General features: G+C 37.6%; 10 protein-coding genes across 13 annotated transcripts; all 10 read right to left on the reverse strand.

Moving 5' to 3' along the window:
- Nucleotides 1–18,635: 18,635 nt before the first annotated feature.
- On the reverse strand, nt 18,636–20,993 carry LOC128182827 (uncharacterized). 2 transcript variants are annotated; one of them, XM_052851579.1, is made up of 4 exons: nt 20,842–20,993; nt 19,564–19,667; nt 19,178–19,344; nt 18,636–19,050 (listed from the first exon to the last, which is right to left on the reverse strand). In XM_052851579.1, exons 1-4 carry the CDS (start codon nt 20,908–20,910, stop codon nt 18,941–18,943), a joined length of 450 nt encoding a protein of 149 aa, XP_052707539.1. In that variant the 5' UTR covers nt 20,911–20,993; the 3' UTR covers nt 18,636–18,940. The 2 variants fall into 2 exon arrangements, 1 of the variants encoding a protein (XP_052707539.1); XR_008243472.1 differs by lacking the exons at nt 18,636–19,050; nt 19,178–19,344; nt 20,842–20,993 and adding an exon at nt 19,915–20,002 and having other exon boundaries at nt 19,590–19,667.
- Nucleotides 20,994–21,196: 203 nt separating this feature from the next.
- Nucleotides 21,197–22,865, reverse strand: LOC128182833 (uncharacterized). 2 transcript variants are annotated; one of them, XM_052851587.1, is made up of 4 exons: nt 22,721–22,865; nt 21,820–21,923; nt 21,434–21,600; nt 21,197–21,306 (listed from the first exon to the last, which is right to left on the reverse strand). In XM_052851587.1, exons 1-4 carry the CDS (start codon nt 22,787–22,789, stop codon nt 21,197–21,199), a joined length of 450 nt encoding a protein of 149 aa, XP_052707547.1. In that variant the 5' UTR covers nt 22,790–22,865. The 2 variants fall into 2 exon arrangements, 1 of the variants encoding a protein (XP_052707547.1); XR_008243473.1 differs by lacking the exons at nt 21,197–21,306; nt 21,434–21,600; nt 21,820–21,923 and adding an exon at nt 22,098–22,256 and having other exon boundaries at nt 22,721–22,822.
- An 87-nt stretch (nt 22,866–22,952) lies between these two features.
- On the reverse strand, nt 22,953–24,670 carry LOC128183194 (uncharacterized). The gene is made up of 4 exons (XM_052852107.1): nt 24,602–24,670; nt 23,699–23,802; nt 23,313–23,479; nt 22,953–23,185 (listed from the first exon to the last, which is right to left on the reverse strand). Exons 1-4 carry the CDS (start codon nt 24,668–24,670, stop codon nt 23,076–23,078), a joined length of 450 nt encoding a protein of 149 aa, XP_052708067.1. The 3' UTR covers nt 22,953–23,075.
- Nucleotides 24,671–24,763: 93 nt separating this feature from the next.
- LOC128182786 (uncharacterized) lies at nt 24,764–26,993 on the reverse strand. Of its 2 annotated transcripts, XM_052851536.1 has the most exons (4): nt 26,490–26,993; nt 25,580–25,683; nt 25,194–25,360; nt 24,764–25,066 (listed from the first exon to the last, which is right to left on the reverse strand). In XM_052851536.1, the coding sequence occupies exons 1-4, from the start codon at nt 26,556–26,558 to the stop codon at nt 24,957–24,959; spliced, it is 450 nt and encodes a 149-aa protein (XP_052707496.1). In that variant the 5' UTR covers nt 26,559–26,993; the 3' UTR covers nt 24,764–24,956. The 2 variants fall into 2 exon arrangements, 1 of the variants encoding a protein (XP_052707496.1); XR_008243468.1 differs by lacking the exons at nt 24,764–25,066; nt 25,194–25,360; nt 25,580–25,683 and adding an exon at nt 25,936–26,016 and having other exon boundaries at nt 26,490–26,591.
- Nucleotides 26,994–28,586: 1,593 nt separating this feature from the next.
- LOC128186073 (uncharacterized) lies at nt 28,587–31,583 on the reverse strand. Its single transcript, XM_052855799.1, has 4 exons — nt 31,352–31,583; nt 29,349–29,452; nt 28,963–29,129; nt 28,587–28,835 (listed from the first exon to the last, which is right to left on the reverse strand). Exons 1-4 carry the CDS (start codon nt 31,418–31,420, stop codon nt 28,726–28,728), a joined length of 450 nt encoding a protein of 149 aa, XP_052711759.1. The 5' UTR covers nt 31,421–31,583; the 3' UTR covers nt 28,587–28,725.
- Nucleotides 31,584–31,706: 123 nt separating this feature from the next.
- LOC128182863 (uncharacterized) lies at nt 31,707–33,738 on the reverse strand. Its single transcript, XM_052851622.1, has 4 exons — nt 33,235–33,738; nt 32,330–32,433; nt 31,944–32,110; nt 31,707–31,816 (listed from the first exon to the last, which is right to left on the reverse strand). The coding sequence occupies exons 1-4, from the start codon at nt 33,301–33,303 to the stop codon at nt 31,707–31,709; spliced, it is 450 nt and encodes a 149-aa protein (XP_052707582.1). The 5' UTR covers nt 33,304–33,738.
- Nucleotides 33,739–35,332: 1,594 nt separating this feature from the next.
- LOC128186078 (uncharacterized) lies at nt 35,333–38,327 on the reverse strand. Its single transcript, XM_052855803.1, has 4 exons — nt 38,096–38,327; nt 36,095–36,198; nt 35,709–35,875; nt 35,333–35,581 (listed from the first exon to the last, which is right to left on the reverse strand). Exons 1-4 carry the CDS (start codon nt 38,162–38,164, stop codon nt 35,472–35,474), a joined length of 450 nt encoding a protein of 149 aa, XP_052711763.1. The 5' UTR covers nt 38,165–38,327; the 3' UTR covers nt 35,333–35,471.
- A 123-nt stretch (nt 38,328–38,450) lies between these two features.
- Nucleotides 38,451–40,242, reverse strand: LOC128182870 (uncharacterized). Its single transcript, XM_052851636.1, has 4 exons — nt 39,981–40,242; nt 39,074–39,177; nt 38,688–38,854; nt 38,451–38,560 (listed from the first exon to the last, which is right to left on the reverse strand). The coding sequence occupies exons 1-4, from the start codon at nt 40,047–40,049 to the stop codon at nt 38,451–38,453; spliced, it is 450 nt and encodes a 149-aa protein (XP_052707596.1). The 5' UTR covers nt 40,050–40,242.
- Nucleotides 40,243–40,335: 93 nt separating this feature from the next.
- On the reverse strand, nt 40,336–42,119 carry LOC128185558 (uncharacterized). The gene is made up of 4 exons (XM_052855127.1): nt 41,858–42,119; nt 40,959–41,062; nt 40,573–40,739; nt 40,336–40,445 (listed from the first exon to the last, which is right to left on the reverse strand). The coding sequence occupies exons 1-4, from the start codon at nt 41,924–41,926 to the stop codon at nt 40,336–40,338; spliced, it is 450 nt and encodes a 149-aa protein (XP_052711087.1). The 5' UTR covers nt 41,927–42,119.
- Nucleotides 42,120–42,212: 93 nt separating this feature from the next.
- Nucleotides 42,213–42,921, reverse strand: LOC128185559 (uncharacterized). The gene is made up of 3 exons (XM_052855128.1): nt 42,836–42,921; nt 42,450–42,616; nt 42,213–42,322 (listed from the first exon to the last, which is right to left on the reverse strand). The coding sequence occupies exons 1-3, from the start codon at nt 42,919–42,921 to the stop codon at nt 42,213–42,215; spliced, it is 363 nt and encodes a 120-aa protein (XP_052711088.1).
- Nucleotides 42,922–60,948: the final 18,027 nt, after the last annotated feature.

Here is a 60,948-nt window from a genome sequence, read left to right on the forward strand (position 1 = left end):
ACAACTGCTTTATTTTTAAAAATTGTTAATGCTAATAATATGAGTACCATACTTGCCAACTGACCCGATTTCGTCGGGTCACACCCGATTTTTCAACCCTTCACCCGATTATTTTTTATGACCCGGCGGGTCATGCTTTTCACCCGATTTTTGTCGAACAACCCGAAAATCACCCGATTTCCGGATTTGGTTTGTAAATTACTTTGCGCCTTTGATTTCCAGTTATGAACTCAAGCTGAGCTTGGATTTACGTAACGCGTAAACAATGCCGATGGCTATAACACACATAAGTGTAATTATCATCGTGAGTTGTTTTGACTAAGCGAAGGTTTAAATCATTAAGTGTGATGGCTTCCAATAAGAAAAGGTCTTCATCGGGGCCAGGCCCGGCCAGCGGAATCAAAACCAACAAAAAGAAAACGATATTTTTGTACCTATCAACATATCTGGGAAAATGAATTCCCATAGGTAAAACAAAGTAATCGAGTACAAAACGAGGCTTCTTGTGTTCTATGTAACGCACATTTGAATATTGGATTTTGTGCTCAAAATGATCTGACTAAACATTCAAAAACGCTAAGTCATGTATAGAATGCTTTTTAATACACAAAAGTCTTCCAAGTCACTTACAACTTTCATGCCATCATTATTCAGAGTTCAAAAGCAAGGTTAATATAGCAGAAACTCTTTTTGCTTTTTTTTTTCAGCTGAACGCAACCTACCATTTTCTGTGTCAGATCACTTTACAAAATTAAAAATCAGCAACTGTTAGTTAAAATGCTTCTTTGCAATAAAGTATTACACACAAGTTTTAACACATATTTCTATTGTATATACCTATGAAATGCATGGTAAATATGTCGTGAATGTCGTTATGCGCTATGACCAGATTTTTTACTTTCCAAATCTGGTCATGACCAGATTTTCACATGTTGGAGGTTGGCAAGTATGATGAGTACACAAATTAATTTTTTTTCTTTAAATTCACTTTTATGTCAACTTAATTGTTAATGCATGAAGACATCTGCATCCTCTTGAAAATAAATATGACTGGAATCAAACGTTAATCCACATGTCAAGCAGCCATTAAATCTTTTGAAATTTTGGAATACCGAGCCATATTTTTTCTCCAAAAAAAAAAGCATTTTCAGAGAAGTGGGCAGGAGTGAAAAACTAAAATTTAATTTTATGAGGCAAAACATATGCAAGCTTTGTGTCAAATTTTAGCTTCTTATCATTTCCATTATTACAAAACAAAACACAGACAGCTGGAATTATGCATTTTTAAAAACATGATCTTTAACTTGCCTAAATGCCTTGGGTCAATGCCATTACACAATAAGCAATATTTGTGTGAAGTAATAACTTCTAATGTTTCTCCATAAAAAGAAACACAAATGTTGTACTTTTCCTATCTCTGACCTTGCCCTAATGACCTTGCGTCAAGGTCACCCTAAGGTTATAAGTAATTTTTGTGTCAAGTAAGAACTTCAAATTTTTCTCTATAAGAAAGATACATACAGGACACAAATTTTGGACTTTTCCTGCCAGTGACTTTGACCTTGCCAAAATGACCCTGAGTGAAGGTCATGACACACTCTTTGGTCTTCAGCAATCTTTGTGTGAAGTAAGAACTTCCAATTTTTCTCTCCCCCCCCCCCCCCCAAAAAAAAAATATGGACCAGACACAAATTTTTCACAGACAGATGGACAAGGTGATTCCTATATAACCCATCAAACTTCATTTCCAGGGTGTATAAAAAAAAACTAAAACAGCATGGGAAATGATGATTGTTCAAGATAAATGTGTTTGCTGCAATTTGACATTTGTATAAAAAGCTTTAAGAGTCAAGATTTTTTGCACAAATTACACAACAAAACACTAGACTCCGAAAGTTACACAATGTCAATTTCTAAAACACAAATCACCCTTTTAAGATTGGAACATGCAAACAAGAAGTTCCATTAGTTCCCTAGGCTAATTATACATTTTACTACAAGGATCACAACAGTTGAACTTTGGTATCCTATGCTATTGGTACAATCCACTAAGAAAATCACAGCAGTTGCATCACATAATACCCTAATCAAATGATAGTCCTCTGATGAGAGGGTCAAAACAGGTAGCCATAGTATCATATGCTAATTATACAGTCAACAGAGAATATCACATAAATACCCTCAGCTATTTATACACTATCAGTCCATCTATAGCATCATAATAGTTACATAGTTTTTGGTACTACACTACACATGTAAACCGCAAACATCAACTTTCACCAGTCTTCCTTGGCCTAAGATGATCAAAGGTTTAAATTCACACACTACTGATACAGTCGCCTGAGAATATCATAACAGTTACAACATATAAGTACCTAGAGCTGGTGATACAGTTCCTTTAGATGATAACAACAAGTTAACATTAGTTCCCTAGGCTAATGATACAGTCTACTGAGAGGAACAGAAGATTTTCTTCAGATAAAACCCGTTTAAGGTGGCTCTATACACCACTTACGCAAAAAAGTAAATCTGGAAGCATGCAGTTCCGGCACTAGCTGATTTAAACTGAGGCAAATTGTATGGGGACCGCTCTTTAAAAAAAAAAATGTTAAATGAATAGTCTTCGATTTAATTTGTTAATTGGAAAAATCATTACTTACAAGTAATGAGACACCTTCACGTTTTGTCGCATTATTTATCGTAAAAAACAATAAAATCAAGTATAATTTTTTAAATAGTTTCTTTCTGATTTTCGGTATATTACAGCATAGCTCAGTGGGTTAGTGGGTTCACTACAAATCAGAAATCATCTACAAATCAAATCTGGTCATGAGCTCGAATCCCGTTCAGGACAAGAACATTTTTAAACGTATTTTTTGGTTGAATACTCTAAAAGAAAGTTCTAAACTGGTGAAAGTATTTTAATTATACTAATATACTTTAATTCACATTAATATTAACAGATGTTCCTAACCATCATAAGGGGATGAGAGGGTGGCTTTGAATTTCTCTCTGGTTGGGATACATGAATCCTATTAGTTAATTTTCCCCTTTATTTATTTGACTTTTGGAAATTTTCTTTAACTCAGAAATGAAATGGGCCTTGGGACTTAGGAACGATTACTCTTACCTGAGGAACTTTCATACCAAATAAAATTTAAAATATTTTTTGGGTTTATTTGCAATGATTTTTATTCAAATTTTTTATGTCACAGTTATTAAAATACATTCTCTTATCAAGCAGCTTTTTCAGATGATTTGTCAACAGAGTAAGAAAATATGAAAATTTATGTTTTAGGGAAATACTAAAAAAATTGCAATAATAAAATTTTTGAATGTTAAGAAGTTTTATATTAATTTTTAGGTGTCCGAAGGAAATATCCATCATATGACAAAAACATTTCTCTCAATTTGTTAATAGCTAACTTTTTAAAAATTATTTTACAAAAACACGAAAAAACATTTGAAAATTCTTTTAAAATACCTATAGCATCCCTATCATCATTTTAATATTTGATAAGTATATGTTTTGTGATCTTCTATTGAAAATTGGAATAAACTGTGGGTGTATAGAGTCACCTTAAAAGATAATAATCTATATAATACTTACCTGCAATTGTTGGTAGTGGTACCACTGGGTAGTGAAAAGTGTCTAGAGACATGGATCGACCTATAGACCTACTGTCGCTGCTGGCTAGTCTTCTTGACTTGAAGGGGAAGGGGGCAGGGTTTCAGATTGCCGTTGGCTGTCTGCCATTTGCTGATAAAAATTGAAAATGGCAGAAAAAATATAATAAAGCAGCCAAAAAGGCCTATATTTTAGATACTGATTAGAAATAATGGCTGATCAAATTCATCTTCTAATAGCCAGCTATGCTAGGACTATGTACAATGTAATATTTTTGTTACATTCCGCATCTACAGATTCGCCAGTCGATGAAAGTTGCGCATTTATTATTAATCTTTTGAGCGCTTATTTAAATCAAATACTAGTATGATATACCAAATGATAACTTAGAATAATGTCCTCAAAGAAAAAGATAGTGATCAAAGCTGGCAGTAGCCAGCAAATGCTTTTTTTAAATTTTTTTCAATTCAAAATTAAAAAGCGTGTCTATTACCAAGTGTGACAGTGAGGAGGATGCTGGAATAAGAGGCCCATGGGTCACATTGCTCACCTGAGCAACATTAGACATTATTAAATCGGCTTCATTGAGTTATATACAAAATAAATATGGACAATGTAGGCTAACAGATCCTGTATTAAAAAAAATCAATTTTTTCCCCTGGATATTCTGTTTATCATTGATCCCTTTTTGTCAAAGTATTGTCATTCCACATATTGAGCTTTACGGTTCTCAAGAAGATCTAAATCAAATGGGATATAAACGTACATCAAACTTGTGAAGCCCAAGAATTGTCCAGGGGCCAAATTCTTAACAATTTTAAAGAATCAACAATATGTTGAAGTGATTGCACATCATTAAAACCATAAATTATAACATTTGAGTTTTGGTGAATTTAAAATGTTTACTTTTGTAAAATTGGACCCCCCATGTGACTCCACCCTACTACTGAAAAATATAATTTGACAAATTTGAATCTACACTATCTAAGGTTGCTTTCACTAATGTTGCACCTTTTCTAAGAAAATGATTTTTTTTAGAAAAAGATTTTTCTCAATATATTCCTTTGTAAAGATTTAACCCCTCCCCGTTGTGCCCATACCCTTCCCCCGGGGATAATAATTTGATCAAACTTGAATCTACCCTACCTGATGATACATGTACCTCACACAATATACAGCTTTTCTGGCGAGTTGTGTTCTAAGTAGAAGATATAAAATAAAGTTTCTCTTTATATTCCTATGTAAACATTTGACCCCCATTGTGGCCCCACCTTATCCCCATGGACCATGATTTGAACAAACTTAGATCTGCAATTTTTTAGGATGCTTCCACACAAGTTTCAGCTTTTCTGACCTAATGGTTTTTGAGTAGAAGATTTTGAAAGATTGTGGCCCCACCTTACCCCTGGGGACCATGATTTGAAAAAACTTGAATCTGCACTATCCAAGGATGCTTCCACATGTTTCATCTTTTCTTGTCAAATGGTGTATGAGATGATTTATAAAGATTACCTCTATATACTCAGATATAAAACTTCGACCCTCTCCCCCCACCCCCAATTGCGGCCCCACCTTACCCATGGTGATCATGATTTTATCAAACTTAAATCTACACTATCTGAGGATGCTTCCACACAAGTTTCAGCTTTTCAGAAGAAGATTTTTTAAGATAAACTCTATATACACCAATCTGAAAATTCGAACCCCCCCCCCCCCATTATTAAGGCCTGACCTCACCCCCGAGGACCATGATTTTGACAAATTTTAATCTACACTATCTAAGGATGTTTCCACACAAGTTTCAACTTTTCTGGCCAATTGGTTTTTGAGAAGAAGATTTTTTAAAAAATCACAAAATTTTCGATAAATCCTCATTATTTCCCCTTAAAATATGGCTTGGCCCTTTAATTTAACAAACTCCCTATAACCCAATGATGCTTTGTGCCAATAACCCAATGATGCTTTGTGCCAAGTTTGGTTGAAATTGGCCAAGTGGTTCAGGAGAAGAAGTCGAAAATGTAAAAAAAATTATGGATAGACAGACCAGAGATCAGAGGTGAGCTAAAAATACATCAAGAGTCTGAGACAATCACACGTATGACACACACAAATTTCAAATGGCATGGCTCAGTCTATATCGTTGGCTATGCTATAATGAGAACACCAATACTATGACATGTACCAAGACAAGTTCCTTAAAAGATCACATTTAATCATAAGACCATCAAACAGCTATGATTGTTCCTAGTCTACCAGAAAACTTGAAAAAATCACAAGACAAACAACTGTCTGGAAAACACAGTGCAGTTACAATTGCATTAAAAACAATGTATTGGATGGTGAAAGAAGGTTCAGCTTTGACAAAATTCAGATCTCCTTTAAACTTTTTTAAAGTAATGGAGTTAAAGACCTAGAAATGCTGAAAGTGTCAATTTCACCAGCTGTAAATTATGTAGGATAGCTCTTTGTACCAGCAGCAGAGAACATCCCCGCAATGACGGAATATCAGGAATTGCTCACAAGTCTCTTCTACTACTTCAACTATTCACCATACCCAGTAGATTCACAGGATGTACTAGATTCACCTCAGTTGAAAGTAAAGGAAATACACTTGGTTCGATAGCTTCATTTTTAACTGCTTTGGAGACAGTGCACAAGTAATAAAAAGAAGGTAGCAGATAGATGACATCCTAGTACTGCTGGTTTATAAACATCAAAAGTAATTCATTTATTAGGATCAATTTACTGTACGTAAAGGCATTTATGGAATTTAAATTGATAATTTATTTTCATTTCATTTTGAATTGTTTTAAAGGGTGTTGTGATTTGTTTATTTATAGATGTTTAATTACCTTGTTGAACTTTGCACAGACAACCCTATTTAACCCAAAAGTTAAGATTGAAAAAAAAAAGGTACTGTGGTTTCATCAATATTTGTTGAATACCAATTTTCAGGGGATTTCGTTATTATGTTCTTCCATGAATGAGTGTTACTTGAAGTGCAATTTCTAATAACATTTTGAATTAATAGGGTCATTGGCCACAAATTTGCATATCCTTGAAACTGTGATTTTTACTTTATCCACAAAAATTGATACCCTTGAATATTAACTCTTAAACTGCGTACAATTTATCTTTGTTAAGTAAGTCGTGATTGGTCAGAAATGAATTTGTCACCTAATCAGAAAAACTAATGAGAGGGACAGAGAGAAATGTTAACTCAACCTATTTATAGCATTATTTCCCATATATAGCATTGGAAATCCCCTAAATCCAAGCTTAGAAGTGTGATAGATATTTTGAGAAAACAACACATAGTGAAGATGGCGGACAAAGACAGCAAGAATAATTCAGAGTTTTCTTGGGGATTTTTTGAGAATACTAGCGATACTTTTGATGTTCCCCAAATTGGAAGTGATACATCTGTTTCTCCTGTATCTACACAAGATCTTTCACTCGTAAATTTGAGCTCAAAATCAGACAGTGCAGACGAAGATCTAGCATGGCAGCCTTACTTGAGACAAGTGAAAAGCTGTCAGCAAACCAGTTTTTCTTTTATGTGAACTGTATCCATAATCCATGTCAACCCTTAATTGATAAACATTACCTAGCATATCCAGAGAAATGGAGAACCCCAAATCAATATTTTGCCCAAAAATGACAAAGTTCAAAAGCTGGTATTTTTTTCATAAATTATCAAAATCCTAGCAATATGCACACCTTTAATGATTGTACAATTGATCTGCATAAGAACAACTTCTTATCTTGAAAACTGTAGGAGGAGTTATCCATACAATGAGGATACCCTTTAACCAGCTGCCCACCCACCCGCCTGCCATTTTCACAATGCATTTCAATAACAGTTACTGGAGTTTTCTGTTGGAAAACCTGGTTTAAAACCAAACAAATCGTTATTTATGGAGCCAGTAGGTGCAACTTTTGAGATCGGACCGTGGAAAATCAAACTTGATTTCTTTGTTAAATTCTTTACTGAAATCAAAGGCCGGAACGGCCACAAAGGCGTCGAGCTGACATTTTCTTTTATATAGAATATATATGATATCAATAATTTGAATTTCTCCAATTCTCTACTAATAGTCGTATATCAAATAGTACTAGAATAAAAAAGTAAATGAATTATGTTTTGTGCTGCTTTAAAAACAAAAATCAGTATATTTCCTTATAAAATAGGTAGTGATGCGTTTATAATACAATAACTCATCATGGATACAAATATCAAAGAAAGGACTAAGTGCGGTTTTATGCAATTTTTGCCCCCCAAAATCAAAGTTTTAGAAAGAGCTTTTAAATAAGGTGAAAGGTAGTTAAAATCATATTGGAAATAGAGGTGTAAAAGGTTATCGCCACAGTGACGTCATAATGTAGAAATGACGTCATGAATATTGCATTATTTTGATAAATTGATGTTTTGTAGCAAAATATGGGTGTTTTCCGATGGTTATTCGACTGGGAAACATCGAGCGCAGGCTTGCTCAAGTACCATTTTTTAGTATAATATGTATAACTATCTGAAGAAAAACATATGTTAAAATCGCACTTGAGGAGACCTGCGCTCTATACTTCCAAATGCAAAATATAGAGCAAAAATGAGAATATCTTCATTTGTTTGCAAATTTGCGGGAATAAGGTCATTTAGGGGACATCATAGATAAACAGGGAGTGAGCAATGATGACTAAAATCATTATTAAAGTTATAGGCATCCTCTTTACAATGATTTGTGAAGATTTTATTTTTATACGATACTATTTAAAAATTGGTTGAAATCGGGGGCAGATATTTGACCATACCGCACATAGTCCTTTCAAAAGTTCAAAAAAATATTTTCTTTCTGCTTTAAACAGTCTTTAAACAATTTTCACAGGTTCATAATTTGAATAATTAACAGTGTGTCCCTAATTATAATGATAAAACATACTTTTATTTATATCAATTCCCGTTTGAAACAAGATTACCTATGGTATGATTGTTTACAAACAAATCCACAACATGTGCTATCTAAAATGCTCGACCAAACCAACTGCATTATCGTGTTTTCCTATTGCAACAAAATCACTGGATAAGTTTATCGCTTACATTTATTTTGGAGTCCGTTCCAGATAAAAAGTAAATTTACATATCAAATTTTATTTCTATCGGGCACGGTCTCCAATTAAAATGTAAGCGATAAACTTAATGACTTTTTAGTAAATGTTACCTTATTGTATTCACCCGCCATTTTTTAGTTTCAGCAAATACTTATGCAATGAGTTGTTAATAACCAGGGAGGCAAAGATGGGTCTTTGTACACAATTTAGTTGAATAAATGGAATAAAAATCTTGTAATACGTTTAATACTTAAAGGAACTTATTTCTTGTGCGCATTTTAAAGGCGGTGCAGAGCATTAATTTTTGGATGATTGCCAATCCAGACGATCGCTAGAAGGCTGCAGAGCAATAGCTCGATGCCTTAAAAATTGTTTGAAATTTTGGTGAGAGAAACCAATGCATATGCCGCAAGAGTCATAGAAACCAATCCCAACCATCAGTGGAAAGATGTAAAACTTGAGGAAATGAAGGCATTCTTGGGAATTTATATGTACATTTCCGTGATCAAAATTCCAAATTATTCCATAGCATGGATATATGTGGCCATTTTGAAATCCATCCATCTCTGAAATTATGACTAGATCCAGATTTGAACACATCAGTAAGCACTTTCGCTGCAATGATGTGTCTCAAAATCCCCTACGAAGAGCTCCAGGCCATGATATTCAGGCAATACCTACCTGCCAAACCCACAACATTCCGTATCAAAACAGCTATTGCCATGAGTTCCAAATATATACTGGAAAAGTAGAGGGTGGAATACCAGAGAAAGGCCTATAGGAGCAAGAGTGGTGAAAGACTTTACCCGAAGGAAAACAACAAGTCAAAGAGAGAGGTCATCAATACCAACTGTCTAAACAAGCCTGATATATGTTTAAAGAAAATTCTGTATTGAACTGAGAAACAAATTTAGAGTACTAAAAAACCTCGAGCAAGAAGAAGATAGCTCATTAGAAAATCAATGGAAGAATATCAAACAGGCCTACCAACAAACTGCTGAAAAAACTTGTAAATACAGAAAGAGAGCCAGGAAATGGTTAACCAAAAACACCAAGAACACTATCGAAGAACAAAGCTGAGATAGAGAGTAATTTGAGCTTTTCTGGCCTAATAGTTTTTGAGAAGAAGATTTTTAAAGATTTTCTCTATATATTCCTATGTAAAACTTGATCCCCCATTGTGGCCCCACCCTACCCCTGGAGACCATGATTTGAACAAACCTACACTACCTGAGGATGCTTCCATTTCAATTTGCGCTTTTCAGGCCTGATAGTTTTTGAGAAGAAGATTTTTAAAGATTTTCTCTATATATTCCTATGTAAAACTTGATCTCCCTCTTGTGGCCCCACCCTACCTCCGGGGACCATGATTTGAACAAACTTGAATCTACACTACTCGAGGATGCCTCCACACAAGTTTAAGCTTTTCAGGCCGAATAGTTTTTGAGAAGAAGATTTTTGAAAAATACCAACAAATTTTCAATAATTCTCAATTATCTCCCCTTTAAAGAGGGCGTGGCCCTTCATTTGAACATGCAAACTTAAATCCCCTTCACCTAGTGGTGCTTTGTGACAAATTTGGTTGAAATCTGCCCATTTTTTTTTTTGGCCTAATTCCCTCCAAAAAATGAATACATAATTAATGGTTTAAGACTAATTTTAAAAATTTCATTTGCAATGGAACTGCAGCACTTTAAAATATTTATAATGTGAATGATTGTTGGGCCTATTTAAAGACTTACGATGTCTGCAGTCTCCACACCCAGAAATATAAAAAAAAAATTTGCCTCTGCTTTCTTCTTGTAAATCTTTATATTAATTTTTAACACATCACTGCCCTATGAAACTATTTATTGCATTGATAATTTAGCTTAAATAACCAAGGATAACTTTCATCCATACTGTCAATCTGCACTTAGAAATCTTTGATAAGTGGTGTTTTCTATTGAATTTCTATTGAATTGTTACAAGCTTTTTTTGAACTCTGATTTGTAAATACTCTATTGTTTAAACCAATTACAGTTGGTAATTTGGATTTGGAATTAAAAGTGTTAGGGTCGGCGCATAAAAAATAGGGTCGGTCGGGAAACCAGAAACACACATATTTTTTTTCTTTGGCCTAATTCAGTGGTACAATTCCATTAAGTAATAATTTTCCTAGCAAATGAGTCCAAATTAAATATTGTAGGCCTAACATAAGGTGCCAAAAAAGGAAGAAAGAAAAGAAATTGCCTCTATTTATAATTATATGAAACTACAATTGACTAAGTTCAGTTTGCTAAGTTCAGTTTGATTGGCTATTTCCTTGTGCAAGACTTTTAGATCTAAGCCTGAGTGAGCCACTTTATTTGACTGACCTCAATACTGATCCTCCAACAAAAGAAAAAAATAACAGTAACCATCAAATCCTTGACATCAGGAAAAGCAGCAGGCATATATAGGATTAAGGTAAGGTTTGCGGTTTGCATTTTTTAGAGGTTGTACCAAAGTTACATACCATTTGGTTCACTATACTAAAGTCTTTTTACTTGAATATTTGAATTTCTATGTGCCGTGTCAAATAAAATGACTTTGCGTGTGTATTTATTATATTTCCATGTAAAATGTGGTAGAAAATATCATGAAATGACATTTATTTTTTTATCAATTATTTACGCAAGAATATGACAGAAATGAAAACTTGAATTGACTGGAAAATTTGAACTTATCCATTTTTATTTTATTATGAGGTCCCTTGAAATCATATATTAAATTAATGCATTAAGTTTTCATTCAATACTATGCAACAACAAAAAACCCAAAATGGTTAACCGTTTGAAATTCATAATCTCCAAGAGAAAAATGATGAGTTGAACTTTGTATTAGAGTAATGTACAAATCATGCAGTTAGTTCTCCATTACTTCATACTATGGCAATGATCATACAATTTCCGTTAGAAATGCTTACAGTAACGAAATCGATTCTTTATGATAATAGTAAAATGTTAAACTTCAATCTCATATGGAGAGAACTAATATAGGCTAGTGTTGCCTGCTGTTCAATCCAGATTTATATACTTATATGTATATTTTTGAATAAAATATTTCTTAAACTAACTTCAAAACAAGCTGCTGAAAGTATATTAAAATTTACCATAAAAATTAGTACAACTAACTCTTATTTTCTTCTTTGTGGTGTGTTTTTATGTAAACAATCAATGATTCATACAACAATTATATTTTTTGCGGCCCATTTGACGCTTGCGTCAATATGATTTCTTGTTTCTCATGATATTCAAATGAATTTTGCCCGTCCTGTTTTATAACTACAAAAGGTCAAAGTTCATGATTTCCAATTTTCATTTTGATGAAATGTAAACAATTTCGTGAAAATATGTACATTTTATATGTGACTATTATGTGGGTTATTTATGCTTAAAATGTTCATAAATAATATCACTATTAATATCATGATTCACTTTTATTAATTTCTGATGAACTATCTAAAAATAGAATAAAATGCAACAAAAGTCTTAATTTTGGTCTACTATTATGTAAACGAAAACATCTTATTTGAAACCTTTCCAAGTCCACCGATTTCAGGAAAAACGTATCTTAGAATATGTGTAATCTGATGTTTCTAAAACACTATTCAAAACCATATGATGCGGATTTCGTTTTCGTGGAAATTGATAAAATGCTTGTGTCCTCTTATTTTTTCATTGAAACTAAAAAAAACCGCGAAATAAAAAAAACTGAAATCAATTATGACGTCACATAATTTTTGACGTCATAACTGAAATAAAGGGTAGTTGGTGTTACGTCACAATGAAAATGTGTGAGTTGTCTCCCTGTAACCGCAAACCTTACCTTAAGGCAAAACTCTTAAAGGTTGACTTGACATAAGCAACCAATAGTCTTGTAATATAATTCTTTTTTTATGCATTTTTACAGAAACAAAAGAATTTATGATATAATTTATATTTACTTAAAACAAGGGTTGTATTTTAATTGAGTCTGCTTTTTTCCGTGTGATTTGATCTGCAGGCTGAAATTTACTTGGCAATCGACTAAGGTGTGAGGTAATGAAAACAATGTTAACAAATTGTACGCGAATTTGTATCTGCGTATTTATTTATTTAACTTGTATGTAATATAATTTGTGTTTTAATGCATCATTTTTTTATAGAGAGAAATTAATTAAGGTCTTCCGTTTTCAACGGAAGACCTTGTACTGATTCTGTTGGTAATTCTTTTTATTCTTTTTTTTCTTCTAGACGTTTTTTAAAACTCAAATATCTTGCTTGTTTGTTGTCCTATAAAGTTCAAATTTTCAGAGCTTATTTGTAGTTACTATTTCTCAATATCTAATGAAAATCGTTGAAATCGACACTTCCGGTACCGAGTTATTCCCCTTTTTCCCAAAAATATAGGCATTCTTGTGCACGCAAAGGCTCTGAAACCGCTCACAGCATGTGTTACAAAGTCACAAATCTTAAAAATAGAGAGTTTGAACGTTGTCCTCCGAGTTTTGTTTTTACAATTTTCCTCCTTTAAAGTTTCAAAAAATTAATTTGAATTTGTGTTTCAAAAAATGCTGATTTTTGGGTGTGTTTTTGTTATGTAGCTCTTTAGTTTAAAATTTTCTCTAAACACATATAGAACAAAATATCTGCAAAATATCAAGGGCTTTCACCTGACACCATTGAAAAAGGGTTGGCCCCTTAAATTAGGGGTCTAGAGCCCTTAAAAGTCTTCGCTTTATAACTCAAAAATGGTTAATATTTCGCTATAGCTGTCGATAGAAAAGTTGTTCATTATTGTGTTATCAATGTCGTTACAAAATTATTTTGTACCGGTAATGCGAAATATGAGTGTAAAAAGCTTGTCTTGTTAACATGTACCTGTATTCATTTGGCAAGTAAGCGAATCGTCTTCGTGCGCATAACGTACATAAATTAACAGCTGAAAGTGTACCAGCATATACGGGATGCTTTGATTCATTTGAAAAAGTTTCTAAAAAGTATACGTGTACATGTTTTTCTTACAGCCTTTTTTTTTTTGAGTCACCTCTGTTTAGGTCCTATAGTGGACAACCGTTAAGAAAAACAAAAACGAGAAAATATAAACGTTCTTTTTCTTATCTAGTGAGATACATAAACTAGATTTAAAAAAAAATAACTTCCATGAAATAGATTTGAGTCATTTTACTGCAAGCATTTCAAATCGACCTAAATTTTTTGTTGTGTGCGTCATTACATAACCCATCTCGCCCGCGGCCGAGAAAATCGATCGCCAAGGTCGCGGATGGACTACCTAGCGGTCAGCGGTTATCTAATACACAAGGATCGCGTCTGTCATATGTGATTTTATTTAGCCGCAAACACAAGAATCGTACACAATGCCATTAAAGCTTACTATTCTTAATTTGAATTAAACAAACGATAGAGTGTCAATAAGAAATCGTTCTGTTTAATCATAAAAGCAATGCTATTCTCGAACTGAAGCAGTGTCAGACAGAAAGATCAACTGTGGGATTAAAGGGGGAAAAAACTTATATTAATTAGAGTTTAGTAATCATACTGCAAACATTGTAAATCTTCCTGGGTTCTGAGCTCTCTATGTGTGTTTTACCTTTACGTAAGTCGGCCGAGGAAATCGGTCGCGGCTGCACTACCTAGAGGGAAGCGGTTATCTAATAACAAGATATATATACAAGAAATGTTTCAATTTTATGTTCTTAAAGTTTGTTCACCTTCAATTTATTTAATTAAACATTAGAATGTGAATTGAGAAGCCCCTCTAAAAATTGATATAGGCGATATTATTCCAAATCAGAAACATCATCAGACATAAATCAATAGTGAATTTGTAATTCTAAAATGTTCTAAAAACTATACATGTACTAATAATGTTATAGATAAACAACGAAAAACCACAAAGATTAAACCTTAAAATGATGATCACCCCTAGAACATAGCCAAGGAGATCCCGCGCGAGTGGACAAGTGATCCGCGGTAGCTTCGTGTTCTTCTACATGTACTTTATCACACGTGCATGTTTATTGATATTTTGTACGATTCCAACTATTTGTTTATTCGAGATTTTGACCGGTACATGTAAGATTGACTTGTGTTTCAATTTAAGATTTTTTTTATTTACCCACGAATATTTCCACTAAATACTGCTGAGAGGTTTTATAGCTATCGTAAAAAGTAGTTGACATCTTTATAAGGTTGCACATAAAATGAGAGAGAGAGAGAGAGAGAGAGAGAGAGAGAGAGAGAAAGCTCAAAATTGGAAGCATTATTTAGCCGAATATAGAAAATGAAACAGTCCCCAAGCGTTCAAGGCTGGATAAAAAAAAATCAAATATCAAATTAACACATGCGGTAGAGGCAATTGCAACTTCTCTGGCCTTTCCGGCAAGTTTGGAAATACACCTCGAATGTATTAACATCACCGGATGTTAGAATTTTATACAAAATGGAGTCGCTTCCCATTAAAATAAGTATCGGCAAGAAGTCTTGTAGGCCTATGTCGTTTCTGTGTTATATTTTAATGTATATTGATACCTTTAATGAAGTATAGCTCACATCTCAACAGATCATAAAATGTGTTGTAATTATATCAAGTTTTATAAAAAGGGGGGTTGTCATGGACGCCTAGGTAAAACATTCGAAGTGTTTTTCCGAGCTTGCCGGAAAGGACCGAGAAGTTGCGATTGGCTGTAGAGGCTGACACGATAAAGGAATTGTCCAGAATTGAGGGATTTAGTGATTATTTTTAGAATGTTCACATGAGTTCTTAAACAAGATTTGTTTAGATTTTATCGGTTTCATGATCACAGTGCATGGGCTTTATTTTTTTTCAAAATGTGGCGAAGACCTATTTTTGGCTACTACTTAACATGTGTACATTTTTCTCCTCAATGTATGTAACTTTCCCACCCGTGTGTTTATTTGGTCAGTCTATGCTAAGTCAATCCGCTCCACGTGCGACCGAAAATCTCGTGTCGCGTCAGCGATCAGAATATTGCCCCCGGGCTGCAGATCAGCAATTGATAAATAATTGAGTAACATTTGGAAGGATGCTTTCACTGCAGCGGTCAATTGTTAAACAATAAGTGTCTAAATATTCGATGTCAATCAACCTCACATTAAAGGTGCGATATCGCAATCTGAGAATGTGGATAAAAAATTAACCTGTTGAACACGCTAAACTTCTATAGTTATGAACAGAATAAAATATATATTATCAGAGACATTAATAACTTAATAAGTTATTTATGTCTCTGGTTTTATAAGTTAACAGTTTTAAGTCAAAGATTAAATAAAATTTGTTCTCAGGATTAGAAGTAATGATATAGAGTACTGCAAGTGCCAACAGTTTCTTATTTCTTTGGAATAATTGTAGTAGTTCAATTGACTTGCAGACTATAATATAGCGACTTTTCTGCCTCCCAAAAATGTATGCATTTAATTGCGATAGATATTTGTTCTTGGGGATTTTACTTATTGTTATATGCACATTGAAAAAAAAATCATTGAAGTTGTGTAGTATGAGGTTGTAATGCAGATTAAGTGACCTAAAACTCAGCTGAATATTTTATTTTTAATCTAGCTTGTCAAAATGGGAGATTGTTAATTTGTAGTTTGTTAACTCTGAAAAAGTCTAGAACAGAAGAAATAAAGTCTTTATAGCTTTTGCTACATCTTCTTATTTATGTGTACGCGTACATAAAGCTATTTTAGATTTTTTTTACTGTATGAAAAAGTGTTTTTTTTTCCTAACCTTAAATTTAAATATATAGAAATTCAATATCTACATGTAACATCTCAAAAGCTTTGATAGCTTACCGCTTGGAAATCATTTAGTGATGCAAATTGACAAATGCCCATGAAAAGACATTATTGGACCCCAAGGGTTTCTTATCCTTTCCAACGATGATGAGAAGAACTCAAATGTGCATACAAATCATACATTTACATGTATATTTATATGTGATATAATAGAAATAATTGAAAATATAGGTCTTTTTTTGTGCCGCACAAAACGGGCGAAAAGGATTTTTATACTCCACGAAAATAAATTCAGGGGGGGGGGGGGGGGGGGGGGGGGTAAATAAAAATCACCTTGTCCGTCCGTACGTCATGTCCGGTCTATATCTTTCTGATGGAGAAACATTGGAAGTGTTCTTACTTCATACAAATATTACTCATTACCTGACAAAGCGTCATGACCTAAACCCAAGGTCATTTGGACAAAGTAAAGGTCACTGGCAGGAAAAGTGCAAAATTTGTTTCCTGTCCACTTTGGAATTTATTACTTCACACAAAGATTGCTTATGACCGGAGGGTGTGTAATGGTTTGTCCCTAAGTCATTTAAGGAAAAACATTGGGAGTTTCTATTTCATGTAAAGATTCCTGATGACCGATGATGTGTCACGAACTTGACCCAGGGTCAGTTGCGTAAGTTCAAAGTGATATTAAACATGTGTCATATATTGTATTAATGGAAATGAGTAAAAGCTAGAGTTTGACATAAAGATTACTTGTGACCTGTAAATATACCCTGCCTTGTCTGACTCACTAAAGAAAAAGAACCATCCATTATTCTCTGATAGAGAAATACGTGAGTAATGACTTCTTTCTTAGCGGGGATATCATTTGTGAGCTTGCTAACAGCACCTTTTATATGGTTCAGTGGGAGCAATGCCCCCCTTTCTCTCAGCCAAAATTTCCCTTAAGTTAACGCTTAGAAAATTGATTTTTGGGTCATTTCCCCCACCACCACATCCACACTTTTATTATAATTAAATTGATTATATACATGTACATAAATGATGTACTTTTTAAAGTTATCCTAAACTTGAAGTAAGTTAAACGAAGAACTTGCCTGGTATGAAAATAATACTTTGAAATTGAGTCTCGTTTTCGATTTCTTGAACTTACTATTATCATATTGATAATCCAGTATCATTAAAAACCATTTCCCTTCTCCTTACACTCGCCAGGTTCTGATAGACCTGTATCAATAACAGACTATCTCCACTTGACCTCCACATTTGCATACAATCTAAATAAACACCTTCTTAGCAATGATATGCCTTTATCTGTTTAATGAGTGGTGCAATACTCAATCTAGAGGTTACATAGAAAACAGGCATGAATTAATTTTATTTTGTCTCCATTTGAAGAGTTCCAATAAATTTTCTAAAGCTCTAATTGTTAGGAAGAAATGGTCGTGTAAAGATGACCTTTTATCAAAACAGGGTCTGTCAGGCTCTGACAAGTGTCAGGAGAAGGAGGTGTTTTAATCAGACTGATGGACAATCCTTTCGCGACACGAAGTTGCGACGGAAGACCTACTCGTTGCTTTGCAACGAGCTCGGCTCTAGTTTACTTTAGCTTTTATATTTACTTAAAACAGAGTTATATTTCAATTGAACCAACTATTTTCCATGTGATTTGATCTCTGGTTGAAATGTTCACAGCGATCGGCTAGGGTGTTCAGTAATGAAAACAATATTAACAAAACAGAGGATCTATAGATCATTTAAGTACATAATTTTTGTTAAAAAAATTTAGCTGGTCATTTTTATACATTCTATAAATGATGCAGCGATGATTTTACAACCCAACATCTGTCAAGTATATCTTGATTTGTACGTGTTCTTCCTCAAATTCTGCCATTATCAGGTTAAACGTGAAGATCATTAATGTCTCACACAAGGAATTAATTTCACTATATGTTACTATATAGCTTTAATTCAGTAAATTAATTAACTATACTCTCAGCACTTAATTCATGAACGAGAAATTTTAGTTAAATGCTTCAAGAAAAATTTTAGATCAGAAAAATAACGCCTTATGCGGTTTCTAAGAGAGATAATTGAGAGTAAACATACCTACCCCTAAGTACACGTGGGTTCCACATGTTGACAAACAGGCTCAGCACCATCCAGGAAGTTGCACCAGTCACCGTGAAAAGCTGTACGAGGAAGTCAGTCGATCAGGAAGGGGACAGAGAGCCGCACAGTTTAATGTTGCCATGGCTGTCGGCCACTTGGGTACCAGCCTTACAACAGAGGGCATGCGTGGTATGCTTCTTTGCGCAAACATCGAAACAGCATCAGCCACCAACATTCATCAGACTTGCAACAAAGTAGGCAAAATCATCACTGATGTGAGCAAAAACAGCATGAAGAAAATAAGGCAGGACATTCAAGAGCTTAACGAGAAATGTGGACTTGCCAATACACCTATAAGAGCGGAAGGAGATGCCCGGTATAACAATGCCACCTTCAGTGCGATAGGGAAAACACCATTCCAAGCTGCCACACAAGTTACATACACATTAAGTGAAAATGTTACCAAGAAGAACAATGTTGTGGCAGTGTTTTGTGGCAATAAACTGTGCAAGAAAGGCACCCATCTTAGAGCCAAGGGAAAGGAATTTACCTGCCCCGGACATGAAGGCTGCACTGCAACCATTCCTCCAGAGACCACCATTAAAGACAAAAAGAGATGGGCTGCAAAATGAATCAGTGAGCTGCAAAGTGATGACTGTCCACTCATCATTTCCCATTTCACCAGTGATGGAGATAGTGCTGCTGCTTCCGGTGCATCTGAAAAGCAAGGGCATATGATTGAAAACCTCAAAGACCTGTGCCACTTCTTTGAATCTCAGAGAAAACAGACTGCTAAGGCTCCATTCAGCAGTCACATGTTTCCTGGAAGAACAAAAGCTATGAGAGAACCCATGCAGAGGAGATTTGCCCTGGACCTGAAGCTTAGATGCAGGACCGAGTACGAAAACTGCTACAAACACTACTCCAGTGACTTACCTTTGATGAAACGGGCCATGTAAACCGCTGTCCGTTCCATCATCAGCTGCTACCAAGGACAGTGTGGAAAGTCCTGCCAACTTCATTCCTTCTCCTGTCGCGGACTGAAAAACAACAAGTGGAACTCTTCAGTGTTGCCTCGTGACTTTGAATTAAGCATGACAGAAGACATGTGCTTGTTAAAAGACTGTGTAAATCTGACTTTGGGACCTAATAATCTTGATAGAATTAAATATCACACTTGTACACAAACATCTGAATCTGTTAATAGGGCATATTTAAAATCAAATCCAAAATGTATTACAAGTAGTAGAAATTTTGAAAGTAGAATACATAAAGTTGTGCACTCACTCAATCAGGGTCATGGAAATTCAACATTGGAACTTTGTGAATCTGTAGGGGCACCTGTTGTAAAAGGAAGTAGAGTGGTCCATCATCTAAAACAACAGCAAAATAGGCAAAATTACTTTAAAATGAAACAAAAACTATTAAAATATAAATTCCAAATAAAATTTTATAGATCTAAAAGATATCAGCTCTATGATAAAAAGTCTAAAGACACTTATAGTAAGTCATTAACAGATCCAAAGTTAAACAGGAAGTAGCTAAGTGGGGAGGGGGGGGGGGGGGTACCACCAGCCCAGTACAGTGTCTATGTCCTATAAAAAGGCTGGGTGAAGAAGAGCTTCAGGATGTCGTACAGCAGCAGAAGGATGGAATATTCACAATAAGCGATGCTGAGCCTAGAGGCAGTCAAATGATGATTTTGCGACCCGGGCCAAGTAAAGTGCAGCTGGTAGACTCCTACATGGATGCAGAGTCACCGAATCCCAATTCCAGACTTTTCAAAGTGCTCCATCAAGAAACAAGTGAAAAGCTGTCAATGTGACAGCAAACCGGGTTTTCTTTTATGTGAACTGTATCCATAATCCATGTCAACCCGTACCCAGTGAAATGGATAAGGTGAAAGGGTACCCTATATGCAATATTTTGCCAAAAAATGACTAAGTTCCAAAGCTGGTATTTTTTTCATTAATTATCAGAAATCGAAATCCTAGCAATATGCACACGTCTGATATATGTACAACTGATCTGCAAAAGAACAACTTCCTATCTTGAAAACTGTCGGAGGAGTTATCCGTACAATGAGGGTACCCTTTTGGCAGCTGCCCGTCCGCCCGCCCGCACTTTTCACCATTTTAATAACCGGATTTTTCCTTTGTAAAACCCGGTTAAAAACTGCTAAACTATGGATCTATGCATTTAAAGAGCACTCACAGAAATTCCTGGACTTTGACGGTTCACTGGACTGGAACCAGCATGGGGAGGAAAAGAGAGGCCTGGCATGGATCCTTTACATTCGATGTAAGATGTGCCATTACACCAGTCACCGTGAAAAGCTGTACGAGGAAGTCAGTCGATCAGGAAGGGGACGGAGAGCCGCACATTTTAATGTTGCCATGGCTGTCAGCCACTTGGGTACCAGCCTTACAACAGAGGGCATGCGTGGTATGCTTCTTTGCGCAAACATCGAACCAGCATCAGCCACCAACATTCATCAGACCTGCAACAAAGTAGGCAAAATCATCACTGATGTGAGCAAAAACAGCATGAAGAAAATAAGATAGGACATTCAAGAGCTTAACGAGAAATGTGGACTTGCCAATACACCTATAAGAACGGTAGGAGATGCCCGGTATAACAATGCCGCCTTCAGTGCGATAGGGAAAACACCATTCCAAGCTGCCAGACAAGTTAAATACACATTAAGTGAAAATGTTACCAAGAAGAACAATGTTGTGGCAGTGTTTTGTGGCAATAAACTGTGCAAGAAAGGCACCCATCTTAGAGCCAAGGGAAAGGAATTTACCTGCCCCGGACATGAAGGCTGCACTGCAACCATTCCTCCAGAGACCACCATTAAAGACAAAAAGAGATGGGCTGCGAAATGCATCAGTGAGCTGCAAAGTGATGGCTGTCCACTCATCATTTCCCATTTCACCAGTGATGGAGATAGTGCTGCTGCTTCCGGTGCATCTGAAAAGCAAGGGCATATGATTGAAAACCTCAAAGACCTGTGCCACTTCTTTGAATCTCAGAGAAAACAGACTGCTAAGGCTCCATTCAGCAGTCACATGTTTCCTGGAAGAACAAAGGCTATGAGAGAATCCATGCAGAGGAGATTTGCCCTGGACCTGAAGCTTAGATGCAGGACCGAGTACAAAAACTGCTACAAACACTACTCCAGTGACTTACCTTTGATGAAACGGGCCATGTAAACTGCTGTCCGTTCCATCATCAGCTGCTACCAAGGACAGTGCGGAAAGTCCTGCCAACTTCATTCCTTCTCCTGTCGCGGACTGAAAAACAACAAGTGGAACTCTTCAGTGTTGCCTCGTGACTTTGAATTAAGCATGACAGAAGACATGTGCTTGTTAAAAGACTGTGTAAATCTGACTTTGGGACTTAATAATCTTGATAGAATTAAATATCACACTTGTACACAAACATCTGAATCTGTTAATAGGGCATATTTAAAATCAAATCCAAAATGTATTACAAGTAGTAGAAATTTTGAAAGTAGAATACATAAAGTTGTGCACTCACTCAATCAGGGTCATGGAAATTCAACATTGGAACTTTGTGAATCTGTAGGGGCACCTGTTGTAAAAGGAAGTAGAGTGGTCCATCATCTAAAACAACAGCAAAATAGGCAAAATTACTTTAAAATGAAACAAAATCTATTAAAATATAAATTCCAAAGAAAACTTTATAGATCTAACAGATATCAGCTCTATGATAAAAAGTCTAAAGACACTTATAGTAAGTCATTAACAGATCCAAAGTTAAACAGGAAGTAGCTAAGTGGTGGGGGGGGGGGGGGCCACCAGCCCACTACAGTGTCTATGTCCTATAAAAAGGCTGAGTTAAAAAGAGTTTTAGGATGTCGTACAGCAGAAGGATGGAATATTCACAATAAGCGATGCTGAGCGTAGAGGCAGTCAAATGAAGATTTTGCGACCCGGGCCAAGTGAAGTGCAGCTGGTAGACTCCTACATGGATGCAGAGTCACCGAACCCCAATTCCAGACTTTTCAAAGTGCTCCATCAAGAAAAAACTGCTAAACTATGGAACCATGCATTTAAAGAGCACTCACAGAAATTCCGGGACTTTGACAGTTCACTGGACTGGAACCAGCATGGGGAGGAAAAGAGAGGCCTGGCATGGATCCTTTACATTCGATGTAAGAAGTGCCATTACACCAGTCACCGTGAAAAGCTGTACGAGGAAGTCAGTCGATCAGGAAGGGGATGGAGAGCCGCACAGTTTAATGTTGCCATGGCTGTCAGCCACTTGGGTACCAGCCTTACAACAGAGGGCATGCGTGGTATGCTTCTTTGCGCAAACATCGAACCAGCATCAGCCACCAACATTCATCAGACTTGCAACAAAGTAGGCAAAATCATCACTGATGTGAGCAAAAACAGCATGAAGAAAATAAGGCAGGACATTCAAGAGCTTAACGAGAAATGTGGACTTGCCAATACACCTATAAGAGCGGAAGGAGATGCCCGGTATAACAATGCCACCTTCAGTGCGATAGGGAAAACACCATTCCAAGCTGCCACACAAGTTACATACACATTAAGTGAAAATGTTACCAAGAAGAACAATGTTGTGGCAGTGTTTTGTGGCAATAAACTGTGCAAGAAAGGCACCCATCTTAGAGCCAAGGGAAAGGAATTTACCTGCCCCGGACATGAAGGCTGCACTGCAACCATTCCTCCAGAGACCACCATTAAAGACAAAAAGAGATGGGCTGCAAAATGAATCAGTGAGCTGCAAAGTGATGACTGTCCACTCATCATTTCCCATTTCACCAGTGATGGAGATAGTGCTGCTGCTTCCGGTGCATCTGAAAAGCAAGGGCATATGATTGAAAACCTCAAAGACCTGTGCCACTTCTTTGAATCTCAGAGAAAACAGACTGCTAAGGCTCCATTCAGCAGTCACATGTTTCCTGGAAGAACAAAAGCTATGAGAGAACCCATGCAGAGGAGATTTGCCCTGGACCTGAAGCTTAGATGCAGGACCGAGTACGAAAACTGCTACAAACAATACTCCAGTGACTTACCTTTGATGAAACGGGCCATGTAAACTGCTGTCCGTTCCATCATCAGCTGCTACCAAGGACAGTGCGGAAAGTCCTGCCAACTTCATTCCTTCTCCTGTCGCGGACTGAAAAACAACAAGTGGAACTCTTCAGTGTTGCCTCGTGACTTTGAATTAAGCATGACAGAAGACATGTGCTTGTTAAAAGACTGTGTAAATCTGACTTTGGGACCTAATAATCTTGATAGAATTAAATATCACACTTGTACACAAACATCTGAATCTGTTAATAGGGCATATTTAAAATCAAATCCAAAATGTATTACAAGTAGTAGAAATTTTGAAAGTAGAATACATAAAGTTGTGCACTCACTCAATCAGGGTCATGGAAATTCAACATTGGAATTTTGTGAATCTGTAGGGGCACCTGTTGTAAAAGGAAGTAGAGTGGTCCATCATCTAAAACAACAGCAAAATAGGCAAAATTACTTTAAAATGAAACAAAAACTATTAAAATATAAATTCCAAATAAAATTTTATAGATCTAAAAGATATCAGCTCTATGATAAAAAGTCTAAAGACACTTATAGTAAGTCATTAACAGATCCAAAGTTAAACAGGAAGTAGCTAAGTGGGGGGGGGGGGGGTACCACCAGCCCAGTACAGTGTCTATGTCCTATAAAAAGGCTGAGTGAAGAAGAGTTTCAGGATGTCGTACAGCAGCAGAAGGATGGAATATTCACAATAAGCGATGCTGAGCCTAGAGGCAGTCAAATGATGATTTTGCGACCCGGGCCAAGTAAAGTGCAGCTGGTAGACTCCTACATGGATGCAGAGTCACCGAATCCCAATTCCAGACTTTTCAAAGTGCTCCATCAAGAAAAAACTGCTAAACTATGGAACCATGCATTTAAAGAGCACTCACAGAAATTCCGGGACTTTGACAGTTCACTGGACTGGAACCAGCATGGGGAGGAAAAGAGAGGGCTGGCATGGATCCTTTACATTCGATGTAAGAAGTGCCATTACACCAGTCACCGTGAAAAGCTGTACGAGGAAGTCAGTCGATCAGGAAGGGGACGGAGAGCCGCACAGTTTAATGTTGCCATGGCTGTCGGCCACTTGGGTACCAGCCTTACAACAGAGGGCATGCGTGGTATGCTTCTTTGCGCAAACATCGAACCAGCATCAGCCACCAACATTCATCAGACTTGCAACAAAGTAGGCAAAATCATCACTGATGTGAGCAAAAACAGCATGAAGAAAATAAGGCAGGACATTCAAGAGCTTAACGAGAAATGTGGACTTGCCAATACACCTATAAGAGCGGAAGGAGATGCCCGGTATAACAATGCCACCTTCAGTGCGATAGGGAAAACACCATTCCAAGCTGCCACACAAGTTACATACACATTAAGTGAAAATGTTACCAAGAAGAACAATGTTGTGGCAGTGTTTTGTGGCAATAAACTGTGCAAGAAAGGCACCCATCTTAGAGCCAAGGGAAAGGAATTTACCTGCCCCGGACATGAAGGCTGCACTGCAACCATTCCTCCAGAGACCACCATTAAAGACAAAAAGAGATGGGCTGCAAAATGAATCAGTGAGCTGCAAAGTGATGACTGTCCACTCATCATTTCCCATTTCACCAGTGATGGAGATAGTGCTGCTGCTTCCGGTGCATCTGAAAAGCAAGGGCATATGATTGAAAACCTCAAAGACCTGTGCCACTTCTTTGAATCTCAGAGAAAACAGACTGCTAAGGCTCCATTCAGCAGTCACATGTTTCCTGGAAGAACAAAAGCTATGAGAGAACCCATGCAGAGGAGATTTGCCCTGGACCTGAAGCTTAGATGCAGGACCGAGTACGAAAACTGCTACAAACACTACTCCAGTGACTTACCTTTGATGAAACGGGCCATGTAAACTGCTGTCCGTTCCATCATCAGCTGCTACCAAGGACAGTGCGGAAAGTCCTGCCAACTTCATTCCTTCTCCTGTCGCGGACTGAAAAACAACAAGTGGAACTCTTCAGTGTTGCCTCGTGACTTTGAATTAAGCATGACAGAAGACATGTGCTTGTTAAAAGACTGTGTAAATCTGACTTTGGGACTTAATAATCTTGATAGAATTAAATATCACACTTGTACACAAAAATCTGAATCTGTTAATAGGGCATATTTAAAATCAAATCCAAAATGTATTACAAGTAGTAGAAATTTTGAAAGTAGAATACATAAAGTTGTGCACTCACTCAATCAGGGTCATGGAAATTCAACATTGGAACTTTGTGAATCTGTAGGGGCACCTGTTGTAAAAGGAAGTAGAGTGGTCCATCATCTAAAACAACAGCAAAATAGGCAAAATTACTTTAAAATGAAACAAAATCTATTAAAATATAAATTCCAAAGAAAACTTTATAGATCTAACAGATATCAGCTCTATGATAAAAAGTCTAAAGACACTTATAGTAAGTCATTAACAGATCCAAAGTTAAACAGGAAGTAGCTAAGTGGGGGGGGGGGGGGGGGGGGGTACCACCAGCCCAGTACAGTGTCTATGTCCTATAAAAAGGCTGAGTGAAGAAGAGTTTCAGGATGTCGTACAGCAGCAGAAGGATGGAATATTCACAATAAGCGATGCTGAGCCTAGAGGCAGTCAAATGATGATTTTGCGACCCGGGCCAAGTAAAGTGCAGCTGGTAGACTCCTACATGGATGCAGAGTCACCGAATCCCAATTCCAGACTTTTCAAAGTGCTCCATCAAGAAAAAACTGCTAAACTATGGAACCATGCATTTAAAGAGCACTCACAGAAATTCCGGGACTTTGACAGTTCACTGGACTGGAACCAGCATGGGGAGGAAAAGAGAGGCCTGGCATGGATCCTTTACATTCGATGTAAGAAGTGCCATTACACCAGTCACCGTGAAAAGCTGTACGAGGAAGTCAGTCGATCAGGAAGGGGACGGAGAGCCGCACAGTTTAATGTTGCCATGGCTGTCGGCCACTTGGGTACCAGCCTTACAACAGAGGGCATGCGTGGTATGCTTCTTTGCGCAAACATCGAACCAGCATCAGCCACCAACATTCATCAGACTTGCAACAAAGTAGGCAAAATCATCACTGATGTGAGCAAAAACAGCATGAAGAAAATAAGGCAGGACATTCAAGAGCTTAACGAGAAATGTGGACTTGCCAATACACCTATAAGAGCGGAAGGAGATGCCCGGTATAACAATGCCACCTTCAGTGCGATAGGGAAAACACCATTCCAAGCTGCCACACAAGTTACATACACATTAAGTGAAAATGTTACCAAGAAGAACAATGTTGTGGCAGTGTTTTGTGGCAATAAACTGTGCAAGAAAGGCACCCATCTTAGAGCCAAGGGAAAGGAATTTACCTGCCCCGGACATGAAGGCTGCACTGCAACCATTCCTCCAGAGACCACCATTAAAGACAAAAAGAGATGGGCTGCAAAATGAATCAGTGAGCTGCAAAGTGATGACTGTCCACTCATCATTTCCCATTTCACCAGTGATGGAGATAGTGCTGCTGCTTTCGGTGCATCTGAAAAGCAAGGGCATATGATTGAAAACCTCAAAGACCTGTGCCACTTCTTTGAATCTCAGAGAAAACAGACTGCTAAGGCTCCATTCAGCAGTCACATGTTTCCTGGAAGAACAAAAGCTATGAGAGAACCCATGCAGAGGAGATTTGCCCTGGACCTGAAGCTTAGATGCAGGACCGAGTACGAAAACTGCTACAAACACTACTCCAGTGACTTACCTTTGATGAAACGGGCCATGTAAACTGCTGTCCGTTCCATCATCAGCTGCTACCAAGGACAGTGCGGAAAGTCCTGCCAACTTCATTCCTTCTCCTGTCGCGGACTGAAAAACAACAAGTGGAACTCTTCAGTGTTGCCTCGTGACTTTGAATTAAGCATGACAGAAGACATGTGCTTGTTAAAAGACTGTGTAAATCTGACTTTGGGACTTAATAATCTTGATAGAATTAAATATCACACTTGTACACAAAAATCTGAATCTGTTAATAGGGCATATTTAAAATCAAATCCAAAATGTATTACAAGTAGTAGAAATTTTGAAAGTAGAATACATAAAGTTGTGCACTCACTCAATCAGGGTCATGGAAATTCAACATTGGAACTTTGTGAATCTGTAGGGGCACCTGTTGTAAAAGGAAGTAGAGTGGTCCATCATCTAAAACAACAGCAAAATAGGCAAAATTACTTTAAAATGAAACAAAATCTATTAAAATATAAATTCCAAAGAAAACTTTATAGATCTAACAGATATTAGCTCTATGATAAAAAGTCTAAAGACACTTATAGTAAGTCATTAACAGATCCAAAGTTAAACAGGAAGTAGCTAAGTGGTGGGGGGGGGGGGGGGGCCACCAGCCCACTACAGTGTCTATGTCCTATAAAAAGGCTGAGTTAAAAAGAGTTTTAGGATGTCGTACAGCAGAAGGATGGAATATTCACAATAAGCGATGCTGAGCGTAGAGGCAGTCAAATGAAGATTTTGCGACCCGGGCCAAGTAAAGTGCAGCTGGTAGACTCCTACATGGATGCAGAGTCACCGAACCCCAATTCCAGACTTTTCAAAGTGCTCCATCAAGAAAAAACTGCTAAACTATGGAACCATGCATTTAAAGAGCACTCACAGAAATTCCGGGACTTTGACAGTTCACTGGACTGGAACCAGCATGGGGAGGAAAAGAGAGGCCTGGCATGGATCCTTTACATTCGATGTAAGAAGTGCCATTACACCAGTCACCGTGAAAAGCTGTACGAGGAAGTCAGTCGATCAGGAAGGGGATGGAGAGCCGCACAGTTTAATGTTGCCATGGCTGTCGGCCACTTGGGTACCAGCCTTACAACAGAGGGCATGCGTGGTATGCTTCTTTGCGCAAACATCGAACCAGCATCAGCCACCAACATTCATCAGACTTGCAACAAAGTAGGCAAAATCATCACTGATGTGAGCAAAAACAGCATGAAGAAAATAAGGCAGGACATTCAAGAGCTTAACGAGAAATGTGGACTTGCCAATACACCTATAAGAGCGGAAGGAGATGCCCGGTATAACAATGCCACCTTCAGTGCGATAGGGAAAACACCATTCCAAGCTGCCACACAAGTTACATACACATTAAGTGAAAATGTTACCAAGAAGAACAATGTTGTGGCAGTGTTTTGTGGCAATAAACTGTGCAAGAAAGGCACCCATCTTAGAGCCAAGGGAAAGGAATTTACCTGCCCCGGACATGAAGGCTGCACTGCAACCATTCCTCCAGAGACCACCATTAAAGACAAAAAGAGATGGGCTGCAAAATGAATCAGTGAGCTGCAAAGTGATGACTGTCCACTCATCATTTCCCATTTCACCAGTGATGGAGATAGTGCTGCTGCTTCCGGTGCATCTGAAAAGCAAGGGCATATGATTGAAAACCTCAAAGACCTGTGCCACTTCTTTGAATCTCAGAGAAAACAGACTGCTAAGGCTCCATTCAGCAGTCACATGTTTCCTGGAAGAACAAAAGCTATGAGAGAACCCATGCAGAGGAGATTTGCCCTGGACCTGAAGCTTAGATGCAGGACCGAGTACGAAAACTGCTACAAACAATACTCCAGTGACTTACCTTTGATGAAACGGGCCATGTAAACTGCTGTCCGTTCCATCATCAGCTGCTACCAAGGACAGTGCGGAAAGTCCTGCCAACTTCATTCCTTCTCCTGTCGCGGACTGAAAAACAACAAGTGGAACTCTTCAGTGTTGCCTCGTGACTTTGAATTAAGCATGACAGAAGACATGTGCTTGTTAAAAGACTGTGTAAATCTGACTTTGGGACTTAATAATCTTGATAGAATTAAATATCACACTTGTACACAAACATCTGAATCTGTTAATAGGGCATATTTAAAATCAAATCCAAAATGTATTACAAGTAGTAGAAATTTTGAAAGTAGAATACATAAAGTTGTGCACTCACTCAATCAGGGTCATGGAAATTCAACATTGGAATTTTGTGAATCTGTAGGGGCACCTGTTGTAAAAGGAAGTAGAGTGGTCCATCATCTAAAACAACAGCAAAATAGGCAAAATTACTTTAAAATGAAACAAAAACTATTAAAATATAAATTCCAAATAAAATTTTATAGATCTAAAAGATATCAGCTCTATGATAAAAAGTCTAAAGACACTTATAGTAAGTCATTAACAGATCCAAAGTTAAACAGGAAGTAGCTAAGTGGGGGGGGGGGGGGGGGGGGTACCACCAGCCCAGTACAGTGTCTATGTCCTATAAAAAGGCTGAGTGAAGAAGAGTTTCAGGATGTCGTACAGCAGCAGAAGGATGGAATATTCACAATAAGCGATGCTGAGCCTAGAGGCAGTCAAATGATGATTTTGCGACCCGGGCCAAGTAAAGTGCAGCTGGTAGACTCCTACATGGATGCAGAGTCACCGAATCCCAATTCCAGACTTTTCAAAGTGCTCCATCAAGAAACAAGTGAAAAGCTGTCAATGTGACAGCAAACCGGGTTTTCTTTTATGTGAACTGTATCCATAATCCATGTCAACCCGTATCCAGTGAAATGGATAAGGTGAAAGGGTACCCTATATGCAATATTTTGCCAAAAAATGACTAAGTTCAAAAGCTGGTATTTTTTTCATAAATAATCAGAAATCTAAATCCTAGCAATATGCACACCTCTGATATATGTACAATTGATCTGCAAAAGAACAACTTCCTATCTTGAAAACTGTAGGAGGAGTTATCCGTACAATGAGGGTACCCTATATGCAATATTTCGCCAAAAAATGACTAAGTTCAAAAGCTAGTATTTTTTTCATAAATTATTGGAAATCTAAATCCTAACAATATGCACACCTCTGATATATGTACAATTGATCTGCAAAAGAACAACTTCCTATCTTGAAAACTGTCGGAGGAGTTATCCGTACAATGAGGGTACCCTATATGCAATTTTTTGCCAAAAAATGACTAAGTTCAAAAGCTGGTATTTTTTTCATTAATTATCAGAAATCGAAATCCTAGCAATATTCACACCTCTGATATATGTACAATTGATCTGCAAAAGAACAACTTCCTATCTTGAAAACTGTAGGAGGAGTTATCCGTACAATGAGGGTACCCTATATGCAATATTTTGCCAAAAAATGACTAAGTTCCAAAGCTGGTATTTTTTTCATTAATTATCAGAAATCGAAATCCTAGCAATGTGCACACGTCTGATATATGTACAATTGATCTCCAAAAGAACAACTTCCTATCTTGAAAACTGTCGGAGGAGTTATCCGTACAATGAGGGTACCCTATATGCAATTTTTTGCCAAAAATTGACTAAGTTCAAAAGCTGGTATTTTTTACATAATCAGAAATCGAAAGCCTAGCAATATGCACATGTCTGATATATGTACAATTGATCTGCAAAAGAACAACTTCCTATCTTGAAAACTGTAGGAGGAGTTATCCGTACAATGAGGGTACCCATTTGGCAGCCGCCCGTCCGCCCACTCGTACGCCTGTCATTTTCACCATTTTAATAACCGGATTTTTCCTTTGTAAAACCCGGTTAAAAACTGCTAAACTATGGAACCATGCATTTAAAGAGCACTCACAGAAATTCCGGGACTTTGACGGTTCACTGGACTGGAACCAGCATGGGGAGGAAAAGAGAGGCCTGGCATGGATCCTTTACATTCGATGTAAGATGTGCCATTACACCAGTCACCGTGAAAAGCTGTACGAGGAAGTCAGTCGATCAGGAAGGGGACGGAGAGCCGCACAGTTTAATGTTGCCATGGCTGTCGGCCACTTGGGTACCAGCCTTACAACAGAGGGCATGCGTGGTATGCTTCTTTGCGCAAACATCGAACCAGCATCAGCCACCAACATTCATCAGACTTGCAACAAAGTACGCAAAATCATCACTGATGTGAGCAAAAACAGCATGAAGAAAATAAGGCAGGACATTCAAGAGCTTAACGAGAAATGTGGACTTGCCAATACACCTATAAGAGCGGAAGGAGATGCCCGGTATAACAATGCCGCCTTCAGTGCGATAGGGAAAACACCATTCCAAGCTGCCACACAAGTTACATACACATTAAGTGAAAATGTTACCAAGAAGAACAATGTTGTGGCAGTGTTTTGTGGCAATAAACTGTGCAAGAAAGGCACCCATCTTAGAGCCAAGGGAAAGGAATTTACCTGCCCCGGTCATGAAGGCTGCACTGCAACCATTCCTCCAGAGACCACCATTAAAGACAAAAAGAGATGGGCTGCGGAATGCATCAGTGAGCTGCAAAGTGATGACTGTCCACTCATCATTTCCCATTTCACCAGTGATGGAGATAGTGCTGCTGCTTCCGGTGCATCTGAAAAAAAAGGGCATATGATTGAAAACCTCAAAGACCTGTGCCACTTCTTTGAATCTCAGAGAAAACAGACTGCTAAGGCTCCATTCAGCAGTCACATGTTTCCTGGAAGAACAAAGGCTATGAGAGAATCCATGCAGAGGAGATTTGCCCTGGACCTGAAGCTTAGATGCAGGACCGAGTACGAAAACTGCTACAAACACTACTCCAGTGACTTACCTTTGATGAAACGGGCCATGTAAACTGCTGTCCGTTCCATCATCAGCTGCTACCAAGGACAGTGCGGAAAGTCCTGCCAACTTCATTCCTTCTCCAGTCGCGGACTGAAAAACAACAAGTGGAACTCTTCAGTGTTGCCTCGTGACTTTGAATTAAGCATGACAGAAGACATGTGCTTGTTAAAAGACTGTGTAAATCTGACTTTGGGACTTAATAATCTTGATAGAATTAAATATCACACTTGTACACAAAAATCTGAATCTGTTAATAGGGCATATTTAAAATCAAATCCAAAATGTATTACAAGTAGTAGAAATTTTGAAAGTAGAATACATAAAGTTGTGCACTCACTCAATCAGGGTCATGGAAATTCAACATTGGAACTTTGTGAATCTGTAGGGGCACCTGTTGTAAAAGGAAGTAGAGTGGTCCATCATCTAAAACAACAGCAAAATAGGCAAAATTACTTTAAAATGAAACAAAATCTATTAAAATATAAATTCCAAAGAAAACTTTATAGATCTAACAGATATCAGCTCTATGATAAAAAGTCTAAAGACACTTATAGTAAGTCATTAACAGATCCAAAGTTAAACAGGAAGTAGCTAAGTGGGGGGGGGGGGGGGGTACCACCAGCCCAGTACAGTGTCTATGTCCTATAAAAAGGCTGAGTGAAGAAGAGTTTCAGGATGTCGTACAGCAGCAGAAGGATGGAATATTCACAATAAGCGATGCTGAGCCTAGAGGCAGTCAAATGATGATTTTGCGACCCGGGCCAAGTAAAGTGCAGCTGGTAGACTCCTACATGGATGCAGAGTCACCGAATCCCAATTCCAGACTTTTCAAAGTGCTCCATCAAGAAAAAACTGCTAAACTATGGAACCATGCATTTAAAGAGCACTCACAGAAATTCCGGGACTTTGACAGTTCACTGGACTGGAACCAGCATGGGGAGGAAAAGAGAGGCCTGGCATGGATCCTTTACATTCGATGTAAGAAGTGCCATTACACCAGTCACCGTGAAAAGCTGTACGAGGAAGTCAGTCGATCAGGAAGGGGACGGAGAGCCGCACAGTTTAATGTTGCCATGGCTGTCGGCCACTTGGGTACCAGCCTTACAACAGAGGGCATGCGTGGTATGCTTCTTTGCGCAAACATCGAACCAGCATCAGCCACCAACATTCATCAGACTTGCAACAAAGTAGGCAAAATCATCACTGATGTGAGCAAAAACAGCATGAAGAAAATAAGGCAGGACATTCAAGAGCTTAACGAGAAATGTGGACTTGCCAATACACCTATAAGAGCGGAAGGAGATGCCCGGTATAACAATGCCACCTTCAGTGCGATAGGGAAAACACCATTCCAAGCTGCCACACAAGTTACATACACATTAAGTGAAAATGTTACCAAGAAGAACAATGTTGTGGCAGTGTTTTGTGGCAATAAACTGTGCAAGAAAGGCACCCATCTTAGAGCCAAGGGAAAGGAATTTACCTGCCCCGGACATGAAGGCTGCACTGCAACCATTCCTCCAGAGACCACCATTAAAGACAAAAAGAGATGGGCTGCAAAATGAATCAGTGAGCTGCAAAGTGATGACTGTCCACTCATCATTTCCCATTTCACCAGTGATGGAGATAGTGCTGCTGCTTTCGGTGCATCTGAAAAGCAAGGGCATATGATTGAAAACCTCAAAGACCTGTGCCACTTCTTTGAATCTCAGAGAAAACAGACTGCTAAGGCTCCATTCAGCAGTCACATGTTTCCTGGAAGAACAAAAGCTATGAGAGAACCCATGCAGAGGAGATTTGCCCTGGACCTGAAGCTTAGATGCAGGACCGAGTACGAAAACTGCTACAAACACTACTCCAGTGACTTACCTTTGATGAAACGGGCCATGTAAACTGCTGTCCGTTCCATCATCAGCTGCTACCAAGGACAGTGCGGAAAGTCCTGCCAACTTCATTCCTTCTCCTGTCGCGGACTGAAAAACAACAAGTGGAACTCTTCAGTGTTGCCTCGTGACTTTGAATTAAGCATGACAGAAGACATGTGCTTGTTAAAAGACTGTGTAAATCTGACTTTGGGACTTAATAATCTTGATAGAATTAAATGTCACACTTGTACACAAAAATCTGAATCTGTTAATAGGGCATATTTAAAATCAAATCCAAAATGTATTACAAGTAGTAGAAATTTTGAAAGTAGAATACATAAAGTTGTGCACTCACTCAATCAGGGTCATGGAAATTCAACATTGGAACTTTGTGAATCTGTAGGGGCACCTGTTGTAAAAGGAAGTAGAGTGGTCCATCATCTAAAACAACAGCAAAATAGGCAAAATTACTTTAAAATGAAACAAAATCTATTAAAATATAAATTCCAAAGAAAACTTTATAGATCTAACAGATATTAGCTCTATGATAAAAAGTCTAAAGACACTTATAGTAAGTCATTAACAGATCCAAAGTTAAACAGGAAGTAGCTAAGTGGTGGGGGGGGGGGGGGGGGCCACCAGCCCACTACAGTGTCTATGTCCTATAAAAAGGCTGAGTTAAAAAGAGTTTTAGGATGTCGTACAGCAGAAGGATGGAATATTCACAATAAGCGATGCTGAGCGTAGAGGCAGTCAAATGAAGATTTTGCGACCCGGGCCAAGTGAAGTGCAGCTGGTAGACTCCTACATGGATGCAGAGTCACCGAACCCCAATTCCAGACTTTTCAAAGTGCTCCATCAAGAAAAAACTGCTAAACTATGGAACCATGCATTTAAAGAGCACTCACAGAAATTCCGGGACTTTGACAGTTCACTGGACTGGAACCAGCATGGGGAGGAAAAGAGAGGCCTGGCATGGATCCTTTACATTCGATGTAAGAAGTGCCATTACACCAGTCACCGTGAAAAGCTGTACGAGGAAGTCAGTCGATCAGGAAGGGGATGGAGAGCCGCACAGTTTAATGTTGCCATGGCTGTCGGCCACTTGGGTACCAGCCTTACAACAGAGGGCATGCGTGGTATGCTTCTTTGCGCAAACATCGAACCAGCATCAGCCACCAACATTCATCAGACTTGCAACAAAGTAGGCAAAATCATCACTGATGTGAGCAAAAACAGCATGAAGAAAATAAGGCAGGACATTCAAGAGCTTAACGAGAAATGTGGACTTGCCAATACACCTATAAGAGCGGAAGGAGATGCCCGGTATAACAATGCCACCTTCAGTGCGATAGGGAAAACACCATTCCAAGCTGCCACACAAGTTACATACACATTAAGTGAAAATGTTACCAAGAAGAACAATGTTGTGGCAGTGTTTTGTGGCAATAAACTGTGCAAGAAAGGCACCCATCTTAGAGCCAAGGGAAAGGAATTTACCTGCCCCGGACATGAAGGCTGCACTGCAACCATTCCTCCAGAGACCACCATTAAAGACAAAAAGAGATGGGCTGCAAAATGAATCAGTGAGCTGCAAAGTGATGACTGTCCACTCATCATTTCCCATTTCACCAGTGATGGAGATAGTGCTGCTGCTTCCGGTGCATCTGAAAAGCAAGGGCATATGATTGAAAACCTCAAAGACCTGTGCCACTTCTTTGAATCTCAGAGAAAACAGACTGCTAAGGCTCCATTCAGCAGTCACATGTTTCCTGGAAGAACAAAAGCTATGAGAGAACCCATGCAGAGGAGATTTGCCCTGGACCTGAAGCTTAGATGCAGGACCGAGTACGAAAACTGCTACAAACAATACTCCAGTGACTTACCTTTGATGAAACGGGCCATGTAAACTGCTGTCCGTTCCATCATCAGCTGCTACCAAGGACAGTGCGGAAAGTCCTGCCAACTTCATTCCTTCTCCTGTCGCGGACTGAAAAACAACAAGTGGAACTCTTCAGTGTTGCCTCGTGACTTTGAATTAAGCATGACAGAAGACATGTGCTTGTTAAAAGACTGTGTAAATCTGACTTTGGGACTTAATAATCTTGATAGAATTAAATATCACACTTGTACACAAACATCTGAATCTGTTAATAGGGCATATTTAAAATCAAATCCAAAATGTATTACAAGTAGTAGAAATTTTGAAAGTAGAATACATAAAGTTGTGCACTCACTCAATCAGGGTCATGGAAATTCAACATTGGAATTTTGTGAATCTGTAGGGGCACCTGTTGTAAAAGGAAGTAGAGTGGTCCATCATCTAAAACAACAGCAAAATAGGCAAAATTACTTTAAAATGAAACAAAAACTATTAAAATATAAATTCCAAATAAAATTTTATAGATCTAAAAGATATCAGCTCTATGATAAAAAGTCTAAAGACACTTATAGTAAGTCATTAACAGATCCAAAGTTAAACAGGAAGTAGCTAAGTGGGGGGGGGGGGGGGGGGTACCACCAGCCCAGTACAGTGTCTATGTCCTATAAAAAGGCTGAGTGAAGAAGAGTTTCAGGATGTCGTACAGCAGCAGAAGGATGGAATATTCACAATAAGCGATGCTGAGCCTAGAGGCAGTCAAATGATGATTTTGCGACCCGGGCCAAGTAAAGTGCAGCTGGTAGACTCCTACATGGATGCAGAGTCACCGAATCCCAATTCCAGACTTTTCAAAGTGCTCCATCAAGAAACAAGTGAAAAGCTGTCAATGTGACAGCAAACCGGGTTTTCTTTTATGTGAACTGTATCCATAATCCATGTCAACCCGTATCCAGTGAAATGGATAAGGTGAAAGGGTACCCTATATGCAATATTTTGCCAAAAAATGACTAAGTTCAAAAGCTGGTATTTTTTTCATAAATAATCAGAAATCTAAATCCTAGCAATATGCACACCTCTGATATATGTACAATTGATCTGCAAAAGAACAACTTCCTATCTTGAAAACTGTAGGAGGAGTTATCCGTACAATGAGGGTACCCTATATGCAATATTTCGCCAAAAAATGACTAAGTTCAAAAGCTAGTATTTTTTTCATAAATTATTGGAAATCTAAATCCTAACAATATGCACACCTCTGATATATGTACAATTGATCTGCAAAAGAACAACTTCCTATCTTGAAAACTGTCGGAGGAGTTATCCGTACAATGAGGGTACCCTATATGCAATTTTTTGCCAAAAAATGACTAAGTTCAAAAGCTGGTATTTTTTTCATTAATTATCAGAAATCGAAATCCTAGCAATATTCACACCTCTGATATATGTACAATTGATCTGCAAAAGAACAACTTCCTATCTTGAAAACTGTAGGAGGAGTTATCCGTACAATGAGGGTACCCTATATGCAATATTTTGCCAAAAAATGACTAAGTTCCAAAGCTGGTATTTTTTTCATTAATTATCAGAAATCGAAATCCTAGCAATGTGCACACGTCTGATATATGTACAATTGATCTCCAAAAGAACAACTTCCTATCTTGAAAACTGTCGGAGGAGTTATCCGTACAATGAGGGTACCCTATATGCAATTTTTTGCCAAAAATTGACTAAGTTCAAAAGCTGGTATTTTTTACATAATCAGAAATCGAAAGCCTAGCAATATGCACATGTCTGATATATGTACAATTGATCTGCAAAAGAACAACTTCCTATCTTGAAAACTGTAGGAGGAGTTATCCGTACAATGAGGGTACCCATTTGGCAGCCGCCCGTCCGCCCACTCGTACGCCTGTCATTTTCACCATTTTAATAACCGGATTTTTCCTTTGTAAAACCCGGTTAAAAACTGCTAAACTATGGAACCATGCATTTAAAGAGCACTCACAGAAATTCCGGGACTTTGACGGTTCACTGGACTGGAACCAGCATGGGGAGGAAAAGAGAGGCCTGGCATGGATCCTTTACATTCGATGTAAGATGTGCCATTACACCAGTCACCGTGAAAAGCTGTACGAGGAAGTCAGTCGATCAGGAAGGGGACGGAGAGCCGCACAGTTTAATGTTGCCATGGCTGTCGGCCACTTGGGTACCAGCCTTACAACAGAGGGCATGCGTGGTATGCTTCTTTGCGCAAACATCGAACCAGCATCAGCCACCAACATTCATCAGACTTGCAACAAAGTACGCAAAATCATCACTGATGTGAGCAAAAACAGCATGAAGAAAATAAGGCAGGACATTCAAGAGCTTAACGAGAAATGTGGACTTGCCAATACACCTATAAGAGCGGAAGGAGATGCCCGGTATAACAATGCCGCCTTCAGTGCGATAGGGAAAACACCATTCCAAGCTGCCACACAAGTTACATACACATTAAGTGAAAATGTTACCAAGAAGAACAATGTTGTGGCAGTGTTTTGTGGCAATAAACTGTGCAAGAAAGGCACCCATCTTAGAGCCAAGGGAAAGGAATTTACCTGCCCCGGTCATGAAGGCTGCACTGCAACCATTCCTCCAGAGACCACCATTAAAGACAAAAAGAGATGGGCTGCGGAATGCATCAGTGAGCTGCAAAGTGATGACTGTCCACTCATCATTTCCCATTTCACCAGTGATGGAGATAGTGCTGCTGCTTCCGGTGCATCTGAAAAAAAAGGGCATATGATTGAAAACCTCAAAGACCTGTGCCACTTCTTTGAATCTCAGAGAAAACAGACTGCTAAGGCTCCATTCAGCAGTCACATGTTTCCTGGAAGAACAAAGGCTATGAGAGAATCCATGCAGAGGAGATTTGCCCTGGACCTGAAGCTTAGATGCAGGACCGAGTACGAAAACTGCTACAAACACTACTCCAGTGACTTACCTTTGATGAAACGGGCCATGTAAACTGCTGTCCGTTCCATCATCAGCTGCTACCAAGGACAGTGCGGAAAGTCCTGCCAACTTCATTCCTTCTCCAGTCGCGGACTGAAAAACAACAAGTGGAACTCTTCAGTGTTGCCTCGTGACTTTGAATTAAGCATGACAGAAGACATGTGCTTGTTAAAAGACTGTGTAAATCTGACTTTGGGACTTAATAATCTTGATAGAATTAAATATCACACTTGTACACAAACATCTGAATCTGTTAATAAGGCATATTTAAAATCAAATCCAAAATGTATTACAAGTAGTAGAAATTTTGAAAGTAGAATACATAAAGTTGTGCACTCACTCAATCAGGGTCATGGAAATTCAACATTGGAACTTTGTGAATCTGTAGGGGCACCTGTTGTGAAAGGAAGTAGAGTGGTCCATCATCTAAAACAACAGCAAAATAGGCAAAATTACTTTAAAATGAAACAAAAACTATTAAAGTATAAATTCCAAAGAAAACTTTATAGATCTAACAGATATCAGCTCTATGATAAAAAGTCTAAAGACACTTATAGTAAGTCATTAACAGATCCAAAGTTAAACAGGAAGTAGCTAAGTGGTGGGGGGGGGGGGGGGGGCCACCAGCCCACTACAGTGTCTATGTCCTATAAAAAGGCTGAGTAAAGAAGAGTTTTAGGATGTCGTACAGCAGCAGAAGGATGGAATATTCATAATAAGCGATGCTGAGCGTAGAGGCAGTCAAATGAAGATTTTGCGACCCGGGCCAAGTGAAGTGCAGCTGGTAGACTCCTACATGGATGCAGAGTCACCGAACCCCAATTCCAGACTTTTCAAAGTGCTCCATCAAGAAAAAACTGCTAAACTATGGAACCATGCATTTAAAGAGCACTCACAGAAATTCCGGGACTTTGACAGTTCACTGGACTGGAACCAGCATGGGGAGGAAAAGAGAGGCCTGGCATGGATCCTTTACATTCGATGTAAGAAGTGCCATTACACCAGTCACCGTGAAAAGCTGTACGAGGAAGTCAGTCGATCAGGAAGGGGACGGAGAGCCGCACAGTTTAATGTTGCCATGGCTGTCGGCCACTTGGGTACCAGCCTTACAACAGAGGGCATGCGTGGTATGCTTCTTTGCGCAAACATCGAAACAGCATCAGCCACCAACATTCATCAGACCTGCAACAAAGTACGCAAAATCATCACTGATGTGAGCAAAAACAGCATGAAGAAAATAAGGCAGGACATTCAAGAGCTTAACGAGAAATGTGGACTTGCCAATACACCTATAAGAGCGGAAGGAGATGCCCGGTATAACAATGCCGCCTTCAGTGCGATAGGGAAAACACCATTCCAAGCTGTCACACAAGTTACATACACATTAAGTGAAAATGTTACCAAGAAGAACAATGTTGTGGCAGTGTTTTGTGGCAATAAACTGTGCAAGAAAGGCACCCATCTTAGAGCCAAGGGAAAGGAATTTACCTGCCCCGGACATGAAGGCTGCACTGCAACCATTCCTCCAGAGACCACCATTAAAGACAAAAAGAGATGGGCTGCGAAATGAATCAGTGAGCTGCAAAGTGATGACTGTCCACTCATCATTTCCCATTTCACCAGTGATGGAGATAGTGCTGCTGCTTCCGGTGCATCTGAAAAACAAGGGCATATGATTGAAAACCTCAAAGACCTGCGCCACTTCTTTGAATCTCAGAGAAAACAGACTGCTAAGGCTCCATTCAGCAGTCACATGTTTCCTGGAAGAAAAAAAACTATGAGAGAACCCATGCAGAGGAGATTTGCCCTGGACCTGAAGCTTAGATGCAGGACCGAGTACGAAAACTGCTACAAACACTACTCCAGTGACTTACCTTTGATGAAACGGGCCATGTAAACTGCTGTCCGTTCCATCATCAGCTGCTACCAAGGACAGTGCGGAAAGTCCTGCCAACCTCATTCCTTCTCCTGTCGCGGACTGAAAAACAACAAGTGGAACTCTTCAGTGTTGCCTTGTGACTTTGAATTAAGCATGACAGAAGACATGTGCTTGTTAAAAGACTGTGTAAATCTGACTTTGGGACTTAATAATCTTGATAGAATTAAATATCACACTTGTACACAAACATCTGAATCTTTTAATAGGGCATATTTTAAATCAAATCCAAAATGTATTACAAGTAGTAGAAATTTTGAAAGTAGAATACATAAAGTTGTGCACTCACTCAATCAGGGTCATGGAAATTCAACATTGGAACTTTGTGAATCTGTAGGGGCACCTGTTGTAAAAGGAAGTAGAGTGGTCCATCATCTAAAACAACAGCAAAATAGGCAAAATTACTTTAAAATGAAACAAAAACTATTAAAGTATAAATTCCAAAGAAAACTTTATAGATCTAACAGATATCAGCTCTATGATAAAAAGTCTAAAGACACTTATAGTAAGTCATTAACAGATCCAAAGTTAAACAGGAAGTAGCTAAGTGGTGGGGGGGGGCCACCAGCCCACTACAGTGTCTATGTCCTATAAAAAGGCTGAGTAAAGAAGAGTTTTAGGATGTCGTACAGCAGCAGAAGGATGGAATATTCATAATAAGCGATGCTGAGCGTAGAGGCAGTCAAATGAAGATTTTGCGACCCGGGCCAAGTGAAGTGCAGCTGGTAGACTCCTACATGGATGCAGAGTCACCGAACCCCAATTCCAGACTTTTCAAAGTGCTCCATCAAGAAAAAACTGCTAAACTATGGAACCATGCATTTAAAGAGCACTCACAGAAATTCCGGGACTTTGACAGTTCACTGGACTGGAACCAGCATGGGGAGGAAAAGAGAGGCCTGGCATGGATCCTTTACATTCGATGTAAGAAGTGCCATTACACCAGTCACCGTGAAAAGCTGTACGAGGAAGTCAGTCGATCAGGAAGGGGACGGAGAGCCGCACAGTTTAATGTTGCCATGGCTGTCGGCCACTTGGGTACCAGCCTTACAACAGAGGGCATGCGTGGTATGCTTCTTTGCGCAAACATCGAAACAGCATCAGCCACCAACATTCATCAGACCTGCAACAAAGTACGCAAAATCATCACTGATGTGAGCAAAAACAACATGAAGAAAATAAGGCAGGACATTCAAGAGCTTAACGAGAAATGTGGACTTGCCAATACACCTATAAGAGCGGAAGGAGATGCCCGGTATAACAATGCCGCCTTCAGTGCGATAGGGAAAACACCATTCCAAGCTGTCACACAAGTTACATACACATTAAGTGAAAATGTTACCAAGAAGAACAATGTTGTGGCAGTGTTTTGTGGCAATAAACTGTGCAAGAAAGGCACCCATCTTAGAGCCAAGGGAAAGGAATTTACCTGCCCCGGACATGAAGGCTGCACTGCAACCATTCCTCCAGAGACCACCATTAAAGACAAAAAGAGATGGGCTGCGAAATGAATCAGTGAGCTGCAAAGTGATGACTGTCCACTCATCATTTCCCATTTCACCAGTGATGGAGATAGTGCTGCTGCTTCCGGTGCATCTGAAAAACAAGGGCATATGATTGAAAACCTCAAAGACCTGCGCCACTTCTTTGAATCTCAGAGAAAACAGACTGCTAAGGCTCCATTCAGCAGTCACATGTTTCCTGGAAGAACAAAAGCTATGAGAGAACCCATGCAGAGGAGATTTGCCCTGGACCTGAAGCTTAGATGCAGGACCGAGTACGAAAACTGCTACAAACACTACTCCAGTGACTTACCTTTGATGAAACGGGCCATGTAAACTGCTGTCCGTTCCATCATCAGCTGCTACCAAGGACAGTGCGGAAAGTCCTGCCAACCTCATTCCTTCTCCTGTCGCGGACTGAAAAACAACAAGTGGAACTCTTCAGTGTTGCCTTGTGACTTTGAATTAAGCATGACAGAAGACATGTGCTTGTTAAAAGACTGTGTAAATCTGACTTTGGGACTTAATAATCTTGATAGAATTAAATATCACACTTGTACACAAACATCTGAATCTTTTAATAGGGCATATTTTAAATCAAATCCAAAATGTATTACAAGTAGTAGAAATTTTGAAAGTAGAATACATAAAGTTGTGCACTCACTCAATCAGGGTCATGGAAATTCAACATTGGAACTTTGTGAATCTGTAGGGGCACCTGTTGTAAAGGGAAGTAGAGTGGTCCATCATCTAAAACAACAGCAAAATAGGCAAAATTACTTTAAAATGAAACAAAAACTATTAACTATGGAAGAACAAAAGCTATGAGAGAATCCATGCAGAGGAGATTTACCCTGGACCTGAAGCTTAGATGCAGGACCGAGTACGAAAACTGCTACAAACACTACTTCAGTGACTTGCCATATTTTCCCGATGACCTGTCGATGCGGATGACTCGTCAAATTCCTCATTTTTGGCCAAAATTTTAACAAAATCCTACGATACGTCGATTTAGACCATACGTCGATCTTATCACTTCAAAATGGCGTATTAAAACTGCAGTTACATTATCAGTGTATGATGCCATGATGTCCCCGATATTGCTACCAATTATTATCAATGATTTACAGTTAAACAATTACGCTTTATACTTATGCATCATATTTTCAAATACCAGCAACATCTACAAAGTCGCTTGCATTTTAAACAATTCCCAATATCGCATGTTATGCTAAACTAAACTTACTTTGTCAGAAATATTTTATTCCCAAGCATTAAAATAATTATCCACTCTGACTATCGCCAGTGTATTCGCCATTACGTAACCAGCCACCTGTTGACTCAGCGCGTGGTCAATGTTTGTTTAACAATTTCCGGTGTCATAGGCATGCACCTGTCTCGTGTCGGACTTCAAAGGGGGATCTCAAGTGCAGAAAGCTTAGCAATTACTATATGATTTGATGAAACTTGTTTACTTTGTATCCAGTAATGCAGTTACACGCTATTGTTTTACATAGTCACTGTTAGAAATAGATCGATCATTTGTACGACTTGATAATGACGATATACGACATACATACGTTTCCAAAAAAAATTTACCAAACAATAATCAAAGAATTGGACAATAATTAATCAATGAACTATAACCACTCTTATAACGGTACTCTTTATATACACAAGGAGTGAAATTGCCATATAGATCTCAGCTTTAGGGCAAGATTATTAACACAACCGGTGTCAGCCTATTGTATAAACAGTAGTATTGATAATTGCCAATTACATATTTTAAGATTGAATTTGACCATAAAATATTTCTGATTTATACTTTCCACTAGCAACTCTTTACTAATAAAATAATTAAATTTAAAAAACATCCCCCGGACCTACTGCAATATTTTCTTCCATTCAAATTTGGTTTCAATTTTACTGCGCAATGTTATCTTATACTATTAGTGATACATAGAACCATGAAACAATGTGTTTATAAAAACGGAACGGTAAAACTTTTAATTGATTAAAGACAATGTAACATTTTTTAATAACTGTTGTTATAATTATGTATTTAAGTGTTAACAGATGAGTGAAATGATAATTATTAAAGATGAACAGTGAATTCAACAACGTAATTTTCAATCACACAGCCAACTCAAGATTATTAAAACCAAGATTTTAAATGCTATTTTTAACAATTTTCTGACCTCGAGCCTACGACAAGTCAAACAAGACGATAAGTCGGGTGATCTGCTTCAGAGAAAAAAAATACCGACTAATCGTCGGAAAAATACCGTACCTTTGATGAAACAGGCCATGTAAACTGCTGTCCGTTCCATCAACAGCTGCTACCAAGGACAACTTCATTCCTTCTCCTGTCGCGGACTGAAAAACAACAAGTGGAACTCTTCAGTGTTGCCTCGTGACTTTGAATTAAGCATGACAGAAGACATGTGCTTGTTAAAAGACTGTATAAATCTGACTTTGGGACCCAATAATCTTGATAGAATTAAATACAGAGGGTTCCGCTTAATCTGATTGTCCGTTTGTCAGGCAAAAATTATCATATTAACCGAATATCACATAAACCAGTTTTAGCATTTCATAAAGGAAATCATAAAATATAAACAACCTATTCATATATGTATATGCATTATTTTCAACCACACTTCTATTTTAACGATTTAAAATAATTACAAAGTATTTTTATTGGATTTTTAATCGCTATTTACTGGTTTTACAGATTAAATCATTATTTACTTGCATGTGATTGCTCTTATACATAATAAACAAAAACTATTAAAATATAATTCCAAAGAAAATTTTATAGAACTAAAAGATATCAGCTCTATGATAAAAAGTCTAAAGACACTTATAGTAAGTCACTAACAGATCCAAAGTTAAACAGGAAGTAGCTAAGTGGGGGGGGGGGGGGTGAAGTTAGCATGTTTGAAATGTTTGTTATATTATACCTATCATATGAATTTTGTATTACATTTAATGATTGCTCTGTTTAAATAATGTGCACTGAATGTATGGTAATGTGTGAATGATGAGAGTGTGTAAAATGTGAAATGTCCTTTTATGGGGTTCTCAGTTCATGTAAATATGTTATATTTTTCTTTGTTTATCTGATTAAAATGATTGCAAACAATTATCTTGATTTTCTTACCTGTCTGATGTACACAACAACGAGGACTGAGACGATTGATTGAAATACGGGTATACAGGTGTCAAATTTCACCGTTGGTGACAAGACAGCATCCCGCATTGTTTATCCGCCATTGTTGATCTTTAACAAGGGAGACAACTCCTGAAATTCGAAAAAATGCAATTTAAATAAAAGTTCATGTTTCTCTTTAGGTCTCACACAAGGAGTTAATTTCACTATATGTTACTATATAGCTTTAATTCAGTTACGGTAATTAATTAACTATACTCTCAGCATATAATTCATGAACGAGAAATTTTAGTTAAATGCTTCAAGAAAAATTTTAGATCAGAAAAATAACGCCTTATGCGGTTTCTAAGAGAGATAATTGAGAGTAAACATACCTACCCCCAAGTACACGTGGGTTCCACATGTTGACAAACAGGCTCAGCACCATCCAGGAAGTTGCATCATGCGCATCTAAAAAAATAATTCCATTGAAATTAGTGTGACAATTCCAATAATTCTCCTCGCCACTGAGTCCAAAATCAATACTTTAGGCCTAAAATAAGGTGCCAAAAAAGGAAGAAAGAAAAGAAATTGTCTCCATATATATGGAACTACAATTGACTAAGTTCAGTTTGATTGGCTATTTCCTTGCGTAAGACCTTTAACACGATTATAAATAAGGTTTATCATGAACATTGTTTATCCTTTCCAATGGTGTATCACTCCTAATGCATCATGCACGTATACTGTTCGATCGTGCATTAATCCTATCTGATCATGCATGAATCCTATTCTATTGTTTATCTTGTAAAAAATAACTTTGTTGGTATTGAACAGCTAGATTATTGTCAGCCCTGTTTAAATTTATTAATAACCAGCCTGGAGAAAACAGTTGACATATGTTTATTTTCTTCATTCAGAATCAGGTATTATTTTTCATATAAAACATTAAAAAATCAGTTTTCCATTTTCATTATGTCATAAACTTTTTTTTTCTTTTATTGTTTTGTTATCTTCTACCTTTCTTGTCAGGGCTAGTTGACATAATAATTAGTCTGTAACATCATGTCTAAGAACTCTCACATGTCACTTGAAGTTACACTCTACTTGAATTAAATGCTTGTTTTGATAGATGTTAATGACCATTAAAGGAAAGCATAAGTGTGACTAAGATTTAATCAATTAAAAAGTCTTAAATAGCCGATCCCCACATTATATACGCTTTGCAAAAATAAAAAAAATACCACGTCCAGTCCAGTGCTCATATAAACAAATTTGTTTGTCCGTGCCAAAAAAAACACTACTCCACTATACCTAAATTTCATAGATTTCAAGATAGCCTTTGACAGTATTCACAGAAACACACTTTGAAAATAGTGAGAGCTTATGAAGTGCCAGAGAAATTTGTATCCTTCATCAAGTACATACACATTTTGTATGTGCAGTCATTCTAACTAACAAGGAGACTGGTTCTCAGTCAAGTCAGGAGTCAGATTTAGATGGATTATCTCTGCCATTTTGTTTCTGATTGCCATCAACTGGGTATTGTAGAAAACAAGAGATGAGGCATTACTTGGTTCATAATGTCAATTTTAGAGGACCTCGATTTTGCCGATGAAATTGCACTACTGTCATCTCAACAAGACCATATGCAAGAGAAATCATAAATATTTAGCCATTAATATGCCATTCAAATTGGCCTTGACCTGAATACCAAGAAAACTAAAGAAAAGGGTTCTGAATCAATACTTTGAATCTGAAAAAAACATACATAATCACAAATTACAGATAATTTATTGTATCATATACAATATATGATATTATATATAATGCAATATTTTATAATTAATATGATACAATAATAACAATTATATCATGTATTGCAATATCATATGAAATAATATCATGTACAGTAATAAAATAATAAATAATACAATATCATACAATATTGTATCATAATAAACAATACTATACATAACAATATTATGATACAATATCATATCATCAAAAAATTGATACAATATTATATCGTATCATATAACTTTTCACAATATAACATTTCATATTATATTGTATCATATTAAACAATTAGTGTATCATATCATAAATAACCATATCATAGGAATCATGTTATATCATTTAACCAAACACATCTATCAAGTTAGTTTGAGTAAGGTTGGAGATTTTTTTAGCATCCTTGATAATTGAGATCAGGCGCTGCATCTGAAGCAACCTCTGCAATTCAATAACCGTAATGTCTCATGTATAACACGCACTCGTGTATAATACGCACCCTCAAAGTTGACCAAAAATTGGTAAAAAAACAGCAGGTCCTATGTATAACACGCACCCAAAAAATGACAAAAATCAGCGACCGCCATTCCCTCCAAAATTATCGATGTTAAATGATAATATTAAAATCCAAGCGTAATTTCTGTTATTTTGTGATCGGAACATAGCAAATACAATGAAAATCGACGGCCGCCATTTTCCCAAGAACTATCGATGTTTAATGATAATTTTATAACCCAAGAGCAATTTTTGTAATTTTCCCACAGAACTTTCGATGTTAAATAATAATTTTATAACACAAGCGCAATTTTTGCCCAAGCGATATAAGTGTCTGTGTCTCATCTTAAAAAACACAAGCCGTTTTTATAGTAATGAGACCCAAGCGCAATCACTGCAATTTCGTGATTGGAACTTAGCCCAAGCGAAATTAGTGTCAGTGTCTCATCTAAAAAAAACACAAGCCGCTTTTTATCATAATTAAATGGGCGGAGTTACAAAATATGTATTGTTTTTCGTTCTTACAATTTTACATAAATATGGGGGTATGATTTACATCGGTATCAAACATCATCTGAGAATTCAATGATGGGTAAAGAAAGAGTTTCCTACACGACGGAGGAGAAGTTGAAGATCATCAAGTATGCTGAGACGAAAGGCAACCGAGCTGCGGGTAGATAATTCAATGTCAACGAGGCGAACATCAGACAGTGGCGGCTGAAGAAAGACCGGCTTCAACAACTCCCAAAGAAGAAGATGGCAGAGAGAGGCAGAGAGACCTTCCACCCACAGATGGAAGAACAGCTCAACGCCTGGATCCAGGACATGCGGCAGCAGGGGGTTGGCGTATCCATGGGAGAAGTAAAAATCAAGGCAAAGATCATCGCCAAACAGATGAAGATTGCGAACTTCAAGGCCTCCCAGGGATGGTGTTACAGATTTTTCCAGCGACACAAATTGTCAATGAGAAGAAGAACGCACATAGCCCAGCGCCTGCCTGAAGACTACGAGGAAAAAGTCACAGATTTCCAGCGGTTCATTATACAGCAAAGAAAAAGGAACGACTACGCCCCTGATCAGATCGGGAATGCTGATCAAACGCCACTAACCTTCGACATTCCCTACACCACTACAGTCGCCACCAAAGGAGACTGAGAACTATCAACATTAAGACAACGGGAAATGAAAAGAACAGATTCACAGTCATGCTTGCGTGTACAGCCGATGGAGGGAAGCTGCCGCCATACGTCATCTTCAAGAGGAAAACTCTGCCTAAAGAGAAATTTCCTGACGGAGTGATAGTTAAAGTACACGAAAAAGGATGGATGGATGAAGACCTGACGCACGACTGGATCAAGACTGTATGGGGGAAGAGGACAAGACCCAGCGAGCCAAGCCTACTTGTACTGGACACCTTCAGATGTCACAAGACAGAGAAGACAAAGAAATTACTAAAGAAGAAGACGACACCAGAGATCATCCCCGGAGGAATGACCAGCATACTGCAACCACTAGATGTGAGCATCAACAAGCCCATGAAGAACAGTCTACGGAGAAAATGGAACGAGTGGATGCTGAATGGGGACCATAGCTACACCAAAGGGGGACTACGCAGGAAGCCAGATCTCCCTACCATATGCCAGTGGATTCTAGACGCATGGTTGGAGCTTCCTAAGATGATCATAGTTAAAGCCTTCAAGAATTGTGGGATCTCCAACGCCCTGGACGGGATTGAGGACGACCTGCTTTGGGATGACAAGAGCGACAACGAGAAAGAAGAAGACGAGGATGAAGACGACGATCCTATTTAGCAGACAGCGATTTACCATGGACAGAGGAAGAATACGAACATCTATTTGACAGCGACAGCGACTGTGAGAAAGAAGAATTCTACGGATTCACAGAAAAAGACGTGGCGATGGGTCGACAATGAAATAAACGAAATAATTGTTGATAGCGTATTAACATGTACATGTATGTACATGTACATCAAAGCTAGTGCTGAGTGTTTACGAGTTACATAATGTTTGAGTGTGTCGTGTATTATAAGTATACAATCAAGATATTCCTTGTCTTACCTGTTCTTATTGTGCTATTATTATTGCTAAATAAACAATGATCAAGTATAACGGTGTTCTATGTGAAGCGGAGCGTATAATGGGTCCCTATCAGTGACACTGTCTATTTAATTACCGGTAAACGTTTTAAGTTGAATTCATTATTCAATAACTAAACTTAAAAGAAATCGAACATAAAATGGGAAACACAATTTTATTTTAAAACTTCTTTTACCTTACTTACCAAAGTTCATGTAATATCACTATACTACAATATATCGTCGGGCACGAGACACAAAATATGCTACCGGAAATTGTTGCGTAACTATTGATCACGCTTTGTCAAAATGGTGATCTTGAACATAACACAGGAACACAATAAACAACAAAGTTTGCTAAATTTATTTTTTAATGTACGTTTTTTTAAAGGATTTGTAAATATTCGTTCATAACATGTTTTAATCGACCCGATCGTTTATAAGATGTTTTAATTGACCCGATCGTTAATAAGATGTTTTAATCGACCCAATCGTTTTGTAAACGGTAGATCACAGTACATGACATGATATGGGTTGTCTTAGTGTAGCTGGGGATAGCTGAATATGTCCTGAAAAAAACGGGGTAGAAATTAGGTCCTATGTATAACACGCACCCCCCACTTTTGAGTAAATTTGGGGTGAAAAAAAGTGCGTGTTATACACGAGACATTACGGTAGATTATAGTGAAATCAACTATTCAAGCTATTATTTATAAAATGTGACCTGTTCCAAAAAACTAAACCTCATCCAGCATCCATAACTTATGGCTCAGATTCAGCATTCAAGCCTGTCAGGTGCATCAGTATCATAAGACGCATCACCCATGCGAGTTTAGTGAAGTTAGGACCTGTAATAACTAAGATTTATCTTTTAGCATCCTTGATAACAGAGATCAAGCTCTGCGTCTGAAGCTTCCTCTGCGATTCATTCATATTACAGTTTAATCAACTATGCAAGTTTGAAATAGTACTATTATCTATGTAACATGTGACCTGTTAAAAAAAACTTAACCTCATCCAGCATCCGAAACCTAGTCTGCCTCAGACTCAGCATTCAAGCCTGTCAAGATGCATCAGTATCATAAAACGCACCATCCATGGAAGTCTGGTGAAGTTAGGACACGTAATAACTAAGATATCATCATCAGAGGGCACCTGTTTCAAAAACTTTAACCAGCTCTTAAAACCTTAACCTCCTCCAGCACCCAAAACCTATGGCTCAGATTCAGTATTCAAGCCGTTCAGGTGCATCAGTATAATAAGACGCACCATCCACACAAGTTTGATAAAGTTTGGACCCAGGAGTACCTAAGATATAATCATTAGAGGGCACCTGCTCAAAAAATATTAACCAGCTCCAAAAACCTTAACCTCCTCCAGCATCCAAAACCTTATGCCTCAGACTCAGCATTCAAGCCTGTCAGGTGCATCAGTATCATAAGACGCACCATCCATGCAAGTTTGGTGAAGTAAGGACCAAGAGTAACCAAGATATTATCATCAGAGGGCACCTGCAACAAAAACTTTAACCAGCTCTTAAAACCACCTTTAGCATCCAAAACCTATAGCTCAGATTCAGCATTCAAGTCTGTCTGGTGCATCAGTACAGACCCTGAAACGTACTACTACACCCAAAAAGCGTGCGACTTTCATGCGAGAAACGTTTCGTGTAAACTGTTAAGCGTTTCGTGTAAACCGTTTAGCGTTTCGTGTGAATCGTGAAGCGTTTCGTGTAAACCGTTTAGCGTTTCGGGCAAAGCGTGCAGCGTTTCGGGCAAAGCGTGTAAATCGTTTCGGGCAAAGCGTGCGAGAACCGTGTGAAACGTTCCTCAGATTTCATTCTGAACTCTCTGACAATTTAATTGTTTCAAAATAGCGCTCGTGTTAAACATTACTTTAAACTGATTGGCAAAACTCCTTTGAGATATTCTCGTGAAAAAAATCTATAAGAAATGATATACTTATCTTTTTACAAAATTGAATTAATTTTTAACAAACAAAAGAAAAGTACGCGTATTGAAAGAAGACTAGTTACTGAGACTATTTGGCTGTGTACAACCAGTTCACATAACCTCTGACATCGGGTAAGACCTGCACCTGGCTGAACCTGTCAATCAAACTCTGAGTATTTGTTTTCATTGGATGGTCACGCGTCTCTTTTTTGTCAATAGCCAATAGAAATTTAATGACTTCAAGGTAGTCGGAATCAGTATTTGATGATGCACACAATTTCAATGATAGATTATTCATCATTAATTTGAACACAATTAAAATTAAACATAGAAAGAAAATATTCTGTTCATTTCTATGAAATGCGGGAAGTAAATTCTTCTGAATCCCGATTAAAAATATTTCTACAAGTTATTATTTTAATTATTTAAACAAAATTGTGCCATATTGTATACTCTGATTAAAAAACACACAATGTTTACATTTTAGTAACTTAGGTATAATTGATACTCTCCCCTGAGAGATTCACAACAGTTACACATTAGTATTCTTGGCTATTGACATTGTCTACCAAGAGGTTTATATGGGTCAGACTCCCGAGATGATCACAACAAGTTCACATTAGTACCCTCCGCTGTTGAGAAAGTCCCCTGACAATATCACAATAGTTACACATTTGTAAAGTAAGCAAATGATAAAGTCCTCTGTGATAATTGGAACAGTTACTCATTAGTACTAACCTTTACACCTTAGTGCCCTGAATACTGATAGTGTCTTCTGAGAGGATTATAACAATTACACATTAGGACAGTGCATGGGCTATAGATAAAGTCCACTAAGAGGATCATAATAGTTACTACACATTAGTAATAGTTACACATTAGTACCCTAGGCTATAGGATTTATCCTTTGAGAGGATTACAACATTTATACATTAATACCCTATAGGCTATTGCCCTGCCCCTTAAGTTTCTTTGGGGCTACATGCATCATTCCACATTTTTAAATATTGGACATCTAGATTTGAAGGAGTTAAAATTTAAAAGTTAACACACAATGTAAAATCTGAGCGCATAATGACAGACGAAAACCAATTGCAATAGGTCACCGGAGTCATTTTGGGTGACCTAATAAAGCTACTTTTGGAGATTCATGCAGGCTCTAGAAAGAATCATCGCAGAAAATATTTAGATAACTTTCTAATGCAGGTTATGTATTTTTTCTGCAATGCAAACTAACTTCATTCCAGCATGAATCACCAAAAATAGCATTTCTTTTTTTTAAATGAAATCTATATTTTCTACTCAAAATATAGTTTTTGACTAATATATCTCAAATCATGACAGTGCAAAAATCTACACCATACCTTAACAATACTGTGTGGACTGGACTGGACTGGTTTGAATGATTGTAATCGCATCTACAATATACAATTGTGTTAAAAGTAAACTTATAGTACCAAGTAGACTTCATTTCAAGGGTGTTATACAATCATACATAGACCATGACATCATTACTTCAACATTCTTCAACCTCTGTTACTGTTGTACTAAACAGTTTTAAAGTTAACAGTAAAACTCGGTTCAGTTATTAAAGAGTCCTAGGGAGCAAAGGATTTACTTCGTTATACTTCGTTATATCTGTCTCACTTTCAAGATTTTTATCTAAATTAAAACTTTGATAGAACCCCCCCCCCCAAAAAAAAAAAACAAAACAAAAACAAAAAACATAGGTAATCATAGATTACAAAGCTCACCAAGATGATGCATCATCTTTCTAAGAACAACTTGATCATAAAACATGAATTATGAAAATCATAGTTAATGACTTTTTTATCCCAATATAATACAATATCAAATCAACAGATCATATGCTATGATATATCATATGTTTTTATATGATTGATTAATTCCTAGCTCTCTGATTGGCTCATACCAAACAATGTAGAAAAAACAGAATGTTATGTTCACCTGCACGTGAGGAGGTCAATATAACATTTGATTTTTGCTACATAGGACTAAAAATAGATTGATGATTTCCAAACTGATATGATTCGTTATCGTTATTCTATGATCCAATGAAATTTCATGCAGTTGGATCATTTGCAGGCGAAACAAAATGGCACAATTTGCATCACTTGATGAAGAACAATTCGATATACTTCTTACCAATAAAGATGCCGACTATAATCAAAAGGCAACAAAATTGGCAGTTAAAACAATGCGAAGTTATAATTTAGGCAGCTGTGTCTGCCATGTATGATGTTTAATCATTTGAATTTCTCAACAAAACAGATTCATTGTATTAAATAGATATTACAAGGTTAAGAGGAATGATAGTGTTGAAGTTAGAGCTCAGTGCTATATCATTATATAGATTTCATCGAAATAAGAATTTGTTTTCGGTTTGAAATAACACATTCTTGTTTCCTTCAAGCCTTTGATGAGACTGCTTAAACACACTTTTTGTAGTTTCATGTTGTTTGATTTACTTTTAGTACCTTTATTACTTTTATCATTTATCACAGTGCCCTTTATATAATTGAGTTGTACTTTATATACGTGCCATCTATAGCAAACAAATTATGGGAAAGTGCAAGAAAATATAACTTACAGCTGATTTAAAGAAATGCACAAGAGCAAAATTAATATCAATTATATAAACGTGAAGGGTGTCAATCAAAATCGCAATGCAACTTTAAATGAAAACATGATCGCAAGTTATCTACGAAAAATTACGCAAAAGCTAGGTTGCAAATGTTTTAATCCATTATCTTGTAATTTCGCAAGATAAATCGAAATATGATCAGTGCAGATATGTGGGTATAATGCCTATCTTTGTACTTCGACCAGGGTTGGAAATAAGAGCCCGCCCGACCGCCCGAGGCGGTCTGTTTCTTAGGCGGGCGGGGGCGAAACTTCAAAAGGCAGCCCGGCGGTCGGGCTAATTTTAATAGCCAGTTCCTAGTTTAAAACAGACAATTTCTATTTTTAAGTTATTTACCTCATTCACAAAAAGTACAGACAATGTCGGTTGTTAGGTTTCGTTGAGAATTAGGTAAGCTCTACAAGTTGTAATCTATTCGCTCATTGGTCTGAATGATTGTTATAGCCAACCAGTGTTCGCAATACAATTTTGTTCGGCACTATTGCAATAGAAGCAACATGCTAGATGATGCGCAAGTTTTTGAGTTTGTCGATTCCCAAAAAGCGTTCCTTGATTGACGCTAAGGGGAAAAAAAGTATACAACCAAAACAAAAGACGCCGATGTACAGTTGAAACACATGGGTAGCTCTATTGTAAACAATGTCGAGGGAGGATAGGTTGTACACCACTATTATTTTTTACGATATAGTCTGACCAAAATTACGCATATTTAGATGTGGGTAGTTGATTTTAAACAATCTTCTGTCGAAATCTCCCTTTACAACTTTTAAAACCATAATTCATAAACGATTTAGTAGCAAATAGACATAAGAGTTTACTCGGAGACATCGAAGTTACTCATGTGGTTGAAAATCAAGTACAAGCATTTTCACCCCCCGTGCAAGTAATTGGCATAAGAATATCAAGTTACCTCGTATTTTTACAAAAGCGGAAAAAATATGCGTTTTAACCGTTTTTATCTCATTGAAAATAGAGCTCTGTCACTGGCGGAAAACCCCTCAAAACAAACGAGAAATCTTAAATTTTGCTTTGACCATGATATTTTGAACCTACAGAAAAATAGTGTTGTGAGACCAAAACACAATTAGAAGTTAAAAGGAGTGCATCTGACCGAATAAATAAATTTTTATCACATTTATTTACAGTTTTTTTAATTTAATCCCTTTCAATATTTGATATCATATTATTGTCAATCTTTGAAATTGTTTAGAAAGTTCATGATCATGACATTGTTAGCTGGCTTCTAAAAGAGGGTTTATAATTATATAGTACATGTTGATGAATACCGTAATCCGGTGAATATAATACGCACTTTTTTCCAAGCATTTTTTACCGTGAGAAAGGGGTGCGTATTATACATCCCTATAGGATTTGGACATGTTTTTTCCCTAGTTGAAGCACGGGGTATCATACTGCCGTATTACCTATGCTGTTCACAGACAGGACCGATACCCCGCTATACATCGTAACATTCCTTCATTATCACATATACATTACTATGTAACCCTTAGGAAATCATTGTTATAGCATGTAATTAAAGAAAATGTACACTTTAAGTCTGTTAATATATAAACTGTTTCAAAATGGCCTTTAAAAATTAATTTGAACTGCCTATTCTTTATCTCCGTGTACGCCGCCATTACAGCTGTTATTAATAGAATGCGGACTTCGATGGCCACGTGCTATTTGTAGCCGATCTTTGAAAACAGCTTACACATCATTTGGCTCATTTTTAACCATTTTCAAGTAATGCTAATTAATTTATTGCAAATAATTATGAATATAAATAATTCTATAACATATTCCGTTAATTGAAGCCATTGAAACAGTTGTGGTCCCCCACCGCTAACGCTTGACACCTTGGGCAGACACCCCCTTAGGCTATGTGTACTATACACAACACAACTATTTGTGCATATATTTTATTATGTTCCAGGCCTCTAATTGATCACTTTGATCGGAGTCATTTAAGAATTTAATTAGGTCCGTTATCTCCATGCCTGTACATCGTCTGTTTTTCACTTCACAGGGATTGTAATGACTAAACAATTATATCACGCTTGTTAAAAGTAGTTGATTTTTTTACGGTAGAATATTTAATACACGGCCTATTTAAAACATTGATTATGAATTTAAGATATTACCGCGATGTATTAGTTACAATAAATCCGTATCTAAGAAAATATTGTGTTTTTCTTATTTCCGGTAGCGTATTCCCGCGATGAAGTTGAGCGTGCATACAAAGTATAACTGCTTTGTTGATACTCAGGATTACTGTTTGGTCAATTTTTTTGATGCGTATTATACATCCCAACAAGCTTTTTTTCACCACTTTCAGGCCCAAAGTGGGGGGTGCGTATTGTACACTACTGCGTATTATATTCACCGGATTACGGTAGTTTAATTTTTTTAAGCATGTTAAACTTAATAATAAGCATTCTTTGGGTTATGTTTAGATATGGTTTCAAATACTTGTAAAAGTTAAAGATTTCGAGGGGCCTGTGTTACAGATGTAAATATTAAGCTTTATGTATAGTTCATTCATTATAATGAACTTTTTTATCAGGACTGGCAGATTTTACGCAGGGCTGGTAACTTTTTAAAGTAGCCAGCCCTGTGGCTGGCTGCTATTTTTGGTGAATTTCCAACCCTGCTTCGACCTACTGATAGAATAAAAAATTCTCTTTATAGAGGTGGACGGACGTGTCTTTATGATTGTTTTGCATGTCCACTTCACTGGAAAATAAAATGCACATCTATCAGCTGAAAGATATGGGCCGGACATGAATTCTGCACAGACAGACGGACGGACAAGGTGATTCCAATATACCCCCCCAAACTTCGTTTGCCGGGGCTATAACAAAGTCCTATTTAACAGGAAGTTGACGTCCGATTGGTAATAAAATATATACCAGGATATGACATGCGTAAAAAAATAGTGTGTTAAAATGTCAAGCATCTGCGATAAATAGTTGCTGAGAAATCTTTAACGAAAATGGTTTAATAATTCTGGCTAGAAATAAACAAAGTCATATTTAACAGGAAGTTGACATTTTATTGGTACAAAAATATATCCCACAATATGGCATGCCTAAACAAATAGTGTTTTAAAATTTCAAGCATCTGCTGTAAATAGTTGGAGAAATCTTTAACGAAAATTTGTTTAAAAATTTTGGCTAAAACAAAAAATCTGTCATTTAACAGGAAGTTGATGTCCTATTGGTACAAAAATATATCCCAAGATATGGCATGCCTAAATCAAAAAGTTTGTTAGAACTTCAAGCATATGCGATAAACAGTTGCTGAGATAAATGCGACAGAAATGTTTGTTACGGACAGACAGACGGACAGTCAGACACAAAAGGGTAAAACAGTTTACCCCCTTCTCCTTCGGAGCTGGGGTATAAAAATCTCAACTCGCTTTTAAGGCTGCAACCAAAGAATCAAAACTAAACAGGAAGGGAGAATTTCACATTACCCTACTATTGAAAAGAATGACTTAAAACTGATGTACCAATCATCTGATTTAGAAAACAACTTAAATCTCCTGGAGAAATTTTTTGTAAATGTTGTTCTTTATTTTGGCGGTCAAGGTCGTAAAAATTTACAACAGTTCAGGATCTCAGATTTCAGCGCTGGGCATGATGCCGAGAAGCATCTTTACATATACATGGACAAGGACGAACTCAGGTAAAACCATCATCTGGAAGCCAACACAGCTGAAGGAAGAATGTACGCAATGCCAGGTTTGTAAGCTATTTATAATAACATTTTTCTAGATATAAGAACCTACAGATGAATAGAAGTTAATTAAGTATCAGAATTTGGTCATTTATATATACATTTAGGCCATATTTATGATTTATTATGGTAGTACTCCTTATACATTATACATAAAATATTCAATGTCTTCTAAAAGTTCTCAAAATTTACATGATATTTTATAGATGATGATACAGTGAAATAGTTCATGAAGTACAAAAGGCATTTAAATCCAAAGTGTGATAGATTTTTTCAAAGGCCACAAAGAACATTTAATGTAAATTCACATATTTGGTACTATAACATACCTCTGGGACACAATACTCTAGGAAACATGATGTCAAGGATACCTGAAAAAGCAGGCTTATCGCATAGGTACACTAATCATTCAACACTGGTACACACCCTGGACTCAACAGGTTTGTTTGCAGGTCGACACATTATGTGCATCACGGGGCACCGAGCAGAGTCCAGTCTTAAAACCTACTCTGTTCAGACTGAGCCCGAGATTAAACGCAGGATGTCAGATAAAATATCAAAAACTCTCCGTGCTGAAACTTGTGTGAAAGAGGTAAAGGAAGGAGACCAATTACCCGAAAATTTCAGCACTAATTTTGATGTGTCAGAAGTGGAACTGAAGGTGTCATCAAATTAGTATGACCATGTTTTGACGGGTGCGTCTTTTAACCCCAAGGAACCCAAAGGAACCCCAAGGAAACCCCAAGGAACCCCAAGGAACCTCAAGGATACCCCAAGGAACCCCAATGACAAAAATTAATAAATTTTAATACCCAAGGGGTCTTATTGGACTTCAAGGGTCACCTCTTAGTACCCCAAGGAACCCCAAGGAAACCCGTAAGAACCCCATGGAACCCAAATGATAAAGTTATTAACCAGTGATACCCCAGGGGTCTCATTCAAATCAAAGGCTCACCCCAAGGTACCCCAGTGATAGAAATTAATAACTATTTATACCCAAGGGGTCTCATTTGAATCCAAGGGTCACCTCGTAGTACCCCAAGGATACCCCAAGGAACCCCAAGTATACTCATTAGAACCCCAAGTAACCCCAATAATAGAAACAAGCATTCTGAGAGTATTGCATAAGCAATACACGTCCCCTACCGGTTTGTATTATTCTATGAAAGCTTCCAAGCACACAACTATTTCAGAGCTATTGTAAACGAGATGTCATGCTTTAATCAGAGATAAAAGAACAGAGGAAATTAAAACTATATAATTGATATAGAAATTAAATAGGAAATAGGTAAAATAATACTCTTTATTTCATCTCCTGTAATTTCGCCAAGTCTATTCTGTATTTGCTGGTAAAAATTTGTGAAAACAATGCACTGTTATGCACAATATCGTTTCTTACCGTCTTCTGTACCCCGAATCAACAGCCCAACCCGACAACGAACCCGATTGTAATAATAATACAAAAAACCCCTGCCGATTAAATTTACAACACAATACTTGACACTATTTTATAGAATTCATTTGTTTGTTAGAAATGATAAAAGGAATGGTACAGGAAAAGGAATGGTACAAGTAACGCACAGTATACTGACTACATACTGACCTCGTTTATTCAGTTACACACCGAACCCGATAACGAACCCGAACATTAAAAAATTGGAATATAAAAAATTAATTTTCTCGAAAATATGTCAATCAGACGCTACAAAAGTGTAAACTTGATCTGTAGTTTGACATTTTGAAGCTGTTCAGCAAGTTTCATATTATTCCTCAAATGCATAAAGAAAAAAAGTGTGGAAAACTGAAGTGGGACAGACAGACGGACTGACGGACGGACAGACAGACGGACGGACGGACGGACAGACGGACTGACGGACGCAGAGGAAAGCTATAGTCTCCTCCGGTGAAACCGGTAGGGGACTAATTAGTAACTAGTGATACCCCAGGAGTCTCATTATACCCCTATACCCCCACAAATGAAGTTTAGGGGGGTATATTGGTTTCACCCTATCCGTCTGTCTGTCCGTCTCTCTGTAGATGCAACTTTGTCCCCCCTATAGAATTTTTTACTACTGCATGGAACAGTCTGAAAATTTGTACATATGTTGATCACCATCTGAAGATGTGCACCTGTAATTTTTTTTAGGATCAGACAAGATTTAATGATTTTATGACAGTTTTCATTTTCCTCATTCTATTTTTTGTTCACTGATGTTGAAAAGTAAGGGAGGTAATCCTTACAGATTTTATTAATTAATTTGTAGCATTAAAACACCCTAAAATATATTTATATAAATACATTCAAATGGAGGTTTTTTGTCTTTATGCGTTAACTAAATTTATCTTTTATAAGTATTCTATCAACTGACAATGCAGATTTTTTGTTTGTCAATGATAAATTCTTAGGAGCTGGCTGAATTCATTTGTCCCAAGGGGGCCATTATCTGAGCCATGGTTTAGATGGAGCATGTGTGTATGGAAAATTGATAATCTGTAAAATGGGCAGTGGCTTTGGGGCTAATTTAAAAGGAAA

The sequence above is a fragment of the Crassostrea angulata genome, chromosome 5 (genome assembly GCF_025612915.1).
Source record: "Crassostrea angulata isolate pt1a10 chromosome 5, ASM2561291v2, whole genome shotgun sequence".
In the NCBI taxonomy this organism is placed as follows: domain Eukaryota; kingdom Metazoa; phylum Mollusca; class Bivalvia; order Ostreida; family Ostreidae; genus Magallana; species Magallana angulata.

What these genes read in the sequence shown, in the direction of transcription:
- LOC128182833 (XM_052851587.1), bottom strand. Translation starts at nt 22,789, where the DNA reads ATGCCAGGCCTCTCTTTTCCTCCCCATGCTGGTTCCAGTCCAGTGAAC. An exon ending in CATGGCCCGTTTCATCAAAG is followed by an intron (nt 21,601 to 21,819) that starts GTAAGTCACTGG and finishes CTTGCTTTTCAG; the next exon opens with ATGCACCGGAAGCAGCAGCA. An exon ending in AGCCTTCATGTCCGGGGCAG is followed by an intron (nt 21,307 to 21,433) that starts GTAAATTCCTTT and finishes CTTGTCTGGCAG; the next exon opens with CTTGGAATGGTGTTTTCCCT.
- LOC128182870 (XM_052851636.1), bottom strand. Translation starts at nt 40,049, where the DNA reads ATGCCAGGCCTCTCTTTTCCTCCCCATGCTGGTTCCAGTCCAGTGAAC. An exon ending in GTCAAAGTCCCGGAATTTCT is followed by an intron (nt 39,178 to 39,980) that starts GTGAGTGCTCTT and finishes GTTGTTTTTCAG; the next exon opens with TCCGCGACTGGAGAAGGAAT. An exon ending in CATGGCCCGTTTCATCAAAG is followed by an intron (nt 38,855 to 39,073) that starts GTAAGTCACTGG and finishes CTTTTTTTTCAG; the next exon opens with ATGCACCGGAAGCAGCAGCA.
- LOC128185558 (XM_052855127.1), bottom strand. Translation starts at nt 41,926, where the DNA reads ATGCCAGGCCTCTCTTTTCCTCCCCATGCTGGTTCCAGTCCAGTGAAC. An exon ending in CATGGCCCGTTTCATCAAAG is followed by an intron (nt 40,740 to 40,958) that starts GTAAGTCACTGG and finishes CTTGTTTTTCAG; the next exon opens with ATGCACCGGAAGCAGCAGCA. An exon ending in AGCCTTCATGTCCGGGGCAG is followed by an intron (nt 40,446 to 40,572) that starts GTAAATTCCTTT and finishes CTTGTGTGACAG; the next exon opens with CTTGGAATGGTGTTTTCCCT.
- LOC128183194 (XM_052852107.1), bottom strand. Translation starts at nt 24,670, where the DNA reads ATGCCAGCCCTCTCTTTTCCTCCCCATGCTGGTTCCAGTCCAGTGAAC. An exon ending in GTCAAAGTCCCGGAATTTCT is followed by an intron (nt 23,803 to 24,601) that starts GTGAGTGCTCTT and finishes GTTGTTTTTCAG; the next exon opens with TCCGCGACAGGAGAAGGAAT. An exon ending in CATGGCCCGTTTCATCAAAG is followed by an intron (nt 23,480 to 23,698) that starts GTAAGTCACTGG and finishes CTTGCTTTTCAG; the next exon opens with ATGCACCGGAAGCAGCAGCA.
- LOC128186073 (XM_052855799.1), bottom strand. Translation starts at nt 31,420, where the DNA reads ATGCCAGGCCTCTCTTTTCCTCCCCATGCTGGTTCCAGTCCAGTGAAC. An exon ending in GTCAAAGTCCCGGAATTTCT is followed by an intron (nt 29,453 to 31,351) that starts GTGAGTGCTCTT and finishes GTTGTTTTTCAG; the next exon opens with TCCGCGACAGGAGAAGGAAT. An exon ending in AGCCTTCATGTCCGGGGCAG is followed by an intron (nt 28,836 to 28,962) that starts GTAAATTCCTTT and finishes CTTGTGTGGCAG; the next exon opens with CTTGGAATGGTGTTTTCCCT.
- LOC128186078 (XM_052855803.1), bottom strand. Translation starts at nt 38,164, where the DNA reads ATGCCAGGCCTCTCTTTTCCTCCCCATGCTGGTTCCAGTCCAGTGAAC. An exon ending in GTCAAAGTCCCGGAATTTCT is followed by an intron (nt 36,199 to 38,095) that starts GTGAGTGCTCTT and finishes GTTGTTTTTCAG; the next exon opens with TCCGCGACAGGAGAAGGAAT. An exon ending in AGCCTTCATGTCCGGGGCAG is followed by an intron (nt 35,582 to 35,708) that starts GTAAATTCCTTT and finishes CTTGTGTGGCAG; the next exon opens with CTTGGAATGGTGTTTTCCCT.
- LOC128185559 (XM_052855128.1), bottom strand. Translation starts at nt 42,921, where the DNA reads ATGAGGTTGGCAGGACTTTCCGCACTGTCCTTGGTAGCAGCTGATGAT. An exon ending in CATGGCCCGTTTCATCAAAG is followed by an intron (nt 42,617 to 42,835) that starts GTAAGTCACTGG and finishes CTTGTTTTTCAG; the next exon opens with ATGCACCGGAAGCAGCAGCA. An exon ending in AGCCTTCATGTCCGGGGCAG is followed by an intron (nt 42,323 to 42,449) that starts GTAAATTCCTTT and finishes CTTGTGTGACAG; the next exon opens with CTTGGAATGGTGTTTTCCCT.
- LOC128182786 (XM_052851536.1), bottom strand. Translation starts at nt 26,558, where the DNA reads ATGCCAGGCCTCTCTTTTCCTCCCCATGCTGGTTCCAGTCCAGTGAAC. An exon ending in CATGGCCCGTTTCATCAAAG is followed by an intron (nt 25,361 to 25,579) that starts GTAAGTCACTGG and finishes CTTGCTTTTCAG; the next exon opens with ATGCACCGGAAGCAGCAGCA. An exon ending in AGCCTTCATGTCCGGGGCAG is followed by an intron (nt 25,067 to 25,193) that starts GTAAATTCCTTT and finishes CTTGTGTGGCAG; the next exon opens with CTTGGAATGGTGTTTTCCCT.
- LOC128182827 (XM_052851579.1), bottom strand. Translation starts at nt 20,910, where the DNA reads ATGCCAGGCCTCTCTTTTCCTCCCCATGCTGGTTCCAGTCCAGTGAAC. An exon ending in GTCAAAGTCCAGGAATTTCT is followed by an intron (nt 19,668 to 20,841) that starts GTGAGTGCTCTT and finishes GTTGTTTTTCAG; the next exon opens with TCCGCGACAGGAGAAGGAAT. An exon ending in CATGGCCCGTTTCATCAAAG is followed by an intron (nt 19,345 to 19,563) that starts GTAAGTCACTGG and finishes CTTGCTTTTCAG; the next exon opens with ATGCACCGGAAGCAGCAGCA.
- LOC128182863 (XM_052851622.1), bottom strand. Translation starts at nt 33,303, where the DNA reads ATGCCAGGCCTCTCTTTTCCTCCCCATGCTGGTTCCAGTCCAGTGAAC. An exon ending in GTCAAAGTCCCGGAATTTCT is followed by an intron (nt 32,434 to 33,234) that starts GTGAGTGCTCTT and finishes GTTGTTTTTCAG; the next exon opens with TCCGCGACTGGAGAAGGAAT. An exon ending in CATGGCCCGTTTCATCAAAG is followed by an intron (nt 32,111 to 32,329) that starts GTAAGTCACTGG and finishes CTTTTTTTTCAG; the next exon opens with ATGCACCGGAAGCAGCAGCA.